This window comes from Rhinolophus sinicus, linkage group LG01 (assembly GCF_036562045.2).
Source record: "Rhinolophus sinicus isolate RSC01 linkage group LG01, ASM3656204v1, whole genome shotgun sequence".
NCBI classification, from domain to species: Eukaryota; Metazoa; Chordata; class Mammalia; order Chiroptera; family Rhinolophidae; genus Rhinolophus; species Rhinolophus sinicus.
The window spans coordinates 133,225,938-133,298,026 of record NC_133751.1 but is presented as its reverse complement, the minus strand read 5'-3'; positions in this window follow the sequence as shown (position 1 = coordinate 133,298,026).

Here is a 72,089-nt window from a genome sequence, read left to right as displayed (position 1 = left end):
GGACGTACCAAATTTTGCTAGAATAGGTCAACAGAAGCTCCTCAGAGGAGACAACATTTCAACTAAGTCCTTGAACACAGGAGTTGGTGTTCACCAGATGGACGATTGGAGAATGAGAAGTTCAGCCAAGAGCGGGGGGTTAGGAGTAATTGTTCTCTCATTGTGGTGGAAATAGCATGACTCCTGGCAATTGATAACAAATTTGGCTTCTCTAGACCATAAGGCAAATGAAGGAGAGAACAAGACTGTGCTAACGTAGATAGGAGCTAAATTGAACAGATTGTTGGAAGGCTTTGGATGTCATGCTCAGGAGTTTTACTTTATGCTGGTACAATAAAGAGGCAATCAATGATTTTGTTTATGAGAATAACATGGTTAGATGTCAGTTGCAGAAAGACCACACAACACATGTGTAGTGAGCAGATCATATAGGATAAGACTGAATGCAAATAACTTTGTTAGAAAGCTCTTACAACTGTCCAGATGAGGAATGGTGAAGGCTGAATCAAGGCAGGGTAGATAATAGTATTAATTTTAATTATTGTTATTGTTCTTAATAGAAAGAGAAGTTAAGGGAGAATTTCTGCACTGTTATCCTTCTAAATAGGGAAACTGTGGCCCTTGCACTGAAGAATAATTATGATCCAGTATTTTATTTTAATTGTAACCATGTGAAAGCTAAGTTCTTCTACCATATCTGTTGGCTAAATATGTGATAACGGGACACACATATATCTCTAGTTTACAAAAGAACAAGCAGCATCAGGAGTTCAACTTTTTTAAAGGTTATATGCTCAATGCTCTTATAATGGGGGAGAGGGGACCTAATTATATTAAACAAAATAAGTAGAGCTCCTTTCCTCAGAGATCAGTCAGTACACTGGGACAAGGTAATAACATCTCTTTGCTCCTTCTCACCTTTTTTCTCACTAGGTTGGGTTCCTTTGTTTTTGCCAATTCCAGGTGTTCATTCCATGCATTTTAGTGTTGTTCTTTTTTCTTAAAATGTATCCAATGTTTCTGAACTTCCTTCTTTAAAGTTTTTGTAACTCTTAATCTTTTCCATCCAACCACCAAATATTTTACATTTCATAATTACCTGTAATTCAGACTGTTTCTGATTTTATAGAGCACAATACGTGTTCTTACCTAAAAATATGTTTACTTGGCTCAGTCAACTCGTATTTGCACTGCTCCTATTCCTGGTATAATATCATTTTTAATGTTTAGCATTTACAGCCTGTGGATAAAACTTATCAGGGAAAGAAGAGTCTCTGAATTTTTCACCTGTTTCTACTTTAAAATTGCTATCAATGAAATTAAGTCCTATTAGATTCAGTGCTACCTAATTACCCATTTTTTCATTTTATAATTTTATTACATGTCATTATATTCATGGAGATTCAAGATATTCTAATTATAATAGAACATGTAGAAATGCCTATTTTTATATCCAGTGAGCTAAGAATTATAAAAGTATATCAATGCTTATTTCTTAACACTCTTTATTGTGAAACAGTACATTCTAATGAATGCTTCTAATGAATGCTAATGGTGGTTATTGGGCATTATAAATTATCTTTAAGATTCTATAGAGATGGTTCTTAGATTCCTCTAATATTTACACTTTCTAAGAATTATTTCTTGGCTAAACATTTACTTCTCTAATCAGCTGACTCTATATCAAGTGAGCTGAGAGTTATAAAGTATATCAATGTATATTAGTTAACACACTCTTTATTGTGAAATAATCAGTACCTTCTAATTAATGCCCATGGTGGTTGATTGCCATTACAGATCCTTTTTAAGATTCTATACATATGGTCCACAGATTCCTCTAAAATTTATATTTTCCAAGAATTTGTTCTTCATTAAATACTTCGCTTATCAACTGACTGGACAGCCCCTCAGCATGGAAATGTGATTTCAAGTATATATCATCTTTTCCTTACTTTCTAATGATTTAATACAAATATGGTAATGGATAAGCTACATGGAAATAAACTCAGAGACTACAAGAAAAGACAACATGTTATTTGCTCTTGAAAGACCTGAAATAAAAAAGAAATCAGGTGATATACCAGAATAAATTACACAATGGGAAATAATAGTACAAAATGAAAGAAGTGAAGTGTGCAAATAGAAGAGAGGACAAGGCTAGGAAAACGATCAAATAATGCTTTTTTCATTATTATAGTGAAAAAAAAATTTTGGAAAACTGTTTCTTCTTTAGAAAAGCATTCGAAAATATTTAAATACTAGTATTTCATTGGTTAAGTTCAGATATTTACCAAATAAATATCAAAGAAATATATTTTTAAATTTAATAGCTTTATCAATAAATATTTCATCAATATAGTAACCCAAATAACTACCCTCTGTGTACTAACAGATCAAATTAGGAATTTTCATTTTATTTATTTTCCTGGGTATTTAAGTATAGTCTATGTAACTTAAGTTAAAAGCATATAATTTCTTCATTGTTGATGTTCCTTTATTAAAAATTTTGATTTTCATGTAAACTACGTCTTTTCTGAAACATGTATGTTTTCCATTGTTTATTTTTTTAATCTTTGAACCATTTCCACATTGCTTAAATTATTGTATGAGTAGAATACCTGGAAAGACAAGCTGATTCTTAAGCATTTTTTCAAAATATTCTTGTTATTGCCAACATCTATTCTCCAAGGTGAACGTTAGTATCATTTTAGAAAGTTCCTTCCACTAACACCCCACTCCCTAATGCTGTTGGAATTGGAACTGGTCTAGAATTTTTATATTATATATAATTTTGCAATTTCAAAAACTATGAATAAATTGTGGTACAAATGAGTGTTAAACATGTTTTTACAAAATGATTGAAAGTTATTCTTTAACCCCTTTTTACCCCTCATAGTACCAATGTTGCAATGATCATACTTCAAGAGTATATGCAAGAATATTAGTGCATTTTCTTAACCCTGATTTCCCGTGATATTGAACTGATATGAAAACATATTTGTTTCAAATTTTCAATAAATTTGTTTAATTTTATATTTTGAGATAAACATTTTCTATTCTGAAACAGAGTATACTAGAATGTCTCTCAAGTGATAACTACCCAACATGGAATTTTTATTAGTTAGCACAACTTCTAAACTAAGTTGAGAGCCATATATATATATATATATATATATATATATATGTGTATATATATATATATATATATATATATATATATACATACATATATATATATATATATATATATATATATATATATATATATATATATTTTGCTTTAGTACTTCCCAATATGTTACATAGTACATATTTTTATAGAATTGTTGAGGTTTTCTGAATCAATCTTAGCCATGTTTCCTAGCAACAGACTCAATTCTTCTCTAAAAGAACACTTTTGAGGGTAGGTGGGAAGGGAGTTGCTTTTTTTGGTTTGTTGTTTTTAGTTTGTTTGTTTGTTTTTTGGTGTCAATCAAATCCAGGGTGGGCTCTTTGTAGCAATTTTTTAAAAATGTATGTATAGCTGCTTTTTTTTTTTAAAGCATCAGACTGAGGTCTATGTACCTGCTATTTGTTTGATTTTGAAGAAAGGTTTAAGAATAACAGAAGTTCTTCTAAATGAAAGCGTGATTCCCCACAAAACAGTATTATGATATTGATTGTCTGCATTTCCATTTGAAATATATAATCAATAAATTTGTCTTTGTATTTGCAAGTTTGTTAGAAACATCATACCACACATGAGATTTAAACATGAGAGAGACCCTTTTACCCTACACATCCCAATGCTAGCATACCTAATAACAAGTCAAGAAACTCAAACAATTAAGCTTAACATAGTTAAGACCACAAATTTTGGAGTCAAACAGATCTGCCTTTTGGTTATAATTCTGCCATCTGTAAGCCTGTAACTTTGAACTACTTACCTCAAACTTGTAATTCATAATTTTCTTGCCTTTAAGATGTAGTTAACTATAGCATCTACTAAATTCAGTTATTGAAGTATAAATGACAGTTTAAAGCACTTTAAACAATATCTGACAGAGGGAAATTTCACACAAAAAAAATTAAAAATGAGATGAGATAAAGCTGTGTATTTTTTTCTCATAAAGTTAACATTTCAACACGGAAAGCATACATTTCACTATTAAGTATTCTATATCAAAATTCAAGTAACTCCAAGATAATTTAAATAGAAAATGTCCACAGAATGCTGCCTAATTTACCAAAAGTAATGTTTTCTACAACAAAAAGAACAAAAAAACAACAAAACACTCATACCATTAGTTAAATACCTATTTTGCAACTGAAATTTCAATAAACATTTTAAAGGCATATAATACTTGTTCATTCGATTGAAGGAAAAGATAGTGATTTTCTCCATGTCTTAACTTAATTTCTGAGAATGATTATTCTTGTGCTTTGGTGAGTTAAAGGAGCTTTGAAAGTTAAGGCTAGAAGCACAAATATTTAAAACAAAGAAAAAAGTTTCAGGTAATTGCAGACTCTATTAAAGCCTTAATTAAATGGCACTGGGAAAGTGAATTAGCACATCTGAGATTTTAATCAAAATGCTATTTCGACCAATTTATTAATTGACTTGAGGATTAAGCTGTAACTTGCACTGTTAAGATTTATGTTCGTGATCTGAAAACCTACAACTATATCTTATTATTCTTTCTCTGAAACACCCAAATTGAAATGTACATTTAAAAAATGATCTAGTTTTATAGGGATAATTGTAGATCTTGTAATAAGCATTGATCATTTTATGCCTACAATAGCTAAGATGAAAAAAATTATATAGTTTGGAATTCAGCAGACACTTGTTGAGTGATTGAATGCTTATAAATATTTTGATTCAACTAAAGACAAAAGCCACATTCTTGATTTGAAGTATAGTCAGAAAAGAGTTATAGCAGATGGTATGTTGTACAACATAATGCCTATAATTAAAAATATGATATTGAGCACTTCAAAATTTAAGGGAAAGATTTTATATTAAGTTTTCTTACCAGAATAAAAGAAAAAACAGCAAAGGGACATGAAGAAACTTCTGGAAGTGATGGTTATATTTATTACCTTGACTGTGGTTATGGTATCACAGGTGTATTCATATGTTCAAACTAGTCAAATTGTGTACATTAAATGTATAGTTTTTGTTTGTTTGTTTTGGTATAGCAAGCATTCCTCAATAAAGATGTAACAACAAAAGAATGTACTCCTTCCTGCATTCTTGGCAGGAATACAACAAAAAAGAAAATTATTAGATAGTTAGATACAAATAAAATTCATTTTCAAACAACTTAAAGATAATTGTAGTAAACCAAAAGACATTTACAAAATATAATGAACAATTCTATAAATTCCAACCTAAACATTAGGTATAGGGCCTTGTCTTAGTCTTTTTGGGCTACATAGCAAAATACCATAGATTGATTGGCTTAGACACAATAAACATTTCTTTCTCACAGTTCTACAGGTTGGGAAGTCCGAGATCAAGGCATTGGCAGGTTCGGCATCTGTGAAGGCTCCTTCCTACACATTCTTCTTTTTGCTATAACTTCACGTGTCAGAAGGAGTGAAGGATCCTCCTAGGGCCTATTTTATAAGGGCACTAATCCCACTCATAAGAACTCTACTCTCATGATCTTGTCACCTTCCAAAAGTGCCACCTCTAAACACCATCACACTAACAATAAGGGTTCAACATATAAATTTGGGGGGGACACAACTTTCACTCTATAGTAGGCCTATCTTCTCTCGACATTTTCAATCAATAGATTGCCCTTTTGTGTTTTTGGATGGACAATATCAGTGGTGGAAAAAAACAACTGCACATAGTCTTCTATCTAGAAATGTATTATAATAAAGTTATTACCTGCTTCAAAGTGAGATGGATTTCCTTCTGCTGTAAATAGATTAGGTGTTACTTTGCTCGAATTCCCTTCTAAATCTCCTTTCTCCCAGATGATTTTAAACACCAGCTTATGTTCTTATCTCACTAGATAAACAGGAAAATAATTACTCCTTTACCTTAAATATAGTTTTTTGAATTTATGATGTGCTTGAAAGTCTTTGGAAAATACAAGCAAAAGACAATTATGAATTTTCTTGAGTCTCATTTCTCTCTGACTTAGCAACATGCATAGCACCAGCCCAGAAGTCTCTAGTTGTTAGTGAGATTAACCAGTTTGGGCTTGTAACTAAGAACAGATTTATTTTTCTTTTCTTTGTTTTTCTTTTCAGGGTGAATAAACATAATGGTGCTGACATAGATGAGTGTATTAATCATGCTTTTTAATATTTGTATTTCTGAATCTTTGACATCTGGAGGCTTGCTGATCCCGGAGAGACTACTTCTCCTAGGGCTAGCTAGCCAATTCCTAGAGAGAGTAGTAACATACTAACCTAAAAGATCACTTTTCATGTACTCGCACAACCAACCAATCCAGAGCCCATACTCCACCTACCTCCTTCAGCAGACTTTCAGTGTCCTTATACTCAGGGCCTCTATTCACCTGCCCCTAATTAATTACCCAGTGTCACGTACCAGACAACTAGAGAGAGCAGATACACCTCAGACCACGCTGAAATTAAACAAACTAGCCAATCTTAAGCCCGTTAACCCTGCCTTGTCCACTCCTTCCCATGGAAACCATAATAAAGGTTCCTGCCCATGCTTTCCTCCAGCTCTCTGCCGTCTCCTTACTGACCTTGGTATTTCTCCATGTGGCCCCTATATGGTGTCACATTCCACCTCATCTTGGAAACTGTGAGGGAAAAAACTGTCTCTTCCGTGGCAACCTTCTCCAGATCTATTGGCCACACCACACCTGACTAATAATAAAATCTGAATTTTAAAACAATGCGTACAAAACACTTGGACTACTAAGAAAACAGTTATATCTTCCCCTTTCTAGGCCTGGCGTGACTTTCTAGCCACATGTAATAGTAAAGTAAAAAATGTATTGAATAGTTTCATGCTTCTTACCAATCCATCAAACAGCTAGAACTCCTGCTACTAGTAGGGTTAGCTGATGTACGCATCAACAATACAGGTTGCACCCGGCTAGAAGTGGCATGATGAAAATATGACCTCAAAAGAACACAATAAACAACAATTTTCAGGGTCTTTCCTTAAGAATTAAAGATTCTTTCGCTTTCACCCATAAGGAAAAACGGTTGAGGTACACAGGACAAGTGAGTACTTGTTTATATATAAGGATGCTTTAATTCAACATTGTTACTATAAAAATAATAGGACAGGCATCCAATCTGCCACAATTATTTGACATTAAAGTAAACCTATTATGTTTCAATTTCACTTTTCTATTCTAAAAATTACCCTCTTTCCCTATCCAAGTCCACAACCTTTCTATTTTTAAAGCTGTATTTGAGCCAAGCATATTTAGGTGCAGATTTTTAACAGAATGCAGAAGCAAAAATGATTTTCTCACCCCTCAATATGCTCTCACACAGACCAGCATGACAAAATAGATAATAGAACTTAATATAATAGACATCATGGGTTAAACTATTCTATTTATTATCTTTTCAATAGGTTTAAGTTTAAGATTTGATTGACAATGGGCAGTTGCTGGCATTAATGGATATAAAAAAGCACCTATGAATTATTGTAGGTACTTTTATAGCCACTGTTTCTTTTTATCATTATTAACTACACTCTGCATGGCCATCTGTTTCTACAGTTAGTTAAATAAAGAAAACTGCATGTGGTTGAGTAGATCAATATTATTGACTTATTAAATATGATTGATGTGTCCATAATGAGTTCATAAATGTTTTAAGACTAATGTATTATGAAAATAATTTTCCAACAGTATTTTGACTAAAGAGCACAATAATCTCAACCAACCACTTATTGATAGTGATCTAAAAAATGCACCTCACTTTGACTGTCTTAGTCTTAATGATTAATCCATTTTTTTTAACTGTTCTAATTCACCATCCTCAATTTCTCTTGTTCTAATAATCCCTTTTCTATAAGGAGGTCACACTGTCTTCATGTTCCTTTGAACTGCTGCAAGAGCTTCCTTACTAGTCACTCTCCCTGTATTCTCATCCCCTAAAAATCATCCTACAGAGTGCTGCCAGAGAAACAGGGCTACCACATAGTGAGGAGCAAATTTTCCACTACTAGAAATTTTTCAGGGATTCCTATTAATTAAAGAACATTGTAGCCACTTCCTAACATGGCACAAAGGGCCCTTGAAAATCCAGTGTTTGCACACATTTTATATAATATGGTTCAATTCTAGACTGTTGCAAAAATGCCAAAATTGCATGCTCACTTACGTCTTTTGCACATATTATGTTTTCTTCTTCAAATGCTTTTTAATTAATTGATTATTGACTCATAACATTCCCATGACATATTTCATGACTTCTTCGGCACATGTAAGCATTCTGGATAGTTCCATTGCTCCCTGAGCATACTAAATTGTAGGTATTACGGTCATTTTTTCTTATAGTTGCATGCATGTTTGAGTCTCTAGTAGGTTACAATCTGTTTGAGTATAGGGAATATAAATTTTCATATATATTTGTGTCAGATACAGCTCTATGCATATAATGTGTTCTTAATTCACACAGCCATCCATTTCAAATAGTTGAATGAACGAATGGATATGGAGCCCCTGAGAATCATAGTAGATGGACAATGTTGGATAAAATTTTCTCTTTTTAAGTCAGATAAACTACTATCTAGATAAATGTTAAGATACCACATTCCCTTAATTTATGAGTTCCTTAAAGGCAGAAACAATGTGTTAGCAGTCAACTTCCTCAAAGCACCACCAGAAAATACTCCCAATTGTTTAAGTAAAACTGTGTTGATCAGATTTAATGCAGTAAGGAAGAACACCATGTTGACTGAATCTGTAGTCTCTCAGAAGGGAGGTCATGGAAGGATATTTATAGGGTTTTAGGTCCTGAGCTGGCTGGTTGATTTAGGTTTGTCTTACAAGGTGTGGAACTAATTAGAATTGGGCAAACTTTATGGCCCAATTGGTAGCACAAAGAAATGAGGATCTGGAAGCCCTTCTTGACAAGGAAGCCTTTGTAAGTCATGTTTTCAGTTGTTTTACAGTCTTACCCTCCAGAAACAAGTATTGTAGAGAAAACACTAAGCTATTTTTACTTAGTCACGGTGTTACTTCACATACATATAGGAATGTATGCTCAGCCCTAATATTGTTTAAACTGAGGATAAAAATGACATTGATTTGATTCTCATCTTCCTCATATGAGTTGTATCCCTAATATCTATCACAGTAACTGGTACATGGAAAGATTTAAATATTTTACAGTCTTTAACTTGTTCTAACTTGAAGAGTGTAAGGCATGGGAATTTTCCCCAAATCACAAATTTCTTTTTATGAAGGCAGAGTTGGCATAAAGCAAATGTTCTAAGTAAAAGGCCATTGTCTATAAAACCCATCAATTTACCTGTTTAGTTCCCCTTCATGCCTATTACATTTTCCGCTATCATCTTTCCCATTTATCTTTCTCCCAACTATGCACTGCACCTGCCATCTCACCTGTCATTTCCGTGAGTATTCTACTTTATAATGAGGTCAGTCTCCACTTTAGTTTTAAAATTTCAATAAGATTTAAAATGATATGCTTTCATTGTAAAAAAAATTCCAGAAATTTAGAAAAGTATAATATGAAGTTGTCAGAAATATGCTTTTGACTGTTTACCTAAAATGTACATCTTCCTAAATTTTGTTTTATACACATACACATACACATACCGTATGAAATATCCTCATGTCAGCCATCATAAGAAATCTTAAAGATTTTGCAATGTTCATCTTGATTACTTAACCATCATATTGTGCATTGCATTTTGAAATATGAAAACAGAATCCAATTAAATCCAACAAAGAAATACTGTGGATTATCCATGTGAAGGACAATTTCTTATATCTCAGGGAGTTAACATATATAAAATATTCCTTTCTTTCAAAAGTTAATGAAACATGCAAGACAGTACCATCTAGCAGAAAAGACATCTACTTATTTAATTAAAAGAAATGTGAAAGAGAATGAAACACATACTAAATTGATGTAAGATACATATTGTAAGAACTTAGAGGAGGCTCTTCTGAAGGAGGTCTACTTCAGATTACAATTTTGACACCCTTCATAATTTAAACCTCACTTTTCCTTTATCTTTTCTTATCCATTGTCTTGCATATACACACAAATACATAGAAAATATTTTTTTGGGGGGAATGTACTTTAAAACTCTTATATGCTACTTTTTGCCTTTGCATAACATTAACTTTTAAAAATATATTTGGAGATGTCTATAGATAGAATGTAAAGACAGGACTGAATTGTCTTCTCATGCTGTACATGTTATTTCTATTCTGAATGTCAAATTTTCTCTTGTTTAGTGACACTACATAAGGATGGCTAATTTTTATAACCAGTGAGAGTTTAACTTTTACCTCAAATATTTATTATTTTAATACCTTATAAAAATCATTTAATTTTTTCATGTGTTATTTTTATTTTCTATAAAAAGGGAGTGTTACTATTCTCATGGAGTTACTATAAGAACTAAAGAAATAGTATTCTGCATGAAGAAAATGCTGAATGAATGTGATCAATATCATGGTTATAACTGAAGATTGTCATTTGGTAACCAGAAAGCCACAAGTGACTTTTAGAGAGAAATTCAGTGGGGTAATATTGACAAGAGGTAGGTTGTTAGAGTCTATGGAAGACCTTGTGAGAACATGGAGATAATGATTGCGAACCAATGTTTCAGGAAAATTGGTATTTAATGGAAATATATAAGACTGAATAAGTGGAAAGCCAGAGAGAGAAAAAAAAATGGTTAAAAATGGTTATATGCATATTTTAATGTCAATTAAAAACGATTACTAAATTTTTGATGCATTGTTCCATGAAGAGATGCAATCTGTCCCTCCCCTTCAATCTAGGTTGTGAATGCTGCAACCAATAGAAGACAGTGGAAGCGACAGTCTGTGACACTTAAGGCTAGGTAATAAAAAGTCATGCAATCTCTTCCTGGGTCTCTTGGACTGTCATTCTCTAGACATCTGTTCTTCGATCCCAGCCACTATATTATGAGAAGCCCAAGTCCATGTGGTGATGACAAGTGTAGATATCCCAGTCAAAATTTCAGCTGAGACCAGGGTTTGGGTTATGCCAGGCACCAGTCATGGGAAGAAGAAAACCTCCCAAATGATTTTAGCCTCCAGAGTTTTAGGTTACCCTCGGGTATCAGGAATTCTTTGCTAAGGTCCCAGACTCAAGAAGAGACAAGTCATGGCTGTTCCCTGTTTGCATTCCTGACTCATTGGGGTGGCACTATTTAATAAAGGGCAATAGATAACTAGAAGAAAATCCTTATTAAATCTTGAAGAAAATTTGAACTTGTTTATAAGTCAAGAAGAAAAAAAAGTACAAGGAAAAATAGTAATAGACAAGGAAAGAAAGACAGCAAAGTTCTAGAGTCTATCCAAATGGTAGGGAAAACTAGAAAGGAAAAAAAATTTGGCAGTCAGACCTCTTGGGCTCTATACATGGCTGTCAAAGGAAATCAGGACAAATTGTGAACGGCAAGAGTAAAAAAAATATATATATACAACAGCAAGTACTCATTGACTGCATAGTATGTTCCACCTACAAATCACAACACACACACACACACACACACACACACACACACACACATGTATTTCAATTTTTGTCAACCATCTTAGTATTCTTTATTATTATGTTCTAACACTTCCTTGACAATCCTTTGTACATTTGGAAAATCTTTTCAAAAAAAAGCTTTTCTAATATCTTACAATTGCTATTCAACACATTGTTGCATTTGGTTTTATTTTTTTAATTACAGTTAATGATGCATGATTCATCATCCACTCATAGCTCCTTCCTCAAAGACAAACTTAAATCTGACTGCTGGTGGTTTAAAAAGAATATTTGAAAAATGTGGCAAAAACTTGCAGTCAACCATCTGTTTGAAGAACTGTTTCTTCTCATAGAAAACATAAAGCTTATCAACAATTGAGACTCTTGATTTCTTACCGTGGGAGATGTGTCCAGCAGTATGCATCCATGCACTCTTCTAAGGCAATCTCAAAGTCTGTGAATAAAGCATGGTTGACAGAATACATTAAATTATCTTCTAAACATCAAATTAAACTCATTTTCTACTTTCTGTTATATGTGTTTCAATAAAACCATGACTGTGGACATGTTTGTCTATCTAATAATACAAATGAACAATTAAATCCTCTAAGTATTTGTTTCCATGTTGTCTTCTTACAATGGATGGTAACTTCACCATTGCAATGAATACCTCTAGGTACTAGGACAAAACAACGCTTTCTCTAAAAAGTAAGTTTGCCCAATATGTCTATATTTTTCTCATTTCTGACATCCTCACTATACAGAGAGACCACTGTTTTCTTTTACTTGAATTTTTAAGTATAAACGTTATTTGAGGATCTTTCCTTAGACTTCTCTCTTTAAAATTGTTCTTCAGAAAATCTCTATTCTTTCTCACCATTTTGATCATTGTTATATTTCTACTAAGGCTGAAAAGGTTAATATAGTACTCCCAAACTTATATCCAGCAGTCTGTATACCAGTGTGGCTTAGAGTCATGTTTTGTTTATTCTCCACAGTTACTTAATTTTATTGAGTTAGTTTCCTTATCAATAATTTAAAAAGGAAAACAACCTAAATTTCTGGCTTGTCTTAGAAATGCAGGGTCTGCAGTGGCAAGGGCACCAATATGTTGAAGCTGAGTGGCAGCTACGTCCTTTAGAAAGGCATATTTTTTTCCAATCTGCTACATTCTTCATGACTTTGCTTTGAGCATAGTGTGTTACGGCAGTAGTGTCTGTAAACATTTGAATTTCTAAGCCCTCTTTTAATTCACATCTTGAGAGACGGAGATATAAGCCTGCATTTTCAGCTAGCGAACTTCATTCCAAATATCTTGCATTGATCCTGATACATAAAACTTTCCTAGGTTGGTCAGGCAAAAAAAAAAAAAAAAGAAAAAAAATCCTCTTAGATAACAAGGCTGGAAGTTATGTACATTTTTCTTTTCATTTCTTTTTCCTGTCTCATTGGCACTGATTTATAGTGAGGTCCAGTCTTCCAGATTCAGTTACTATAATATATTCCCTCTGCTAGCCCCTCCTTACCTCTTACATAGGAACATTAGATACTCTAAGTGATCTTCCTACACACATTAATCCTATGTATACCTATTTCATTAATCTTTGTAGTATATAACTTTAATCATACCTTGCTCAGAAAACTTGCACCAATTTTCATTTGCCCACAAATTAAAAAGAAATTTCTCAACTTAGCATTCTAGGCCATTCAAAATAGGAACCAATGTATTCTGCTTAGATCATAGCATTTTATAACAGGCATGACCTTAATGACTATCTAGTTTATTCCCTCTATATGCCCCTGACAATACTAGATTTCGAAGTGCTAAGTGACTCATGCATAATTCAGCAGATATTTGGCTGAGCAAAGATCAAAACTTAGCTCTCCAGAATAAGTTGCCAGGACTACTTCCACACTCATCAACCAAAGTACTTGTTCTGGCCAAAAGACTGGTTCCTGGCCTCTATGCTATTCATACTACCATTGTTTGAACTAGTGCTGATAACACTATCTCAAAGGTCACTTCCTCCTTAAAGGTTTTGCTCATCTCTTCCACTTGCTCATAGAGTGAAATATCTCCATATGTTTTAAGTACGTTATAAATTGTGATTATTTTAGGACAATCACCAAATTTTCTGTCACATTTCAGCAGCCTACTTACACCTGATCTGTTTCAAGCACGCTGAAGGAAGGGACCAAATTCTGTAGCGACTGGCATAGTGCCCTTTTTTTTATTAAAGTTTATTGGGGTGACAATTGTTATTGAAGTTACATAGGTTTCAGGTGTACAGTGTCTTGATTCTAACAATCTGAATTGCCATTGAATACGCAGCTGAGCCTCCCTTCTTCCTCTCTACTTTACCCTCCCCTAAGGTTGCCTGTTTTGATCCACTAATTATTAATAGGCATTTCTCCCTTGCCCCAGCATGTTTCTCTTCCAAATGATCCCCAAATATTTCTTTCTTTCACATTTGCAAATACTAGGGGCTATATTTTTGTTTTTGTTTTTCTTTAGCACATAACTGATTTCAGTACAACTTTCCTCCCTTTGGCCTTTTAAAAAAAAATGTAGATCAGACCGATTTGTGTTTTCAGTACCATTAGTGATTTGCAGATATTTATAAAATATTATCACACATCTGAGGGGCTACGACAGATATAAAGTGAGATCAAGAAATGTTCAGCCACATAGCCCTGAATCTCTGAAAGTCTACCAGGGTTGTGTTTATAGAATATCTCTGCTATTCCTCTGACACCTGCTATTACAACATAAGAAATAAGCAATTTAATAGTTACTTAGCTTAATATCTATTACTAACTCATTTTAATTTTATCAAACTCTTCATTCCAGTAATAGCTTCATGCTGTGTTGTGAAATTTAATCAAATATTAATTTGAATTCAGGTTGTAACGTCTACTTATCTCCTCATAATTAAACTCTCACTTCAAAAAGAATTGAAAAATATATGAATGTACTTATGTCTAGAATTGTCTGTCTGCTACTTCTTTGTTTTGCTGAAAAATAAAATAATTAATGCTAAATACAATAATGGTCTGTCATATTTTTAGATATTCAGTTGAAGGTATTTTATATTTTCATTTGAAATAACTGAGATTGATACAATTACTTTTCTTTCAACTTTAACCTATGCTATATTCTTAATATATGTACTTATAAAGCCTATTTGACCACTATACTTAAAATTAAAATTGTCACAGCTACCGATTTACCTAACATTTAAAAATACTTAACTGTGGACATATTTTATATTTTTAAGACATTTAATAATAATAAAATATTTAAATAATTGCCTATTTTCTTCATAGTTTCTGTATCATTTTTGCATTGGCTGCCAATGTGAGGCCTTCTAAAATATACTTTTCTTATATTTGAGGACCCTGATTTCACTCCCTGTCAGCTATCTTATGAGCACATTGAAGACAGAACTAAGTTCTACTAACAATGAGCACAATGTCTTAGAGATAACAGGGGCTCAAGGAATATGTTTGAATTGTTATTGAACCCCAAACCCTGCCGTTCTTTTATTTCAATTTGATCATCCTCTGCAGTTTTCTATTACCACCTTCTACTTTGCATAACAAGAATAAATGTACAATTTTTAATTCTTAGGAATACCTTAATTGCTATGTGTAAGCTAAAGTGATCAAAATCTATTACATCATGGACCTTCAGTATTCTACATGACCTTAAATCAACAGACACCTATAATGTGCTTGCATGTTAGCAGTAACTCTAGGCTTAAGGGATCCAAAAATGAGTAAAACATGGTCCTTATCTTGAAGAGCTCATGATATACTGGGCAAAACAAACAGATACTGGTTATAAGAGTGATAATGTATAGCATGCCATAGCAGCACCGTGGGGGGGTGGGAGGTTGACTACATAGGCTTAAGGAGATAAGAGATTATCACACTGAGAAGACGACATTGAAGGTAAGTTCAGGAAGTTTGAGTAGCCATTCACTTGTACGGCTAAAAAAAGGCAGAGGAAACATTTTAGGCAGAGAGAATATTAGGAAAAAAAGAGCTATAGGAGAGCAAAATAATGAGTCATTTGGCATGACCACAATAGAAGATGGAGTGGAATTGAGGGTTGGAGGAATGACACGCGATAAGAACAGTCCTTTGAAACAAAACTTTTAAATATCATATAGGCAATGAAGATCTAGTGAGCAATTTGAACATAGATAATCATAAGATACAATTTTTGTCCTCCATAGTCATCATAGTACTACTTACATTGGAGAGGAAGACATGATATGTTAGTTACTTAGTTACTAACATGTCATGTTAGTTAGTTAGTTAGTTAGTTAGTTAGTTAGTTTAACTAACATGTTATGCTAGTTAAAAGAATGCTATAATAGTCCATATGGAAGATAAGAATTTGATCCAAAGAAGATTTGTAATGTTTAATTTATTTGTTTTAGATTAAGAATAACAATAAGAAAAATGACATGCATAAAAACATTCAAAAATCAATCAAATTATTTTTACATCCAGAGATTTATCTGATTAGCTATGTATAAAAACTTATTTCCATATAATCATTAATATTCTCAATAGGTAGTATACATCCAATAACCATATGCCAGTGAGTGAAACATAGTCTGAGTGACAAGTAAATGAGTTAAGTGTTGCTATAGGGAATACATTTACCCCTCCCTCCATAGGGAGCTATTTGTTTCCATTCTTTCCAATTATATTAATAGGCACACTTAAGGGCAGTCCGTGTAATCTTGCTGTCTGCCAAATTGTCAGGATGTAATGTCCCACATCTCCCTTTCTCTTTGCAATTATATTAAAAATTAGTAGTGTGACATCTTAATTCTACAAGTTTTATTCTCTGAAATGATCCACTGTTCATGTGCTTCTGTCTAAAGTGACTAAGCTAGAGAAATTCGAGCCCACTTTTGGTCTGAGCCACCATGTTGTCCACAAAATGTAGGCACCCCAAATAGCTGATTTTCTCAGTGTCTATACAGTACTTCCTGTTTAACACCATCATCTATCCAGAGAGCAAATAAAACAAGTAATGATTTTACTTACAGACAATATGACATCAAATAACACATGTAAGAATGTTTCACATTTTAACTAGGTGCATGCGGAATTTTAATAGATTTGAAAATCAATGTTAGATTCTCAATGTTCATTGTGTCATTGAAAGAGAATATACCAAGTTTTTGATTTTCAATATTTAGGTAGCCAATCAACAATAATATTTCCTGCAAAGACAGTGCTGATAGGCATATTTTCTTCCTTAAAGTTGCTTAGAATGTAGTCAATAAACAGTTAAATATGTATCTAAACATTAATTACTAATTATAAATTTAAGATTTTTAAATAATAACTAATTTGATATTAAGAATAATATATATATACACAAAGGGTGCCAAAAAATGTATACACATTTTAAGAAAGGAAAAAACTGTCTTAAAATTTTCATACTAAATATATATCGATAACAAAAGATGAATATTAAGTTATGTGTATACATTTTTTGGCACCCCCAGTACACACACACACACACACACACACACACACACTTATTCCCAGCACTCAGGATACAACTCTGTCTTTATGCAACATAGTAAAATTCTGAACGATTATCCAAGACTTCAAGGCTGCTTGTGGGTCTGGCTAAGACCTATATTAAGATCTCATTACCACCAACTCCTCCCTCTATCCAGTACTGCTTCCTTTCTTTCCCTTATACAAATGTGAATCCTAATAACTTATATTTGATAGATTATCTTGATTAAGATGCAGATGATTCACTTTCAGTTCATGAAAATAATAACATTGCGGGTAAACTGAGTCTAGCATGATAGACAAACTACCATAGAGTGGTAGCTTCAGTTTTTTATCTATTATTTTAAACAACTGAAATCAATTGTAGTCTTAACCATACATATCAAATATGATGGCATGAAGATATAGAGTAGATACTTTATTCATTCATTAAAAAGTTATTCAATATCTATCAAGTTCCAGTGTGTCTACTTGGTGCTAAGATTAAAAGATTAAATAACAAATGGCCTCTTTGTTGAAAGAAACAAACAAAAAAAATGTACGATCCAGAAGAGACAGCTGCTTCACAAGAAACTTCAGTGAGCTGAGTATCATATAATTTAGAGCAGTATCATCTCCAGATCAGCAGTGTCTGCATCACCTGGTTACTTGTTGCCAGTGCAAATTCTCAGGCCCACCCCAGGACAATTGAATCAGGAACTCGAGAGTGGAGCTCAGCAATCTGTATTTGACCAAGAGGTCAAGTGATTCTGAAGCTCACTAATGTTTGGGAACAAATCTTTTTAAAGAGTAACAACAAAGGAAGTTTTGAAAGTAGTAACTTAGTTTCAATTTTTTCTTTATCTGGGCAAAAAACAAATTTGGACTACATCCACCCTATAGCACAGCTGTATATACAGTTTCTTTGCTTAAAGAAAACTGGACAGAAAAAAAAAAATCACTTAATACAAATACCATTCTTTAAAAAGATTTTACAAAAATTCTAATAAATAATAAATACCAAAAAAAAGTCAAAGTAAAACAACAACAAAATCCTCCTTCCTTTGCTGGTATCATCCTAACCCAGTTTTTTTATCATAAGGTTCTCTCCACATTTGTAATACAAGTAGGTATAAAAATACCTCACATGTTACTCTATGCTTCTTACCCTAGGAGCAATCTTTCTAAAACTCTTATCACTATTGAGCTACCTGGCATAATTACATTGACTTTTTACAATGTTAAAGTTCAATAAACATCAATAAACTATCCTGTGCATGCAAAACATGAGTTAGTTATCGTGAGGAGGTATGCCAGGGAAGTCTTTGATCATCAACAAAGGCAACATAGGGCCAAATATGTTAAGGTGTGAAAGGACTAAATAACATGATAGAGCATCACCTATCCCTTTTGCCTTCAGCTTTTGACTGCCCCCCTACACACTTTCATTTCCTTTGTGCTATCTCTCTTCCCTGCCTCAAGAACTTTGACTAGTTTATAAACCACAAGGCCTGCAAAAATAATCCAAGGAAAGTACTGCACTGATGGTTATTGTAACTCCAAGCAAAAGGCATGACCTCCAAACCATGAGTTCCATTTAAAGTCAAATATTGCTTCGACTTTAAAGTGCAGCTACTCAACTGCAGCTACACAAGTGCAGCTACTCAACTGCCCCTTATCCTGTGAACACTCTGACTCTATTTCAGTTAGGAAGTTACTTCATCTTCAGAGGCTCTGCTTCACATCAGCTGAATAAATCCTTTAACCTCTATTTAAGTTTCTTAAATTTCTTTTGAAAACTCAAGGTCAGAGTGTTCAGGACATAGGCACTAAAATTTTCATTGGGGCGTGAGGACAAAAGATAAAGCATAAGACTTCAGCACTAAATTATTTTATGCAATAACATAATTTAATGTGTATTCTTAGAAAAATTCCTTAACTTGGCTTAGGATCAAAATAAATTGTAAAGGCATAACTCTAATATACCTATAGAAGTACGAGGTCTGATAATTAAGTTCGCGAACTCATCCTAGAAAAAGTTCTACGTACCTCATTGCTGAATATCACTATGGTCACCTTGGAAGTACTCCCCTTGGGAAGCTATGCTTTGTCATCAGAGCCTAGTTCACCCTTCAAAACAATTTTGGAACTCTTTTTCTGGAAAGACCATCAGAGCTGTCATCATATTACCCTTGATGTCCTGAATGTCATCAAGATATCTTCCTTTCAAAATTTCCTTTATTTGCGGGTAAAGAAAGAAGTCATTGGTGGCCAAATCAGGTGAGCAGGGAGGGGTTCCAATACAGTTATTTGTTTACTGGCTAACCTCCCTCAGAAACAGTGCTGTATGAGCTGGTGCATTGTTGTGATGCAAGAGCCATGAATTGACGAAAAGTTCAGATTGTCTAACTTATTCATGCAGCCTTTTCAGCACTTCCAAATAGTAAACTTGGTTAACTGTTTGTCCACTTGGTACAAATTCATAATGAATAATCCCTCTGATATCAATAAAGGTTAGCAACATTGTTGCAACAAATTTGGGAACTTAATTATCAGACATTGTATTTGTGGAATTCTGATCCCTAGTTAGAGCAGGAATTCTCTAGTGTTTTATACATGACTTTACAGTAGATATGATGGTAATTGATTCCTCAAAGACATGATGTGGCCTGCTGATAAAACACAGCTCCAACACTTCAAGAAAATGCTTCAATGTTATGGAATAAAGGTTTATCTTTACTGTAGAAAAATGATGTAGCTACTGAGATGATAAATCAGGAAAAGGTTTTTAATGCTTTTAAGTCCAATACTATGGAATATCCTTTTCCAGTAGGCAATGTAATAATTAACTGTGGTTTCCATTTTTGGAACCAAAATACGACAGAGGGTAGATATTTCAGAAAGATTTAGTAAGTTAACTTTAGCATTAAAGTAGGTACATTAGAGATTGTAGAGATATTCATTTTGGTTACAATTATCTTAGAAACAATGTTGGAATATCCAATTTAATATTTCTGTGTGTGTATGTGTGTTCATACATTTGTGCTATGCACTAAACTTACTGTTTATCTTTGGCTCAGTTTAAAGACAGGTTTGAGTCTGTGAATAGGCCATCAAAACAGAATAAATAGTGACACCCCAATATAATTCTAAGGGAAGAGCCAGTAACATGCTGTTTGTAACTATAAATGTGCTGTTTGTACATTTTTTTTCCAGAAAAAGATACATGGAAAGGAGGAAGCAAGGGAAGGAGAAGGAAAGAAGAAAGAAATGAAAGGAAAAATAAATGAAACTTTCCTGGAGAGAGCATTTCAATAAAGGTCTCTTGACCCATCTATGTATTTTGGATGGGCTATATCTTTCATGACTTTTAAAATCCTAATGGTAATGGGACACTGCAAGAACTATAAACTGTAGGCTACCAGAGTTTTATAGATCTGTGATTTATTGTATTTGGCCATTTTTTGATGTCCACACTGAGTTTTAAAATCAGTGAGATTAAATACGTACTCTGCTTCCCACAACACAAAGAACTTAGCAAATGCGGACACATGTAGCACAATTAAGATTCAGCACTTAAGAAGGGTCCATAACCAGTGGCTGTCAGGCATACATTGATTTTAAATTGATTTGAAATTTCTAAAATCCTAAATATCAATGTATTTTTAGAGAATTACACAAGTGAGAAAAAGACCCTCCCAGGACTAACCTGGGCCAAATTGAAAATATTAACTCAGTACAAATGAAGTCTGTGTTCAAACTCAAGCCATGCTAATTTAGAAAATAGGGTTAAAGGAAAATTTGTAAAAGATCGGACATTTATAAATGTTTCCTTGAAAACTGTTGCAAACTTGTTTATCATATGAGTGAAATGATTGCAAGAGTATTTTCAAATTGCCTTAAAATTAATAATTAAAAAAAAACAACCAGGAACAACTCATGCAAAATGAATGAGATGAGACTGTTCTAGCTTGACTCAGAGTTATGCTCTCAGTGTGAAGTACTGCAAAGGACAGCTAAATATATTCAGGTTAGAGAAAAAAATCAGCAGCTAGTATTATTTCTTTGGGGAGTGGGGGAGGTGATAGAGATAGAATGGCCATCTGGGAGCCCAGTCTCTATAAAGGGACATTTATCATTGGAACAGAAGGACTTCAGCTCTGCAATCTGGTTACTATGTTTGTAGAAAAAGCACCACTTAAAAATGTAGACAGCTTTTCTATTTCATGGATATTTTTTTACATAAGAAAAATAACTGGTTAATATGTTATTCTAAAAATTTGTCCTTTGTGTCTTATTTTCACCTATAGGATGGAATTGTTTGGTTAGATGTCAATAGATTACTCTTGGAAGAGAGAAGATGTCAGGGGAGTAAAACATATTACCACAGTACTATTCCTTTTCTTGTCCATATTGCACACACTAAATTACACCTACCTCTTTTTCTCACAGTACCCCACATTGGTTACTTTCCTCTTCTTCCCTTCCCTCCACCATATGGTAATAATATTGCTTGTGAATGCTTTCAATATGTTCCTGCTCATCATCTGAAGTGAAGGATGGTTTGTCTTGCTTCCATTTTACTCAGGAAATATTGGGAATGAAGGTTAACCTAAACAACTAATTTTCACATAAGGAAATGAGGCATGGAAAAATTAAATAAGAAAACATCATGTAGAAAGGCTTCAGTAGATTAAACTGTTAGGGTTTTAATCTAATGGAAAATTAGGCTTAAAAGTCTGTTTTGTTCTACAAATCCATAGTAATCAAGGCAGTGTTGTATTGGTGTAAGTATAGACACGGAGATCAATGGAACAGAGACCAGAAACAGACACACATAAATATTCTCAACTAATTTTTTTAAAGGTCATAGAAAATTCAATAAAGAAAGGAATTGATTTTTAAACAATGGAGCTAAAACAATGGGATGTTCATGTGCAGAAAAATCAAACAAATCTCGGCTGCTTAGGTCACCTTCCTTATCCCCTTCACATAAAAGTTTTGGCGTATGAGGTTCCCAATAACATATCAACCAATTGATACAGATCTGGGACTCCTTGATTATGTATTTCTAGATCTATTCTACATTGATCTGTAAATTTCTTTCTGTCTTACGTAGCTTTAGAGGTCTTGAACAATGATTCTTGGGTCAGACAGAGACCAGGGCCTAAAGTCAATCTTAATATGCCTGCTCTGTTCTGCGTTGACATTAACTGTAAGAGATAATTTGTCCTGTGAGTTTATGATCAGCCACACTAAAGGGAAGGAGAGTGTGGGCAGAGTGTACAGAGGAACATATAATGGGGGACGAACAAGAGTTGTGCTAAGGTCATTAGCTTCAAGTAACACTGCACAAGAATATAAAGGAATCAAAGAGAAAAAGTAAGTTTGAAAGCGTCATAGACTTCACTTGTTTTATTCAAGGGAAATTATAAAGATGCAATATTGTGTCCGCCAATAAAGATTTGATGCTGTAAAACAATTTAAAAGTTTATTCAGGGTCTTAAAGGAATTGAATCTGAGAGATGCAGATTCAGGTAGCAACTCAAACTGTGTTCTGGGTTCTGAAGAGAACAAAGAAAGGTAGGGTTTATTAAGGCATAGCCCCCCCCAAAACTAATTATTTCATGCAAATGAAAGATTGCTGGCTAGGTTAACAAGGATTGGTTAATTCCACATGCAAAGGAGGAGGGTGAGAACTACAAGAAGTAGGTAAAGTCCATATGTGTCCGTATAGCAGTTGTTGTTCCAGAATGTTTATGGCTTGGCCTTGAGCTGAGTTCAGCAGCAGGTTAGCAACTTAATAGCAGCTCTGAGAACTGAGGCATAAGATGTGCATAGGCCACGTTTTCCTAATAGCATCCTGATTCTATTTTAAGCGACTCTCTTAACAACGTTTGTTCCATTTTATTACTTTCCATTATTAGTTGTTATCTAAAATTATTTTTGAAGCTTCCTCATTAAAAAAAAAAAAAAAGGAGATTCACTAGATGTTTGCAATTTTGCTCCTGTTTTAAGACATCTTTCAAATGAACAATTTTATTTATGTTGAAAGTTGCCCAAAGTGGAACTCTTTTTTATCTTCAGAACTTTTAAATTATCTTCGGAAAAATTAGCTGTATCTTGGAAAAATAGAAATTAGAGTTAAAATGTGAATACACTTTTTTTTTATACAAAAAAATAAGCTAGAATCTAACCTGGAGTAAATACTGATTTAAAGTGAGAAAAAGTCATGAAAGGATGACAGTGGTTGATCAAAAGTACACATTGATTGTGCACTTCACGGCTCAGGCTCACTAACAGTTGGCTGTCTGCAATTGCAGAGCCAACAAATCCAGCGTACATAAAAAGACCAAAAAAAAAAAAAAAAAGAAAAGTGGAAAATTATCAAAAATTTTAAATAGAAAATCTAAGCCAAAGTCTGTCTTACAAGGACTGCCTAATGATGCAAGGGAGAACTTTACGTTGAATGAGTATTAGTATTAGTTCCTCAAGATGCGGCAGTCAGTAGATATTTACAGTAGCATTTTGGGGTCTGTGCTAGAATGGTGTAAGCCGAATCTCTCTAGGCATGGAGTTAACTCAGATGGAGAAAATCCGTGACATAACTGTTCAGTATTATAATGCACAGCATCAAGAGTCTTGAAGTGAGCCTTTAAAAGTAGATTGGTGTTTGAAGTGAGTTGTTTGATCTGGTAAACAACATATTACCCTAATAGGAAAGATTTTCCCCGGAAGCAAACTATTTGTCCAGATAAATTGGTTTACAGTAATTTCCTAAAACAAACTGTTAAGCCATGGCAACACAAGTGGCCTGAATTCTCAGTACTAATAGTGAACAAGGGGATCTCAATGCTCTTGCTTAAGGGGGGGGGGGGGGGGAAGCCAAACAAAGGAAAACTATATACTTTGAAGCCCCAGTTCACACTCCAGTTTTTCTACTGTCTGGAGTATCCACCCATCAACAAATTCATTAATATTCTGAGGCCATACATATATACATATATTTTCATATATATAATGTATATTACAGCTTGCATTTTTCCCTCAATATTAATTTAACAATGCATGTAAAGACTCTAAACCAATACCTGGTATATAGAAGTTGTACATTAAAAGCAAGTTCCTTTCTCCTTAACATATCAATAAAGTTAATAGTAAAAAACAATGAAGTCAATAGTAAAAAAAATATTTCAAGTCCTTTCAATGTAGAGGATAACAAAATACATTATTTTTTATGTTCACAAGGCAAGCTTGTTTACATATACATTTGTGGTATGTGTTAAATTGTATTAACTGTTGTCATGTGAGAAAAAATATTAGTTGTAAAAACTTACAATGTTTGGAAAACACATTTATAACAATTTTATTGAGTTAAATCTTATTTTAGATATATATGATACCATTTACATTTTATAAATTTATAGTTTGATGAGTTTCAGAAAATGTATACATTTGTTGCACCAGTACCTTGATTAAATTCAGCTTTGCACATTTTTGATAAAGTATTACATAGGTGATGATACATACTTCCCATTTCATCACATCAAGAGGCAAAGGCAAATAATATGAGCATTATTAGTGAAGATAAAAATGATTATTTAGTTAATATGGTTAATGTGGTATGTATTAAGTTTCTCTTTCTAAAGTAGCTTTTCCCATTATAATAAATAATATCAGTTGATACCTTAAAATCTCATGGATAACCTTTTTCATAACTACCTTTAACTAATAATTCAGCATCCATTGATGTTATTTGCCTGAATCAGTTATTATTTTAAGGTCTTTAAATGAGTGATTTTCTAGTTATACCAGTCTATTTTACTTCCCTTCCTCCCTTCTTTCCTTTCTTTTTCCCATCCTTCCTCCCTTCTTCTCTCCCTCCTGACTTTCTTTGGAAATATAATTATGCATCCATAGATTTTCATTTTCTTTATGCATTTATCTAGTGGAAGGCCCCTCATTATAGAGCTAAATGTGTTACTTTTTGGTATGTTTTTCTTCTAATACTTTTTACTGTATGTGTTAGCAGATACATGATATTACATAAACTATAATATTTATTGCTAATAGTAAAATAGATTTTATATATATATATATATTTGAATATGAAAACATAGCTTTGTTGAGTATAGTCTAATAATTTCTTCTATAAAACATGCTCCATTTTGAATTCCAAAAGTAAAGAATTAAGTGTAAGTTTGCTTCACAGACTTTCCAACTTGATTTTCAGTCATAACAAGTCATAACAAGAGAAGATTTTCCCTGTTTTCTTGTGTTTCTTGTATAGTTTTCTTTTTTCACATTTAGATCTTTGATCCCATTGGCGATTTTGTGGCTGAGTGCCTTGAAGTATGCGTCCCTGTTTATGATTTTTCCAAGTTGTTGTGCAGTTGCCCTAACACTTTTTCTTAGTGTTTTTTCCTTTTATTGATTTGAAATGTGACTTTCTTTATATTACTAAAATTTTATTACATGCTGGAATCTATTTTAGAATTTTTTTGTATTTTCCATTGGTCTGACTATCCATGTATCGTTTCATACTACTTTGATTTTGGAGGATAGATATATATGTACATATGTGTACATATACATCGTCTTAAATATCATCTTAAATTTTACGTGCATTTTTCTAATGGTTAATGATGTTGAACATTTCTCATGTCTGTATTTGTATCAACATATTTTCTATCTTCTTTGGTATAGTGTCTTCCTTACTATTAAATTACAAAGTTATTTGTATATTCTAAATACAAGTCTTTCGATTTGAAAATATTTTTTCAAAAATAACAAAATTAAGAGATTTTTTAGTTGCATTTGAAAAAGAGAGAGACACATGTAAAAATCAAAGTTTTCATTAGATAGGAAAAGTAATTTCAAAGACTGGGACCTCTACATGTATGCCTGTAGTACTTGGAGCTTCCTAGATTATTAAGTTGGAGAGCAATAGTATTTGGAAAAAAAAAAAAGCACCAATTTTCAATAGATGCCGATATAGGATGAAAAAATGCTCAAGAAACACATGTTATTATAATACATTAGTGAAAAAGAGAGTGGTATTTTTTGTTTGTTTTTGATTTTTTAAAGATTTTTATTAAAATACATCTAACATACAATATTATATTAGTTTCATGTGTACACCATAGATATTCAACACTTATACACCTAAAGTAGTGATCACCATGATAAGTCCAGGACATATCTGACACCACAGCACACTATCACAATATGATTGACTATATTCCCTATGTTGTATATTACATCCCCATGACTTATTTGCTTTATACCTAGAAATTTGGAACTCTTATTCCCCTTCACCTTTTTCTCCCCTTTATAATTTTTCAATTAGTGTTGATTTCAATATTATTTTATATTAATTTCAAGTGTACTGCATAGTGGTTAGAAATATATAATTTAAGAAGTGATCCTCCGACTAGTCTAATATCCACCTAGCACTATAAATAGATATTACCATATAATCTACTGTATTCCCTATGCTTTACTTTACATCCCCATGGCTATTTTGTAACTAGCAATTTTTATGTCTTAGGCCCTTCACCTTTTCACCCTGCCCCCAAACCCCACCCGTCTAACACCCCAGTAAATCTAGTACCCATCTGACACCAAACATAGTTATTACAATATTATTGATTATATTCTTTATGATATACTCTACATCCCCATGACTACTTTGTAACAACCAATTTGTACTCCTTAATCCCTTCCTCTTTCTCACCCACACCCCCAACACTCCTATCTAGCAACCATCAAAATGGTCTTTGTATTTGAGTTTGTTTCTGTCTTGTTTGTTTACCTTGTTCTTTAGATTCCACATATAAGTGAAATCACATTGCATCTGTCTTTCTCTGTCTACCATACTCCACTCAGCACAATACCCTCCAGGTCCATCCATGCTGCTGTAGATGACAAGAACCAGTTCTCTTCCATGGCTGAACACTATTCCATTGTATGTATGTACCACGTCCTCTGTATCCATTCATCCATCAACACACCCAGGTTGCCTCCACATCTTGGCCATTGTAAACAAAGCTGCAATGAAATATGGATGCACACATATCCCTGAAGTAGTGTTGTGGGTTTCTTCATGTAAATACCCAGAAGTTGTATGAATGAGTCCCTTCTTTTTCTCTACTTATAGTGTTTGTTTTACAGTCTATTTTGTCTGATACAAGTATTGCTACTCCAAATTTTTGTTTGTTTGTTTGTTTTTGTTCCATTTTCATGAAATATCTTTTTCCATCTCTTTACTTTCAGTCTGTGCATCTGAAGTGTGTCTCTTATATGAAAGGATCCTTTTTTCTCGTCCATTCAGCCATCTACTTTTTGATTGGAACATTTAATCCACTTACATTTAGAGTAATTGTTGATAGATATGTAGTTATTGCCATTTTATTATTCATATTTTTTAATTTTTTTTATTTTTCCTCTTAAAGAAGTCTCTGTAACATTTCTTGTAACACTGGTTTGGTGGTAATGAACTCCTTTAGCTCTTTCTAGTCTGGGAAGCAATTTATCTGTTCTTTGATTCTAAATGATAGCTTTGCTGGGTATATTAATCTTGGTTGTAGTTCCTTACTTTATATAACTTTGAATATTTCCCACCAATTCCTTCTGGCCTGAAACATTTTTTGTTGAAAAATGAGCTGACAGTCTTATAGGAGCTCCCTTGTAGGTAACTGATTTTCTCTTGCTTCTTTTAAGCCTCTTGAATTCTGTGACTACAGTATTAACCTTTGGCATATCAATTATGATGTATTTTGATATGGACCTCTTTGGGTTCATCTTGCTTAGAACTCTCCGAGCTTCCTGGGCTTGTATTTCTATTTCCTTCACCAGGTTAGGGTAGTTTTCTATCATATTTCTTCAAATAGGTTTTCAATTCCTTGCTCTCTCTATTCTCCTTCTGGTACCACTAAGATGCAAATGTTGGTAGACCTTAAATTGTCACAAAGGCCCCATAAGCTATCCTCATTTCTTTGGAATTGTTTTTCTTTTTGCTGTTCCAATGAGGTAATTTCTGCTACCTTATCTTCTAAATTGCTGATTCAATCCTCTGCTTCATCTAATCTACAGTTCATTCCCTCTATTGTGTTTCAGTTATGGTATTCTTCATTTCTGACTGGTTCTTTTTTATGTTTTTTTATTCTGCTTTTATGTATCCTGTCACTTTGTGGAAGTTCTCCCTAAGATCATTGAGTAGCCTTAAAACCACTGGTTTGAACTCTGCATCTGGTAGATTGTTTGTTTCTATTTTGTTTAGTTCTTTTTCGGAGCTTTGTTCTATTTTTTATTTTTTATTTATTTTTATTTTTGAAATGTTTCTTTGTCTCCCTATTGTGGCTGCTTCCTGCTTATCTAAATATTTAGGTAGGGCGGGCTGCTATACCTCCTGGTCTTAGTAGAGTGACCATATGTAGAAAGTATGCTGTGGGTCCCAGTGGTGCAGACTCTCTGGTCACCTGAGCCAGGTTCTCCAGTTGTGCCCCTTGTGTGGATTGTGTGTGCCCTCCTGTTGTAGTCAAGCCTTGGTTGCTGTTTCACAACAATGGGTAGGATTGACCTCAGGCTGACTGGTTGTGAGGACTGGCCGTGATTATAATGGAGAAGCTATTGTGCAGGGGCTGACCCTATGAAGCAGGATTCACTTCAGCAGGGCTTTTGTGCCTTCCCAGTCTGCTCTTTGGGTGTGTTGTGCTAGGAGGAGGCTGGGCGGTACTCTGATTTGGTCTGCAGCCGGCTACTGGGAAGCTCCTCGAAGCAGCCCTGTCACAGACCAATTCAGCCACAGCTTGTGCCCTGCCCACGGCCACCTGGCATGAGCCACAAAGCAATCACAGATAGCCACCACCCACATGGGTCTTGGAAGTGCCTCAAGAGGCCAAGCCATGAACTGAGGCTGGCAGTCACTAGTTCCAGGCTTAGGGCTGCTCGGCAACAGGTATGGGTTACTATGAGGCCAGATGTTGCTTATTTGGGGTTTGTGAACCTTTGAGAGATTTTTAGGAAAGTTCGCAGCCTGAGCCAAGACAGGCCATTCACTGGAAGCTGCTTAAGTGGGACTATAGTTTGGTTGGGGCATGGTTTCAGGGTTTCAGGAAATCACCACAGCAGAGTGAATGGTGTTAGTGTTGTGCGGGAGACCCTGCTCGCTGCGCCATTTGTCGTGTGGGGTGTCAGGAGGGGTCTCTGCTTCCGCTCCCCACAAGAGAACGCAGGATATGGTGAGGCCAAAAAGGAACACCCACGGAGCCATAGATAGGGGAGTCATACTTGTATATTCTCACTGGCAGCACTATACTCTCATTGGAGACTGGATCCACACTGTCCGCAACCCACCATCCTAACTGCAATCCGCTCTTGCTAGCTCAGCCACCATCTTCTTTGCTAGCCCCCATTTTTTTCTTGCTAGCGTAGCCACAGCAGTTATATTAGTAGCCAATGGCTCACTGGTTACAGCTGACAACCAACTAGCCACAGCTGATGCATATCCAATCACAGTTGATGGCCATTTACTACCTGAGCCAGCACCTTTCTATGTGAGGCCGAGAGCCTGGAAACTGCTTTCTGGGGCTCTGCCCCCACAGTTAGGTTGACAGAGACTCAGATTGGCATCTGCCTGAATCTGCACACAGGGAGAGGGAAGGGCTCAACAAACAAACAATGGTTTCTTCCACCTCCTCTGTCCAGGAAAAGCTGGCTCTCCAGGCTTGCCCTGAAGCCAGACAATTCAGTTCCTCCCCGTGACTGGTGACTTTTATCACTGGTGACTTTTGAGCTTTTGTACCAGCACTGGAGCTCAAAGCGAGTGAGTCCATCAAAAACTAAGTCTGTTTTGGGGCCTTTTAGGAGGAGCACCTGGGACTTTAGTTGCCTTCTGTTTCACCCACCCACAATCTCTACTGGTTTTCACAGTCAGAAATTTTGGAGATTTCTCTCCCTGGTACTAAAACCCTGGGCTGGGGAGCTCAGTATGGGGCTACGACCTGTTGCTTCTCAGGAGTGATCTCCACAGCCAAGCTATCCCTACCAATTTTTAACCGTCATGCATGGGTATGGGACCAGCCCGTACCACGTCTCTGCTCTTCCTACGAGTCTCAAGGTGAATTATTCTGCATGTTCTTATTGGTAGGGTTTCAGTTCAGCTAGACTTTAGGTGTTTCTCAATGATGGTTGTTCTGCATTTCAGTTGTAATTTTGATGTAGTTCTGAGAGGAGGTGAGCACAGCATTTACTTACTCCACCATGTTAACTGGAAATTCAATAGTAGGTTTTAAGTCAATTTTAAGAATTTTTATTTCCACTTAAAGAATAATAGTAGTAAAGTTGTAAGTTAACATTTCACCTCTTAAATGGAATTTAATCTCAGCCAAAGCAAAGAATACAGAAGACGAGCAATGTGAGGATGATCTGGCTCATTCTCTGGGATGTATAATAGCCTGTAATTATTCAGTATTCTAGCTTAAACTTTCATCCAACATGGACATTGGACTCCAAGGGATAGAAGAGAAACTGTCAATCTCTTTAACGCTTGGGATCCATAGTCCTGGAATACCATTTCTGCTGATTTCTCTTGATCACAACCATCAAGCCTCAAGGAAGAGAGAAAATCCATCTCTTGAGGTGAGGAAAGGCATTGGCTTGCAGGAGTGAAGCAGCAGCCATTTTTAGAGATTGTTATACACACATTTATGTTTTCCTTGGTAACTTGATTATATACATAATTTTCTAGAGGGATGAAACCTTGCTTATAGAGAAAAACTGATGGTTGCTAGATGGATGAGGGGTGAGGTTGGGGAGAATGTGAAGGTATTTGAAAGCACAAGTTGGTAGTAACAATATAGTCATGGGGATATGAAATACAGTATGGGGAATATAATCAATAATGTAAAGTTTCTGTAGGGTGCCAGATGGGTACTGGACTTTTCAAGGTGATCACTCATAGATTGTGTAGAGGCCTGACCACTGCACTGTACACCTGAAGCTGAAGCTGAGGCAAAATAATATTGAATATCAACTATAATCATACATATACATAGTATATGATTTTATATATATATATATACATATACACATTATATATTATATATATATGTATAATATATATATGATCACGGGATGTAAAGTGCAGCTATACACAATGTCAGAGGGGTAGTAGATTAGAGGGTGTTTTCACTTTGTGATAGGTGTAACTGTCAAACTAGTAAATTGCTTTGTATACCTGAAATGAATAATAATAATACTAAAAAAGAGGTCAAGAAAGAGAATTGAGAAAGCCAGACAATATATTTTTGCTATAATATCCATTTAAATTCAATCATCAAAAAGCTACAATCAGAGAAAGTTATGCCCACAGTCAAACATAGGTCTCCCACTTCCATTTAAAAATTATGTCTAATAAATAATATTGTATGATAATAATTTTTTCATACCAAAGTGTCCTCCAAAGAAATTTTACTTCTACTGATGAATTTCTACCATGTCATAATAGTATAACTAATAATAGTTAAGATTTGTTGAATTGTGTAAACAATATTCAATTTTGCACAATTTAATACTTTTTTAAGTTAAAGTTCTTATTATTTTTCTTTATCGCTTTGTGTTCTACCACAGCAAATACCATAGTTCTTAGACATAATGGGTAGTCAATAAAATTCAAAATATTTATTAAATATTAATAATATTTAATACGTTTGATTCCTTAAGTGCAATTTTGAAAAAAACCAAGCCAAAATAAGTAACTACTTTTAAATTTTAGTTAAAGGAACAAATTCTTCTTAATCTTTTGGAAAGTGTGTAGTTAATCTTAGTTCCTCCCTTTTATGAGGAGGGGTGCTAAAAATGGCATTTTATTTATTGCATTTTTTAAAAGGAAGTTTACATATATATCAAACCAACATATTCTTTAAATATCAGTGACATCAACAGTGCAGAAAACTGAATTACATACCATGTTTCCCCGAAAATAAGACCTAGCCGGACCATCAGCTCTAATACGTCTTTTGGAGCAAAAATTAATATAAGACCTGGTATATATTATATTATATTATATTATATTATATTATATTATATTTATTATATTATATTATATTATATTATATCCAGTCTTACATTATAGTAAAATAAAACCAGGTCTTATACTAATTTTTGCTCCAAAGGATGCATTAGAGCTGATGGTCTGGCTAGGTCTTATTTTCAGGGAAACACGGTAGTAGAAAGTGCATTTAATTATTATAATTTACATATAAATTAATTATTCATTTACAGTTAATAATAAGTTATTATTAAATATAGTAACTTATTGTTAATTATACATAAATACATTCTTAAAATCAATTATTATAAATAAGTTATTAATTATTATATTAACTGCAATTCATTTTATTTACAAAAAAGTACATTGACTTATAATTATAAAAACTGAATTACACAGTAGAAAGTGAATTTAATTCTTGATTTTTCATTTAATATTTGTAAAACAGATAATTTATTTACCTTTTCTCATTTTTTTTCAATGAGCACAATGTGTTGACGGAGAAACTGAAATTACATATGTAGAAATAATATAAATTTAGATTTTCATTTTAGCTTCTTAGCAGATTGGCAATATTTTTTTCATCTCTATAACCACAGGACTTATAACCTTAAAATAGGAGGTGATTCTTAAGTTTAGCAATTGAATAAAATAATGCATACTGAAGAAAATATCATTTTTTAGTTGTGGAGTGATAGAGCTCAACTGCATACAGATTCCAACATGACAACATCTGTAGAATTTTAGAAAACTTTTTAATGCAATTTTATAATATACTCTTATTCCTGTTTTTTTCCAAAATGAAAGAACTCAGCGCTATTGTTAACAAGTTGTGTTTTGGAATGTCCCATATACTCTTTCAGTTTCAATTTTTTCACTTGTTTAATTCGTTTTTTTAATACTTCATCTATATAACTGTTGTAAGGGTCCAAATAAATGTAGCAAATAAAGCCCCTTTGCAAAACATGAATTAAAATTAACCAATGAAGTGATTTCAAGAGAATGGAAGCTTTAGTCTGACTTCTTTCAGTAGAGAAAATTATTTTCATGCAATAATTGATGTAATAGTGCTTAGCTAACATTTGATTTCCCTCATTTTTTATAGCAATTAACCTTTCTAAAAAAACTATCATCTATTCCGATAAAGTAGATTTCAACTGCCATGCCCTCCTCATGAGATATAAAGATTCATAACCCCAGAAATATGACAGAATATGCTTGGAATATGGTTAGGAAGGCCAACTTCTTGCTTTGCTATTATAGCATACATCTTTTAAGAGACTACTGAGATTTTGTTTGCCTTTGTCATATTCAGTTTGTCAACTTCATTTCATCTTTTGTTAGCCAAATGTAATATTATACAATTCCTGTAAAAGCCAGGAGACAAAGCATCTAGGTCATCCTTTGTTATGGTAAGTTTTTAAAAATATCTTACTTTTTAAAAAGTTCCTCTGATAATATAATAATGGCCATGCAATGAAATGTGATTTCACAAAGTTCCCTCAGTGGCTAGGAAAAATGTGCAGCCTTGCATCTCCCCCAATAAAAGCGAGAGATGACCTCATGTCATAGTATAATTAATTGATTGTTTGTTTGATAAATTTTGTATTTTTATTACCTTTGGAAAGAGTCATTGACAATTGCAGACACTTATGACTGGAGAATATAAGCAGGTCTGAGTTGCATGTGTACCAATGTGGTCAAAAATATAGTGCAACCTCACACAGTGTGTAATGCAAAAAACTTCACAGAGGTTATTATTTTTTTTAAACAGTGGAACTTTGCTGTTTTAGTCAAGCTATACTTTTTGCAAAATTGCATTTCCAAAAGCTATATAATAAAGCAGATGACCATAAAATCAATTGTATTTTCTCAGAAAAAAAATGCTAGATGTAGATACTGTGCTCTTTATTCAAAAATGTGTTCTGATAGTAATGAACTACAATATGTCATAAAATTAAAACACTACAACCTTGGAAGTATAAAATTACCTGAATATGAGGCACATGCTCTCATAATCATGGTATTTGAAAGCTTCAGATATTGAGTCCAATCTCCTAATTTCAATGTGAGGAAATTTGAACACAATTTAATTATTTGACCAACATTAACTATCTAGTTTGTGATAAATGTAAAACCAGATTCTAAATCTCTATACTCCCAGACTAATTCTATTCCAATTACTTTAGACCAACCTCCATTAAAAAAAAAAAAAAAAAATGAAGTTGTTTATAAGTGAGTTAGTTTGTCTGAAGTGAAATCATGTCTTGCAGCTGTTCTGATAGGTCTTGCACCTGCATAGCCCAGATAAATTCTGGAGGAATTTATCTACAACTGGATTATGAGACTCTTTTTGTAGGAAATATATACCAATTGCCAGATATAAACAAGGTGCCTCAAAGAATGGAAATGTACCACTTTTATTTCAGATTCTTCTAGAAAAGGATGGGAGGAATAAAGGTTACATGTCCATTTCTCATGATAGTAAATATGATTAGAAATTTGCAAAATGACATTTCTATTGTTTTTAATTAACTCTCTTATTCAACAGATATTTACAAAACACTCAGAAGGACTGGACTCGTTTTAATCCTAGGGACAAACAATTTTTAAAAATTATTATAATATAATATAATACCGGGTCTTATATTAATTTTTGCTCCAACAGACACATTACAGCTGATGGTCTGGCTAGATCTTATTTTCGGGGAAACACAGTATTATTATTTAACCAATTTTAGGTTGGTTTTCTATTACTTGCAGTTAAAGACATTCCCACTGATGTAAATACCACTGAATGCTGGAAAGCACTGAAAAAGGAGGTAAATTGGCTCTTATTGAGTTGCAAATATTTCCTAGAATAATTATAATTGTTCACACAAGAAACTAAAATGAAGATTGCATCTATAATAACATATGTTAGGCATATATTTGACAACGTATGTTATTAGCTATTACTCTCTACATAAATATCATTAGATTATACTATATATAATATATATTAGCTAATATGTCTAATGTACAGTATCTAATATATCATATATATAATCTAACAACATTTTATCCAATGCCCAAATTAAATATGTATGCAGATTACATATGTAAGTGATTTATTGAGTGTGCTAGCATTGTTAGAATTTAAAAAAAAAAATAGTAACTTAATTATACTTTACCTTACCTCTCTAAATCCACTTATTATCTTATTGTTCCCTCCTCTGAATGTAATATTTGGCAGACCTCTTAGTTCTTTGAGTAATTCCAAAAAGTCATGTATAATCTGTATCTCCTTTATTAAAATATCTAGTCTAACCTCATAGCAAAGCTCCTATATTCATTAAATTGAAATTATTTTCTCAATCAAATTGAGCTTGCCTTAAGTTTACAAGCCTACAAAAGGAAAGGGAAACTTTTAAGTTTTTTTCACTTTTTCACCACTTTGATATTCTACTGCACCTACTCAAGTTCCCCTCTCTCCTTTAGAAATTGGAGGAGTGGAGATAAGAGGGAGAAAAAGTCGGAATTTCCTGAGAGAGTATAGGCTGCCTGGGCCTTTTTTGTATTATGTCAATGAATGCTGGCTCATTTTCCCAAGAGGATTATTTGTATGTTTGGGGAGATTTGCTCTAGTAAGAGATTCAGGCTGAAGATCTCTGTAAAGGAGATACCTTCTCTTCCTAACCATTTACCTATTTCCTCAGCCACTGAATTCCTCAGTTCCATCCCTCTGCAGAGGTTATCTTGTCCTGTATGAAATACACTTAGAAGGAATCTGTTGATCATTATCCATTTCCTCCTTCCTTTGTCAGGATATACTTCTGGCAAATACACAGCTTTGTCTCCCCCTCACTGGGGGTAGTAAACCTATATCTCCCCGCTGTCCTGCTCTCTCAAGCATTTCTAACCAAGATTCAGATTTTGAAATGTTGAATTGCTAATCAATCTATATTCTCAAACTCCAGAAGATAAAGGAGAAATTCTGCAATGCTTAGCTCAAATCCTGCCAGTGTTAGCCTATCATTTACCTGCAAACATGTTAAAGCATGCTAACAATCAATTAGGTTGCTAAAGAGATTGGAAAATAGGAGTTTTGGGTTTTTTTTTAGGGAGATTTTGTGTGCTGTCACATCTTTCCTGTTCTCTTATCTTGAATAAAGGAGAAGGGACATAACCTGCCACCTAACTGAAGACAAGAAAATTATTTAGCTTGATATAGCCATCCCATGTTGTCACGCAGCAGCCTACCCGTCTGTCCCCTCATACCTATCCCTAAAGCAAGAAGTGTCTGTGAGACTGATCTTTTCAGAGACTTTGCTTCACCTTTGTGCTTACACCTTATGCTTCCCTGTTTGGCCCCAAAGGAAGCCTGGTTAGTCAATGACGGGTAAGATTCCTCAAGGGAGGAACAACCTAAGACAGGCACAGTCACATAGGGGCCATCAGGAGAACTCACGGGGTTAATAGATGTGGGCATAGACCCACACCTTCCCCCAGGCTAAGGAGAGCTTCTGCCTCTCTGGCTATATTCCTTCCTACAACCTGCTTGGGAAGAGATTCAATGATGTGATAACATCAGTTCTCCATCTATTCATATCGGTAAGTTTCAGCATAAAGGTTTTGTCCCTTGGGGAGGTACAAACAACAATTACTAAGACATCCTGAGACTTTTGGTTCCGGCCACTTGCAGGCAAGGGTGATGGGTTAGAATCAGTTTCCTGGTACAATGTATAAATTCTCAGACCGTGGAGAAAACAATGTTACTTCCTTGTGTGTACATCAATAAAAGCCACAAGGTGGCCCGATTCGGGGCTCTCAGTCCTTTGAGGCTGTGAGAGCCTTGGCCCCTAGGGCATAAATCTCTTTACTTCTGTTTCTTTCTTAACCCTTTGCTGCCCTGTCTTGTTCTCTCACTGCCTGTGTTGTGCTGGACGCAACAATCCCACTTTCCAAATGACCTGAAGTTTAAATTGTAATGCGTTGTTAATTGGCACCCAGTTGTCTCAGATTTGGAACAACTGAGATTGAGCCCTCAGTTAAAATTTTAAGAGGTAGACAATTCCATTTTTACTTTTTACCCCTAGTATTAGATATTAAAATGCATTAATAAGAAGACTGGTTGTATATACGAAAAAATTAATGGAGTTCAATTTTTGAAGAAGGGAAAGATGTGGGATTGAAGTCGTTGAAAGTAGAAGGAAATATTCAGTATTTACAACATCCACTTCTCTTTTATTCAGTTTTTAAAAATCAGTATTTATGTATCATTTATGTACCTGCAAACAACAAACCTTTAAAAAATAAAAAGAGGTGAGAGCAACTAAGTCCTAGAAACCAAAACTATTAGAAAGTTGATTAGATCCTAAAATGCTCAACAATGGGAATTAAGTGTTTTTGTTTGTTTGTTTGTTTGTTTGTTTTAAATCAATGCCTTTTTGGACTTAAGGCATTGATCTTGCTGCATGGGAAGTTTAACAAATTTGTGTTGAATGTAGAAAGAGAAGTAAAAATGACATACTTGGAGCTCCTAATCAGGGAGTTAGGATGTGTCTTGTTTTTGACACTTTGGAAGTAACTGTAACGCCAGCTGGATAGAGAACCTGGACATACTGCAACCCGTTCCCCTGAGGTACAAGTACAGGGGAGGAGGACATATCCCTGTCCTCCCCAACCTTCTGAGATTCATGAGAAATTAAGGTTGACACTCTTGAGAAATGCAGATGAACACAAGGCCTTGTGACCTTTGGTCACACCTAATATTTTGTGGAATCCTACATCGGTCATCTAACAGTTTATCTGATGAGGCCCCACTGTAGTAAAAGGAAAATTGTAAATTCCAGGGGCTGTGTAGGTCGATTAGACTATGGCAGTATTAACAGAGGATTTTCTAGCTCTGTTTCAAATAAACACAAAATATGCTAAAAGCATTAATTTTACAAGGAACCCCATTTATTAAACTGTTACCCTGCAGTAAAATTAAACCATATAAAACAAACGTACTAATGACCAAAAATGTTCAACACAATATTGACAATATTGTTTGTCCTTTTAGAATTTAGAAGGACTTTCAGGAATACTTTCGTAATCTATCATTTTACAAAAGACAAGAAAAGATTGCATTATTTCACAACAAGCTGATAGTGAAAATCACTCTTCTGAAAACTAATTTGAATAATAGCCATTGTAACAATCCAAATGTTGAAAGGCAATACTAAAGATTATAATTGTGGTGGATTCAAGAAAGCAGTTATCTCTTACCATCTGTGTCTCTTGATTGTAGCCTTTCCCTTTATATATACTATTCTCCCCTCCCCACGTTTAAAGGCAGAAAAGAAAGGGAATAGTGGTTTGTACCAGAACTGTCAAAGAAAGGCAGAGGGAACAGTGTTCATCCTATGGTGTACTCAGGGCATGATGGATCTTGAGCTAATTGGCCTCGGGATTTTCATACCAGCTGTTGGAGCCCTTTATTTGATCACTGCTACAGGGTCAGACTATGTGGGCTTGTGCTATAGAAACCAACACAGAGTAAGAAAAGGAGTGCAAAGCGAAGAACAGCTGTTAATTAGACAGTGGTGAATGAGCTGTGCAGTGAAAACATGGCAATACCAAACCTTAAGAAGAAATTGGGCCGGTGTAATAGCCGTCACATTAGTGACAGCAAAGGATGTCTGCAAAGCACGGCTTTCTAAAGGTTGAGACTTTATTCTTACCACAAAGTTCCTTACATAGCAAGGAGGTGTATGATTCACCTATAGCTATCACAAAAATAACAAGGGCTTCCAGATTTCCTCCTGAACTTTACAGATGTTTGTACAGCATTTATGTGGCTCTCAAAGGTAAATGTGTTCCACTTGACGAACATAAACACTATTAGGATGAATACACCTTCTCAGACATTTTTATTTTTTCTGTGTCTTTGTGTTGGCAGATATTACCTCTGAAATGTAAATGGAACTTCCTTATTCTCTTACTATGGCATAGATTTTCAATTCTAATATTGAAGCAAAAATAGAATTATTGCATAATGCAGTTGAGATCCCTTATTTGACATCGTATAATAAAGAATCCTTTGTGTGCTAAGAATTTGACACAGAACTCTGAAAGACACAAGGAACAATGCAAACTCATTTAATGTTTACAGCCCCCAGGCATTTTTAATAGGATTTTTAGGTGTAACATCTTACATAACTGCACTGAAAAGCAGTGTTTCAATTCTAGTCTTTTTATCATCAGAAGGAAACTAGAAAAGAGTGCTTCCTATGCTGGGGAAAAATTTGCTGGTTATTACACTTTTTATAGTTGAGCTCCTTATGGATGATTTTCTTCACTTGTAAAGAAAATGGTAGGAACCATCCCATATTTTAACAGAAGTAGAAGGAAATAGATCCATTTGCATCACATTGCATTTTATTGGGTCCGGAAAGAGACTCCTCAATCTTCAGAGATTTTTGTTTACAAAGATAGTTTCTATATATTTGGAAATAACTTCAGTGGCTTTGTAGTTTACAAGCCTTCAAAAAATAGGAGATTGATAATGTTCCAGTCTTACAACGATGCAACTGCTCTAAAGGAAACCTTTCCCTTCTCTCTGCTTCTAATGTAATGGATGGCAAATGACTATTTTTAAATGGATGGAGCTCTAATTATAATATCAAGTTTAATGCTAAGAAAAATGAGATTTTTGCTAATTAATTTTGGGTGGCTACAAAGAGCAATGCATTGCTTTCTTGGGAAATTTAGATACCCAAGAATTTCCAAACACCCTGAGAATTTATAAAAAAGTAATTTAGTTCTGTGACTTCCAAATGTACAAAAATTATATTATTTGCAATTGGAATGAGAGCTGGCCTAAATTTGGGATTCAAAATTAATATTAGAAATATAACATCCCTTTGATTAATGAATGGCAATGTTTTAACAGAAATGCGCAGGTAAATTATTTGAATGAGGATGCACTCAAAATTGTATAGTCACGATAGTAACAGCAATACTGACCACTATTATAAAATACTGAGCATTTAATATCCTCTAGGTATTGTAAGTGGTATTTTACATACATCTCCTTTCTATCCAGGTGAATTTGATGAAGTAAGTACTTTTATCCTCAATTTACAGGTAACTTAAAGTGACAATTCTAAGTTCACATATATAGTTAGTAAGAAATAAAGGCAAAACTCAAATACCCCTCCCTCTGATTCCACAGCTTTTGCTTTTGGCAAGTGTTTTGATTGTATAATGCCGCATATTACACTGCCACAAAAATGGTGGTTTAAAACAACAATCACTTACTCACATTATTATTCATGTTTCTGGGGGTTAACTGGGCAAAAGCAAGTGTTTCTCTATGGGCCTCTTATATGATTGCTCTCAGTGACTAAGGCTGGTATTATCACAAAAGGTTTCATGCTCAGGCCGGGCTATTGTCCAGGGCATTTAAGCATGATGTCTTCATGTGGCTTGGGCTCTATCAGAACACGGCAGCAGGATTCCAAAACGAAATGTCTCAAAACAAAGAGTGTGGAGGAAGCTTCATTATTTTTTCTAGACTAGCTATCAAATGCAAGAAGCATCCTTTTTGCATGATTCTATATATTAAAAGTCATATTTTCAAATACAGGGGGAACATGCTCTATTTCTTGATAGGATCAGTGTCAAAGAATTTGTGAACATCTTTTTTATTAACATTTATTTTTTAAGTTGTAAAACACACATAACATAAAATTTGCCATCTTAGCCATTTTTAAGTGTACAATTCAGTGGCATTAACTGTGTTCATATTTTTGTGCAACCACTGCTACCATCTATCTCAAGGACACTTTTCATCTGGGAAAATGGGAATTCTGTACATTAAAAAGAACTTTCCGTATCCTGTTCACCCCAGCTTCTGGCAACCAACATACTACTTCCTGTCTCTATGAATTAGACTACTCTAAGTATCTCATATAAGTGTAATCATAGAGAATTTGTCCTTTGTGATTGTCCTTTTTTACTTAGCAAAATACCCTCAAGGATCATGCATGTTGTAACATGTGTCAGAATTTACTTCCTTTTTTATGATTGCATAATATTTCGTTGTATGTGTATACCACATTTTGTTTATCCATTCATCCATTGATAGACACTGGGTTGCTTCCACTTTTGGGCTATTACAAGTAATGCTGTTATGAACATAGATGTACGTACAAATATTTCTTCAAGGTAAGAAGTGGTAAGGAGTAGAATTGCTAGATTATATTGTAATTCCATTTTTACTTTTTTGAGAAACTGCTATATGGTTTTTCAAAGCAGTTGTGCCATTTTATATTTGCATCAACAGTTCACAATGGTTGTAATTTCTCATCATCCTAACCAACACTTGTTATTTTCTGTGGTTTTTTTTTTTTTCAGCTATCCTCATGTGTGTGAGGTAGTATTTCATTTCAGTTTTGATTTGCATTTCTTAATAATTAATGATGCAAACCATATTTTCATGTGCTTATCGGCTATTCGCATATCTTCTTTAGAGAATATCTATTTTAGGCTTTGCCCATTTTTAAAGCAGGTTGTTTGTTTTGTTGTTGTATTGTTGGAATTTGTTATATATTCTGGGTATTAATCCTTTACTGGATATATGATTTGCAAATATTTTCTCTTATCCCTTGCATTGCCTTTTTTATTCTTTTGATTATGTCCTTTGATGCACACTTCTGAATTTTGATGTAGTACAATTTATCTTGTTTGTTGTTGCCTTCACTTTTAGTGCACATTCAAGAAATTATTGCCAAATTCAATGTCATGACGTTTCCTCTCTATGCTTTCTTCTAGGAGTTTTATAGTTTTAAGTCTAATTAAGGCCTTGATACAATTTGAATTATTATAATTATTATCATTTTACATATGGTATAAGTTAAGGATCCAATTTCATTGGTTTGCAAGTGAATATGCAGTTCTTCCAACATCATTTGTTGAAGAGACTATCCTTTCTGCATTGAGTGGTCTCCTGTCAAAAGTCACTTGCCCAAATATGCGAAGATTTATTTCTATGCTTTTTATTCTGTTCTATTGGTCTATATGTATTTCTTTATGCCAGTTCCACAGTTTTGATTACTGTTTCTTGGTATTGCTTGTAGTAAGTTTTGAAATCAGGAAATGTGGGTTCCCCAGCTTTGTTCTTCTTTTTAAAAATTGTTTTGGCTATTTGGGGGCCCTTCAAATTCTATGTGAATTATAGATTTTTTTTTAAATTTCTGCAAGAAATAGCATTGAAATTTTGGCAGTGATTACATTGAATATACAGATCTATTAGGATATTTTTCCAGCTTTTTTACTATAATGCTAGCCAGTTTATCCAGAATAGAAATATGAAACTAAAGTTAACATCATTATATTCAAGACACGTTGGCTTATTCGCAATTCTTTTTAATCTTCAAATATTAAAGCCACTGTCTTTACAAAATAAAGGCAATTAGCAGTTTGAGGTTATTCTTTAAAATATACTTTAAATATGTCAATGATAATGTTTCATATAAGTGAGAAAAGGATAAGTTATTTAACAAATAGTGTTGAGAAAATTAGATAATGATTTGAAATAGAAAAAGTTAATTCCAATCCTTAACTGCCACTGTCCCAAATCTATTACAAAAGAACTAAGGAATTAGTAAGCTGGATCACGAAGCTATCAAGGTACAAAAATAATATAAGAATATTTTTATAATATTGGGGTACAGAAAACCTTTTATAATATTGGGGTATGGAAGAATCACAAATATTGATATACATGACAAAATAAAAACTACAATACTAAACAAAATTCTAGCAAATTGAATGCAACAATGCATTGAAAAGATTATACATCACAACAAAATGGGGTTCATCCCAGAGGCACAAGGATTGTTCAACATACACAAATCCATCAATGTGATACATCACATAAACAAAATAAAGGACAAAAATCATATGATTATGTCAATTGCTGCAGAAAAAGCATTTGACAAGATACAACATCCATTTATGATCAAAGCATTTAACAAAATAGGTATAGAAGGAAAATACCTTAACATAATCAAGACCATATATGACAAACCCTCAGCTAATATCACAATTAACAGTGAAAAACTGAAGCCCTTTGCTCTACGTTCAGGAACATGACAGGGCTGTCCCGTATCACCTCTGCTTTTCTTTTTCTTTTTTTTTTTTTTTTTTTACCTCTGCTTTTCAACATAGGATTGGAAGTCCTAGCCAGAGCAATAGGCAAGAGAAAGAAAAAAACAAAAAAAAAAACGCATTCAAATGGGGAATGAAGAAGTTAAATTGTCTCTCTTTACAGGTGACATGATGCTATATATAAAAAAAAACCTAAAGACCACCAAAAAGCTATTCTAAACAATAAACGAATACAGTAAAGTTGCCATCTACAAAATCAACATATGAAAGTCCATTACATTCTTATATACTAATAATAAAATCTCAGAAAAAGATTAAAAAAAAAAAACAAACACAAAACAATTCCTTTTGTAATTGTAACAAAAAGAATAAAATACCTAGGAATAAACTTAACCAAGGATGTGAAAGACCTATACACTAAAAACTATAAGATATTTTTAAATGAAAATGAAGAAGACACAAATAAATTGAAAGACATTCCATGTTCATGGGTTGGAAGAATCAACAAGTTAAAATGGCCATATTACCCAAAGCGATATACAGATTTAATGTAATCCCCATCAAAATCCCAACGGCATGTTTTAAGGACGTAGAATAAAAAATCATCAGATTTGTATGAAACCACAAAAGACCCCGAATAGCCAAAGCAATACTAAGAAAAAAGAACAATGCTGGAGGTATCACACTCCCTGACTTCAGCTTGTAGGGCAACAATAATCAAAACAGTATAGTATTGGCAGACACACAGACCAATGGAATAGAATTGAGAACCCAGAAATAAACCCACATAAATATGGACAGATACTTTTTGACAAAGAAGCAAAAAACATACAATGGAGAAAAGACAGCCTTTTCAATAAACGGTGCTGGGAGACTTGATATGAAACTAGACTGCTATCTGTTACCATGCACCAAAATGAATTCAAAATGGATCAAAGACCAAAATGGATCAAAGACCAAAACATAAGACCTGAAACAATAAACTGCATAGAAAACAAAAAAAAACAAAAAAAACAAAACATAGGTACTAAACTTATGGACCTTGGGTTCAAAGAGGATTTTATGAATTTGACTCCAAAGGCAAGGGGAGTAAAAGCTAAAATAAATGAATGGGACTATATCAAAAAGCTTCTGCACAGCAAAAGAAACCATCGACAAAATAAAGACGCAACCAACCGAATGGGAGATTATTAGAAACAACGCCTTCTGTAAGGGGCTAATATCCAAAATATATAAGGATAATCATACAACTCAACAATGAAAAAACAAACAATCCAATTAAAAAATGGGCAGAGGACCTAAAGAGACATTTCTTAAAGAGGACATACAAATGGCCAAAAGACATGAAAAAATGTTCAACATCACTAATTATCAGAGAAATGCAAATAAAAACCACAAGGAGATATCATCTCACCCCATTTAGAATGGCTAGCATCGACAAGACAAATATTCACAAGTGTTGGAGAGGCTGTGGAGAAAAAGGAATCTTCATCACTATTGGTGGTAATGCAGATTGGTGCAGCTGCTATGGAAGGCAGTGTAGAGGTTCCTCAAAAAATTAAAAACAGAATTACCATATGACTCAGCAATTCCTCTCCTGGGTCTCTACACAAAAATCTGAAAACATTTATCCATAAAGACATGTGTTCTCCAATATTTATTGCAACTTTATTTACGGTGGCCAAGACATGGAAACAACCAAAGTGTTGTTCGATAGATGAATGGAAAAAGAAGATGTGGTATATATACACAATGGAATACTATTCTGCCATAAGAAAAGATGAAATATTACCATTTGCGACAACATGGATGCATCTTGAGATTATAATGCTAAGCGAAATAAGTCAGACTGAAAAAGCAGAGAACCATATGATTTCACTGACATGTGGGATACAAAACTGAAGACGACAAAAGAACAAGACAAACAAATGAAGAAACAAAAACTCATAGACATAGACAATAGTTTAATGGTTACCAGAAGGTAAGGGGGGAGGGAGGTTCTACAAGAGGGTAAATGGTGTCAAATATATCGTGATGGAAAGAGAACTGACTCTGGTTGGTGAACACATAACGTGAGCTATAGATAATGTATTACAGAATTGTATACCTGAAATCTATGTGACTTTACTAAACATTGTCACCCCAATAAACTTTACTTAAAAAAAAAAAAAAAGCAAAACAACTAAAATATTTTGAATAAAAATAATACAAGTTGAAAGGCAAAATGGGGAAATCTATCACATATGTGACAAAGAGTTATTAAAAAGTGGATAAAGTGGTGAAAGAAACACTACCAAAAAAACAAAATCTGCAAAGAACACCCCTAGAAACTCACAAATAATATAAGCAGACAATTCAGAAAACAAAACAAAACAAATGACCATTGTTTGACCCAACTACAAATCAAAGAATAATGACATTTATTTTCCTGCTGGTGTGGCTAATATTAAGAGCCTTGGTGCTATCTAGTACCTGAAATTTGCTGGTTATTTGCCTATCTTCTCGTAAGTCCATTCATTGTTCTTTCTCTGCTTTGTTTTCCCTTGTAGGAAGACTGACTCCTACAGGCTGCATTACCCAGCTACACATGTCAGCTGCTTTCCAGCTGAATTTGCCAAAGGAATGAACTGGTAGCAGACTCCAAGTTGGATAGAAGGAATGTCAGGTTATTTCTCTCTCCCCCTCTCTCCTTACAGCAGTGCCTTTGGCTAGTAACACTGCCTCTACGTCCAGCTAACTCCAGCTTCCTGTCTCTGGTAACACCTCCTCCTCCCATTATTGTCCACCAGTGTCATACCCGAAACAGTCCAACCAGTGCAAGCAATAATGGGGTATATTGTGTGAAGGGAATTTTTAAACTATTCTGAAACCAAGACTCTGTGTGTGTGTGTGTGTGTGTGTGTGTGTGTGTGTGTGTGTGTGTCCACACACGTGTTTATAGCCATGTGCTAGAAATTTTAAACAATGTCAATGACATTAAAATGATTAAAATGAACTCCTCACACCAAGGTCACCACTGCCAAAATACTCGTTCCCCTGGCCCACACTTAGCCACCAATCCAGATTGAGGAGTGATAGCTGAGCTTCTTACTGTTACTAATCTCAGGGTTGACCTGTTTGGTTTCTAAACTGTCCCATTATCTGTGTTTCAAATTTCCTGTTTAAATTTGTTCCACTTTCATCCCTGACTGATAGTCAGTGTACATGGAATTTGGCACACTCATTTGTGGTGATTATTAGTAAAATAGGTATATAGTCTTTAGATGAAAATTTGATCATATTTATCCAATTTTAAATGTGCATTTACTTATTGTCAAGTTGAAGGTAAGAGGGGAGGGGCTCATGTTTTCTAGCTTTCTTTCTTTTGGTAATAGTTACTTGAATTACTTTTATAAGTAAAATATTGCATTTCCAATTTGAAAAGAAAAAAAAAGCCCTACACTTTAAGCGTATACTGCATGCTGTCTGCATGATGGAGTAAATGTGCATCTCTGATTGTCAGGGTGTGTCTAGACAGCAGAAATTTTAAAAACATAAAAAATAAAAAAAATTAAAATGAAAACTCTTAGTTAAAGATAAGCATGACTGGAATAACTCACAGAGAAATAGAGGGAGGGAAATAATCGATGGTGAGGGATGGACCTGCTGCTAGGATGCAATTAATTTCCAAGCGATAGACTTAATGAACTGGGGTATTACAATGTATATTATGAAACCTGCTGTGAAGAAATAGAAAATAAGTAAGTGTGCTAGCTCTGAAGGGACATATTCTGGTTTTCTCAAAAGTTTAAGTGGTAAACAGGCTTTCAGGGATCACTTTTACCAAACTGCAGGAAGCCAATGAAGTGAAAGTCATGTGCAGAGCTGTGATGGATAATTTATAACTTATAAAGCATGCAGTGCTGAGTGGTGTAAAACATAGTTCTCAGGCTATGTGGCACAGGTACCTGGGGAATGCAATTATTGCAAGGGTCCTGCACAGGCAAAGCATTTTAGTCGTAGACTCACTAAGTAATATGGCTGACACATAACTTTGATACACAACATTTTAATGTATTTGGAATTAGGCCGACCTGAGTTTCGATTTATCCCTCTTTAGCAATGAGGCCCTGGACACTTTAATCAAGGTCTCTTAGTTTCTATTTGTTTATCTACAAAATGCAGATAGCAATCCTTACATCATATACTTATTGTATTAGGTGAGTGAGCACTTTTTATAATTGCTCAATACTCTTCTGGTATCCAAAAACCCATATTTTGATGAATAAAATGAAAATTCATTTATATGTTTCTGTATTCAACATTAATTTGCTGTCATTATGAAATCTTCTCAACCAATTGCTGTCAAAAGTATGACGACTATGATATTAGGCTTCACAAAATGTTTGTTAAAGCTCAGACAGATTGTAAACAACTAAATGTAAATGTTATGAATATAAGAAGTGGTGACACTAAAGTTTTATTTGGGAGAACCCATATTACAATAAATAAAAGTAGTCATTTTAAATGAAATCAATATGAGCAGAGAAAAATCCCCACAAATTAACAAAAGTTTGGAGACATTAAAATGTCAGCAATCTGAAAGATAATATGTGGGACTCATATCCAACGTCTGTGATACAAGAATAATTAGTTGTTTCATGTGATAATTATTATATTTTAATAAAAAAAAACCACAAAACACTTAACTATATGCCAGGTACTCTTCTAAGCATCTCATAAAAATTATTTCATCCTACAAAAACTCCATAAGTATTTTTATCATCATTATTATTATTATTATTATAATTTTACAGATGAAAAGGAAGTAGAGTGTAGGTATTTGAAGTCAAGGATACATAGAGGTATATATACTTTTTAGTTATATTATTAGCCTAAGCATAGACTAACATAACATTGTACACAAATAAAAGTTATGAGACAGGGTGAGTGCATTTCAAGTGTTATATCTCTATAATTAGTATCTGAGTTTTAAATGATAGCAACTGTAGCAACTCTGATGGTGTTCTGTGCCTGCAGACTATTTTTTTTCAGATTCAATTTATCAGAATGAGGAAGTTCTTATCAATTACTACTTTTCCAAGAAATGTTTTAATGAATTTTTCAAAAAGTTTTGCTACATTTACTAACTTGATTATATGTCTTTTATGTTTTTATTCCAGTATTATAGATTGATAAATTTTCAAATTGACTTTATAATTGCATTCCTGGGGTAAATCTTACTTGGTCATTATGTATTATTCTGTTTTTAAAATACATGTACATTGCTATGTTTGACTTGCTATTACATTATTATGGAAATTTGAGTCTATGTTTATGAGGCATGTTGGTGGGCTATAGATTTATTTACTTGCAAGGTCTTTGGGTTTGGTAATGTGGTTCTAATGAAATTCATTAGAAAATATTTCTCTTCCTTTCTACTTTCTGGAAGAGTTCGTATATAATTAGTATTTTTTTTCCTTAAATATTTGATAGAATTTGCCAAGGCAATCATCTGAGCTTTGTGTTTGTTTCTGTGGGAAGGTTTTTAGCTTAGAATTCAATTTCTTTAGTAGACTTAAGAGTAGAGCTATTCCGGGTATCTATTACTTCTTTCATCAATTTTGGGAACTTGAGCCTGTTCTTTGAAGGAATTTGTTCATTTCATATGAATCGCTAATTTGTTGGCGTGAAGTTTCAGGAGATTCTCTTATGATCTTGTAGGATCTTTAGTGATCTGTAGGATTTTTTAGTGACAACCCCTCCTGCATTCCTGATACCGGTGATTTGCGTTCTTTGATTTTTATTATTTGGTCCAGCTAGCTATTTATCAATGTGTTGTTTTCAAAGAACCAGCTTTTAGCCACATTGATTTTCTTTATTGTTTGTCTTCTATTTGGTTTGTTTCTACTCTTATTTTTATTATTTCCTTCCTTCTACTTGCCTTTGACTTACTTTGCTCTTCTTTTTTTTTTTTTTTAATTAAAATTTATTAGGGTGACAATGGTTAGTAAAGTTACATAGGTTTCACGTGTACAATTCTGCAATATGTCATCTATATATCACATTGTGTGTTTATCACCCAGAGTCAGTTCTCCTTCGATCACCTCTTCTTTTTCAGGCTTCTTGAGGTAGAATATTAGGATATTGGTTTTAGACTCTTCTTTCTTAAAGAAAAACTAATTCAAAGTTAAAACATTCCTTCTAAGCACTGTTGTATCCGTGTCCCACAAATTTTGATATACTATGTTTTTATCATTCATATAGAAATATTTACTACTTTCCTTTGTGGTATCTCTTTGACCAATAAATTATGTAGAATTGTGTCGTTTATTTTCAAATATTTGCTGGTTTCCAAAACATCTTATTGCTATTTATTCCTAACACCATTGTGATCTGAGGAGATATTAATAGTTTGTGTAATTTCAATCATTTTTAAATCAATTAAGACTTATTTTATGACACAACATATGGTCTATCTTGGTGAACATACATGTTCACCAGCAAAAAGTGCATATTTATTCTATGTTTTTTGTATGTGTTATTTTAGAAATATCAATTAGCTCCAGTGTTTAAGAGTGGTGTTCAGATGTTGTATGTCTTTATTACTACTTGTTCTATAAATTGCTAAAAGAAAGGAGTTAAATATCCTGTGATTTAGGAGTTGTTTATTTCTGTCTACTTTTGTCAGAAATGATTCATGTATTTTGAGGCTATGTTATTAGGCATATAAACATTTATTATTATTATTATGTCTTCCTGATGAATTGACCCACCCCCCTTTTGTGATTCTAAAATGTTCCTCTTTATCTTTGGTAATACTCTTTATCTTGAAGTCTATTTTATTTTATATTAATATAGTCATTACAGCCAACTCCACAGATAGTGTTAAAACTTATTTTATTCAATCCTATGAATATAAAGAAAGGAGGAGTAAATATAGTTTTATGTATTCACATGTTCACTATTTCTAATGTTTTTTCATTTATTGCTAATTATCCACGTGTCCTCCATCATTTTCCTTCAACCAAAAAATATATATATTTTAGCATTTATTTCTTTATGGGTCTGGTGATGGTAAATTCTCTTAATTTTTGTTTATATGAAAAATATATTTATGTTGCTTTCATTCTTCTAGGCTATTGAATATAGAATTCTTTGTTGACTTCTATTATTTTATTTTCCTTTCAGTCCTCTATAAAGGTTTTCCATTGTCTTTTAATCTTCATGTTTTCTGTTTAGAAGTCTGTGATGTTTTGGATTTTATTTGCCCTGTATTAATATGTAGTTTTTCTGTGGACATTTACATATATATGTTTTTTTGGCAATATTTTTCTCTTTATCTTAGTTTTCAGCAATTGACTTTTATGTGCTTAGATATAAATTCCTTTAAATATATCCTTTTTGGATTTCAAAACCTTTCTTAAGTCTGAATATTTATGAGTTTCATCAAATTTAGGTACTTTTCTGCCACTGTTTCTTCAAATAGCTTGTCTTTCCTATGCTGTCTCTCCTCCTCTGTTGAGAAAGGAGACCTTTGGATATTAACCTTCATGTCCTTGAAGCTTTGCATATCTTGCAATCTTTTCTCTCTTCTTCTGATTGGATGACTTCTATGTCGGCTTTCAATTTATTTATTTTTTCTTCTTTCATATCCCTTCCACTATTTGTATAGCTAATAAATTCTTATTTTAGGTGTTATAATTTTCAGTTCCAAAATTTACTTTAGATATTGCATTTGGTTCTTTTTTATATTTTCTACTATTTTTTTCAGTATGAGCATATTTTACTTTATCTGACCACTAGTTATAGTTATATCAGCCTCTCTGATAATCCCATATCCAGGTCATCTCAAGATTGGCATGTTTTTATTGCTTATTCTTGTGAATGAGTCTTGCTTCCCATAGGCTAAGGATGTCAATTTTATCCTGGACACTTTAATATTATGTTATATAGACTATGAATTGCCAATATTGCCCCCAAAAGTATGAATGTTTTTGTTTTATTGGGTAATTAACTTGCTCAGTCTCAAACTTCAAAATATCACACAGTGGCGTTTGGCAGTTCAGATCTCATTCAGTGCTTTCAGCCTTAGTTAAAAGCTGCTTTCAGGTTTTCCAACGTAGGTTCAGGGTCCAGCTATAAACTCGGGCTGAGTCTACACACAAACTCTTTCCTCTTCTTTGGCTCTCTCCTTCCTAGGGTTTTCCTTTCAGTTTCTAGTGGCTTTTATTGCTCTGGCTTCTTTCCCTTGATTTCTCAAGTAAAATAGATAATTGGCTTTTCTTTTTTTTTCCCCCCAGAATTTTGCAGCTTCTGTACTGGAATCACAGCCATAACTATGGCCACGATCAGGGAAACAAAAAATAAAGCTGGAGAATCACTTCATGCCATTTTTCTTGATTCAAGTTTTGACTTTTAATATTTGACAGACATTTTTTGTTTTTGTTTTTTGGTTTGTTTTTCTGTTTTTCAGAGCCCGTGGTTGTTTTATGTGTTTTGCTCAGAGTTTATAACTCTTATTTACATGAGGATTGGTCCAGATAGCTGATCTATGTAGGAAGATCCCATATTCACTGTTATATTGGAAGCAACACTCTTGTACCTATTTTAACTAAGATCCAACTAAGGATCGTGAAAGACCATGTAATATTTACCTACTCAAGCTACATATTGAGTCTACATTGATGAGATATGATAATCAAAAATGCATATATAGGCAATTCATTTAATCATTCTACCAAGAACAGGATAAATTGATTCAAATGTTAAAGTATAATTTTCTTGCTTGAGGTTTCTTAATTTTTATCATTTTATTTTTTCTAAGCATTGCTCATCTCTATGGCCAAAGAACGTATTAACAAACCAAACCATTTAACTAGTTTCTGAGTTTAAAATTATTGCTAATTTCACTTATTTATTTTAGCAGTTTCAGATTTGTATTGCAATGTAAAAATAAGGTTTAGATAATTTTCTGTTCTTAAAATCAATGGCATATACTAAGTTTCATTTTAAACATTTCAAACATGGCCCCCAGAACATTGTAAAGTTGGCAATATTTCTTGTATTAACATGGTTTGGGCGGGGGGAAGCTCTCTGTGGTACTTCAGCACATCTAAGACACAATCAATCGTGAGAAGAAACTTTGTTTTAAATAACAACAAAGAAAAGAAATACAGCAAATTCATTTATAACACAATGCTTTTTAAAAATCACTTGAAACTTGTTTTTTACACCTCATGCAAATGAACTTTTCTTCTTTCTTGCCATGGATTTCTTTTTTAATCATATATTACTCTGTTGTGTTTCCATATTTTTATGCTCAGATACATTTTTGTTTCCTTGAATCACATTGTTATCTCTTTAAAGATATTTATGCAAGTAATTAGGCATAACATATTTAGTACAAATAATACACATTAAGTCAGTTGATGTAAGGACAATATGAACAACTATGAACAACTAATTTCAGGCTTGCTGAGGCAATGACAACTACATCATGACTGTTGCTTGGCCAGCCATTATCAGTTTTCTGATATTTCCTGAACTCACAGATATCAAAATGTAAAAAAAGCAAAAAAATGTTTATTATTTATTAGTGTAAATAAAATATTGTCAAATATTTTATTTTGTTTTTTTCTAGCCAGGAAAGTAAGCACACCAATTGCTTGAAGGAGGAGCCACTCCTCTGGATAAATATTTTTGTACATGCTACTTTTATTTATTCACTACTAACAGGGCTTTTGTCTGTTTTCATAGGTTCAAATAATTAAGTCATTGAAAATTATTGTCATAAACTATTTTTAAAAAATAAAATTCGAGATCAGAATTTGGGTAACTTTATACTCTAAGACAAAATTAATTTGAGCATTATTTTATACTGCCGTATACTCCCTACACTCTTATATATCGTGGTTTTATCTGTAGAGTTTTTGATGTCTGCTGAAACAACTACACAGAAAAAGTCTACAGCTTACTTTCTTGTGTGTAAAGGCTCGTCTGTCTCATAAAACTAGAAAAATTAGGACAAAGGTCAATATAGAGTATCCCTTTAATAACAGAAACAATATCATAGTATTTCCTAATGAGTTCCTTTAGTTCCAACTAAGCAATCTTATCAGGGCACACACAGGGAACAAACACCCACAGTCCCTAATATTTCAAGGGAAGATTTTTATTAGATATGTATATGGAAATTTTTCAAACAATTTTAGCTTTCTGATCTGCTCCCAATGACCTCATCTCTCATCCCCCTTTGTTTCAAACTCTTTCCTTTACCAAGTCCTTGTATTTCTGCATTATGCCGATTTTTACCTGTGACCCTAGTTCATGAAAAGACTTTCCTTTTTATCTTTTCTTAACTAAATTCTTTTACATCCTTTGAAACTCAGTCAGGGCATTACCTACTCTAAGATAAAGGCCCCCTGGTCTGAACATGTTTGATTTTAATCCAAATTCCAGTTAACATTTTGATTTTCTTTTTTCCTTCAGCTTTCTTTTTAAGTAAGCTAATCAAGAACATAGAGATGGAGGGCTTTTTAGTTCTATGTTAGTCAACCGAGGCTTCCATAACAAAATATCATAGACCACATAACTTAAACTGCAGAAATTTATTTTCTCACAGTTCTGGGGCCTGGGAAGTCCAAGATGATGGGACTGGTCAGTTAGGTTCCTAGTCATTATCTTACTGTATGCTCACGTGGTACAGAGAGAGAGAGAGAGAGAGGGAGAGAGAGTTCTCTGGTATCTCTTCTTAAAAGGACACTACTGTCAAGAAGGGACCAACCCTTAGGACTTCATCGAATTGTCATTACTTTTATAAAGACCCGATCTCCAGGTATAGTCCCACTGGAAGTTAGGACTTCAACATATGGATTTGAGAGGGACACAAACTTTCAGTCCATAACAAGCTATTTAAATAATCCCTTTAGAACCACAGAACCAAAGAATTGAACTATTAATTATTTAAGTAAAATCACTCCCCAGACTCTCACTTATTGCTCAACGAAGTATTCCCCTCTAGGTGGCAAAAGAAGACTCTTGCACAAAAGAAGCAAACAACAGGGGCTCTGTAAGATGGAAGCTATGTGAGAGGCTATTCTAGCTACTCTTTGGGGTATGTTTATTACAAAGGAAAAAGTAAATAACTACCATGTATATTCTAAAAAGTATAAATATGACATTGTTCTATTGTCATCACATATAGCAATTCACATTCTTGACCAGTATTACCACCTCGCTCCTGAACTAGACGTGGAGTCATGATAAAGTGTGATGGCTGGTAGGAGGCACTCTCACACAAGGGAGGAATGAGATTGTTCCCATCTGCTTTCATCCTTCCCCCCTTAGTCCCTACCCGCTAGTCCTCTGTGACTCCAAGATTTCTTTGATATTCTCTTATTTTACTTACTATGTAACTTTCTGATGCCCTGGGTATTTTCCACTTGCCCCTTCACATCGACTCTGCTCTACCCGTGTATATATGCATATGAGGTCTGACAATTAAGTTCGAGAACTCATCCTAGAAAAAGTGCTACAGACTTCATTGCTGAATATCATTATGGTCACCTTCGAAGTACTTCCCTTGGGAAGCTATGCACTGATGCCCACGCCTAGTCCACCTTTCAAAGCAATTTTGGGACTCTTTCTCTGGAATGGCCATCAGAGCCGTTGTTGTATTACCCTTGATGTCATGAATGTCATCAAAATGACTTTCATTATTTCCTTTACATTCGGGTAAAGAAAGAAGTCATTGAGAGCCAGATGAGGTGAGTTGGGAGGGTGTTCCCATACAGTTATCTGTTTACTGGCTAAAAACTCCCTCACAGTCAGTGCCATGTGAGCTGGTGCATTGTCGTGATGCAAGAGCCATGAATTGTTGGTGAAAAGCTCAGGTCATCTAACTTTTTCATACAGCGTTTTCAGCACTTCAAAATAGTAAACTTGGTTAACTGTTTGTTCAGTTGGTATAAATTCATAATCATAATTCCTCTGATATCAAAAAACGTTAGCAACATCATTGCAAAAAGTTTGCGAACTTAATTGTCAGATTTCATATACGGCATTAGCTATTTCCTGCTATTGGTAGCTCCTATCTCTTCTCTCTCCTGATTATTCCCTTTTAAATAGTCCTTTTATTAAACTTTCAGTATTTACCCTTTAGTTGTGTCATTTACTTTCAACAGGACCCTAACCAATACATCTGTTTATGTGTCTTTCATCTAAAAAATCAAGTTCTTAATTAAATTTATATTTCACAACCTAGTACAGTGCCTGATACAGTAAATAGTTTGATCAATAATAATAATTCATATATTAATTTTAAGTCCTTATTTTTATTATTGATTTTGCTATATTTATAGATTTAGTCCATAATAACTAGAAACATTTAAGTGTCTGTCATTTAGAGTGTCCAGAATTTCCTTTTGAAATGTAAAGGAATGGAGAACTGGTTTTTTGTTTTGCTTTGGTTTTTGGTGTGTGTGTGTGTGTGTGTGTGTGTGTGTGTGCACGTGCGCACACGTGCACGTGTGCATTAGGGATATAAAACCTCCAGACAATCAGAACGCCCTTTGTTTGTAGTGGCTATCTCACATAAAGTTTTCTGAAAACTACTTGGAGTTAAGTAAAAAATTGATAGAGTTTGTTGAGGAGTAAGGAGCTGTTTTATCTCATACAACTACAATATGAGATTTGCTATCATATTAAGGTGTAACATATGAAACCAAGAGGGAGCAACTGAATGTTACAGAGAGAGGAGAGAGGAAAAACCAAATAACCACAGCATGAACAGAGAGAGTAATGGGAGGATTAAAAATCTGACACAAGATATGTCCCATTGTTCTTTTAAATTTGAGACATTATTGTGTTCATTTTCTCTGTTTCTTATTCACATGTGTCCTGGATTGCTGAACTTAAATAATGCAGTATGCTCATATAAATACTTTAGCTTGATGACTCTTGCCGAATATGTCTTCTTTCAAAAAGGTACCAATGGGAGGAAAAAATATATATAACGAAAAATACCTCTCTAAAAGATTATAGTGGCCCTTTGAAATGAAGACACAGATGGGAAAATGTACTTCTCAGTATTCCTGAACAGATATCTCTTTTTCTTTTGTCAATGATAACCGTGGATAACTTGCTAGATGGATAGTGCCATTAGATTTAAATGTCAGTTCCAACAGCAGCTCACCTGGAAATGTCCTCTAGAAAACAATAAAGGTGAATGGCATAATGTAGCTTAATTTGAAGGTAGAGACACACTTAGCATTATGAAAAAATCACGCCTTGTGTTTTGCCTGAGGGACACCAAAAAGGATGATAAAGTAATGCAATAAAGTCTTTTCACCTAGTCTAAGTACAGTGGGGGTGAAGGTGGATAGATGGGTGGTAGACCAGGGCTCAGAGCCACTACTTTGAAAACATTGTCTCTGGCATCGGAAATCCTTTTCCTCTCAATAATCATTAGATCTTTCAGAACATACCGTCTGGAAAATTTTGCATGCAAATTGAAGAAAGGGTTAGTTACTCATAGTACTATAGACTTGTTGTCGTGGAAACTTTTGAATAACATTTAGAAAACAGCTTGCAGTCTAACTATGTAGATTTTCTTTCTTTTTTTTGCCCCCTCTAGTTTTTTATTATAGTTTAAGAAATGTTGTGATATTCCATATGGTGCTCAGCTTTCATGAAAGGAAAAGATTTCCTCTAGCTTATTTAACAACTGTATATTCTCCCAAATTATAGCCAGGTCTGGTAGCCTCACGGATTGTGTTTGCCTTTCCTGAAAGAGGCAGAACACATTGTTCTTACTGAGGGGTCTGTTCATCAAAACATCTCACTACAACACCGTGACTTGTGTATAAGTAGAAACGAAAAATATTTATCTCAAATATTCAGTATTCCTTTTGTTCCTTATGAAGTAAAATAATTTCTGATTCCAATATTCTGAAAAGCTAAATTAGCAATGTAACTGCTCAGCTGCATAAAGTGTAATATGTAACAAAATTACTGTGTTAAAATAGAGATCTAATGATACCTTCATTAACTTGATCACTGAAATGGCAAACCCTTTCCAACATAACAGTTTCTATAGATACCACGTGCCTATGATCAAAATTGCTTTTCTGAATGTGTTTTTCTCCCCTACTTGATTATATTTTATATCTTACTGCCTGTAAGTTACAATTAAACATAAGGAAAAAAAATTTACAAGGCAAAATATACTCTATATCTATTATGCTGCTCAAATAAATACACAAGCTGCACAAAACAGATTTTCCTAGTAGGCAAATTACAAATGACTACCAAGATAGGTTCTAGATTTCTTTGTTTGTTTGTTTGTTTGTTTGTTTGTTTGTTTTTAATGCCACTAGGGATCTATCAACTATTGCTGGAGGAATTTTCCATGAACTCTAGCTACCTACCAAAAAGAGTAAATGTTCTGTCAAAAACATTTAATTTAAGCTGTGATAATATTTGGTATCACAAAAGATAGATTCTGATTAACAAGTAGATTTTTATCCAAATATAAATATATTTCCCGATTACATATTGCTTTAAAAATATGCCAATAACTTTGGGAAAAGAGTCTTTGAAAGAGAAGGAAACTTCTTAAAAATCAGTGGAAATGGTTTTGTCATTTTTCCTCAATAACATTTAGAAAGTTGTATTCTTGTTTTGCATTTCCCTATATATTATAATAATAAAAATAAATAAATCTAATGAAGAATTCCACAAAATTTTATGCTATTTATCAGGAGACCAATTTTATGTTTAAAACTTTATAGTAATTTATATTCCAACTTAGGTCATTTCTACTAAACTATTAGAGAAAACTATTGAAAAGATTGTTCCATGATCAGTCATATTGAAGTGTAAGGCACAGGAAAATCAGTAATTCTAAGTCTGTCTTTATTTACAATTTTAATAACTTGTTCACCACAGAGTTTTGAATTAACTTTTATTTTATTACTACTGCATTAAAATATCATTCTTCTCGATTACTTTGTTTTTGACATCTTAAATTTTGCACCTCAGGAAAGTGTCTCACTCACTTCATTTTCACTATAGTCATAGCTTGCAAACAATGATACAGTGTAATTATTAAAATTATTAAATTATATTGCATATATCATGTTAAATTATAATTATTAACAACTTTGACAGACATGAAATTTCATGACTCTGGTTTGGCTTGTCTAGGGCATTATGATACTGTTGGCCCTCTTAGCCCAGAATCTCCAAATAATTAGACTTGTGCTCTCATCAAAATTATGTTAGGATAGTGACATTTTATGAATGCAATTTAATAAACTGCTTTATGATATATGAAATGCAGTACTAATACTTTGATTAATATACTTAAATTCAGAATGTTTCTACATTGATCTATACTTCAGTTAAATTTATTTTTTTTTGAAAACTGTAACCCAAGATACCTGTACACTTAAATAACTCATGATATCAAAAGTTCTTATAAAAGCATTTTCCATGTTCATATGATATTTGGAAAAGCTGCATAGGAAGTACTCCCATGGAGGTTTACAATCCACATTTGTGTGTTAACAACTCTACAGTTTTGTAATACTAACTTTATTTATACATAAATGCACTAGTTTAACTTTGTTTAATTCAGTGTTCCCCAAAGTACTGACTTAGATATCTTTTAGTACATTTTTGGTAAATAAACCCTGGTAAATAAAACCACTATCAGCAGATATACTGTTTTCTGAGAACACAATTTAGAGAATACAGTTTTGAAAGATATAAACATACATTTCTTATGTTGCTGGACAATAGCATACAAAGTATTTTCTCCACCTCAGTGTTATTAGAATGCAAATGTTTATACAAGTGGTAATATTTGACATGCATATGAACTTATTTTATAGCTTTAAAAACTAAATTAAATAAGGCAAAAATAGATCAAACATAAAATTAAATATTTTCTATCACTAAATTATATGCTAATGAAACAGAAAATGATCTTTGAAAAGCACAGGACCTATATTCTACTTTAAAATATGAATCTTTACTTGAAATATTTATGATGACCAATATATTTTTAAATTCTTCTTTCTTTATGTAGTTTCCAATATTTTCAATACCTGATTTTCCAATATTTACCCTGCATTTTATCAGGTACTTTAATAAATCTTACATGTTTTCCAAACTAGTTTCAAACTTTTCTTGCCGTAGTCCATATGAATATTCCTCAAAGAAGTGCTTAAAGGATTATCTGAGCTGTTCTTTAGATTTTTCATATTATGAAATTCCTCTGTTATTAAATGGAGAGTCCTCTGAAAAGAAAGGTTCTGTTTTTTTTGTTGTTGTTGTTTTTTGTTTTTTGGGTTTTTTTTTAATAGATGGCACACTGCTGAGTAAACTGAGGTGCATTATAAAAATATTTGAATTAATTAACATAGTCAAATTACTGGTCATTGTTAAAGTTTTATTTGATAACTATCCTTAATTTGGAAGGAATTTTATAATACTTTTCTTTTTTAAAACTGCTTGTTAAGAAATTACCATTGGTAGAGGGGACTAAAGTCAGTCATAGTTGATTATGTCTGGCCTTTAAAGGCAGACATACTGTGGTTCAAATCCCAAGTTCTTTTATTTACAAGTTGTAGAAAAATCAGAAGGTATCCTGATTGTATATAGCTGTAAAATGGAGATTTTGCAGAGCTTTTAAGAGGATTAAATAGTATAACATATTTGAAAAGACCTAATAGCTCTTGTCAGTTCAATTCTAAAGAATTTCCAAGTACTTGCTAAGAGCAATGCATCATGTTTGGAATTAACTTTCATCAATGTAGAAATTTAGTATAATCCAAACTTTGCCTTCACAGGACTCCAAAGTGGGTACATCAACAGAAACTATTTCATTTTTACTATTCATTTGTTTGCCCCTGGATAAGATCACAAACTGGTGCTATCACCTTTCAAGTTACATCTACATAATAGTAGTTTTTTGGTCATTTTAAATATCACATGTAGTTCAGTTGGTAAAATATCTTATTTAAATCGATAACTTCTCTTTGAACTTTAAAGTTAAGGCTCTTTCCCCTCTTCCCCCTCAGTACTACCTTAGGTCAAATCGCAGATTGGTGGGAGAAGTGAGCCCTTTCTCCCCTCTTCTCCACTAACCTACGAATCGTGTTTTGAGTATGTGTTGGAAAAAGAGGGCAAAATAAGAAAATAAGTGTTCTACTTTGTGTCCTACTGTAATCTTGCATTGGCTTCCTCTAAATTGGGTTGATTTTCTAAGCCAAATCTTTCTTTCATGGGGAAAGTGTCTGCTCCTCTAGGATTCCCCTGCTGAGAAAATCCCAACTCCATTGGCCCAACACATGTGGGATTAATTTCATCCTTCAGCCCTGGGGCACTTCTCAGTATACCTCATTCTTTGGATTACAGTGCCCCTTCAATTATGGATCATTGACCAAGCCTACTGTCTTCCATTGGGCCTATATTGGTCCTTGAGAAACAACCACATATTGTTCTATCATATATGAAGTAGATATTTAGGAAATACTCGTTTGCTAGGGCTGCCATAACAAGGTATCACAAACTGAGTGGCTTAGAAAATAGAAATGTACCACCTCACAGTTCTAGAGGCTGGTTAAGGTGTTAGCAGTTTTGTTTTCTTCTGAGACCTCTCTCCTTAGCTTATAGACGGCCCTCTTCTTTTGGTGTCTTCATGTGGTTTTACCTCTCTGGGTCAGTATTCTAATTTCCTCTTTTCTCCCCCCGATCTCTTCTGCTTATAAAGATACCGGTCATATTGAATTAGCACCTATGTTGGTATCCTCATTTAGCTTTAATTACCTCTTTATAGACTGCCTCTTCAAATATAGCTACATTCCACCTTCTGAGGAACTTGGGGTTAGAATTCAACATATGAATTTTGAAGGGAAAACAATTTAGCCTGTAACATCATTATAGGTCAATCTCTCTTCCCACATTTCCCCTCTCATTCTTAAATGTTATCTCCATGGTTAGCCACAGTCTATGCATTGTGCATTTAAGCTTCTCAAGACAATGTAGAAACCAAGATTCTGTGCCCTGCAAAAACCAGGAGATATTTACCAAGCAGTCTGAATCATACCATTGTAATTTCTCCAACTTCACTTGTGAGGGTGTGGGGGTAGGGGGGGGGAATTCCACAGCACTCCAACAAATTTATCCCCCAAAAGTTATTTTTTGGTCTTCTTTTTAATTGTCACTTTTTTAACACCCTTGAGGTGATTACTAGATCAAGATTTGAAAGACTTGGTTTTTCAGGTTTTCTGTGGATTGTCTTAATACCTCATATTGAAGTATCCCACTAACTATTTTGTTCTCAGAGTTTAGGGACTCAGCTACATTGAGAAAAAGAAATGTTATATTTTAGTAAATAAACTTTCTCACTTTTCAAGTATTGAAGAAATACTTTACAGACTTTCTAAATATTTCTCTTTCTCCAAATGATTTGAACAAAAAGAAAGATAGAGGGACTGACAAAGACCATTATGTATATAGAGGACCCAACGTGCCTTCATAAAATTTTGCCCTTCACTGCATGAGTTTTGTTATTGGTTATTAACATTCTGAGGGTCCCAAAGTTTACTAAAATCTCAGGATTTTCTTCATCTATTTCTCTATCTATTATGGAAGGTAAAAATCAGTTATTTAAGGTGATTTTTTATTGCGGCTACAAATCACCTTCATAAACTAGAGAGAGTGCAGCAGACCTGAAAGAGAGCAAAGCCTACCCTCTACAACCTCTACAACACACACACACACACACACACACACACACACACATACACATCTTTGGCTGCATACAGATGATGCTTGATATTTTTTGAAGACTTGGAAGAGAAAATGAAGATCAATGAAAGCAAAAACGGATCAGTAATAGTTTGGCAGTCTCTCTATATATACTACCTATGTATAAAAACTGCCTCAATGGTAAGAACATAATCCTTTGATTTAGGACACAAGTGGCTGGAGGATCCGTATATAAAAATAATAAAAATATTTTTAAAATTTTTATCTTAAGAATACTTTCCACATCATAAATATAAGCTTATTTTCCTAACAACATATTAGCTAATTTGCTGTCATTTGCATTATTTAAATATAGGAAATCAATATTTCCTAGTTCCCAAATATGAAATACATTACATTTCAAAACACCCCCTTCAAGAAATAGTAAATTAATTATGCTCCTAAACACGCTCCTATACAGAAAATTACAAAATGGAACCTAGACTCCATTTCCTTTATATAATTTAATTTTTCTTTATTCATATGAAAGATACAATGATGTGGCTATATGTATGTTTGGCATTTAAAATTTGAACTTTTTGTAATTTCAGATCCATGTTTACTTATAAATGTATCACTAATAAAGTTACTTTATCTTTGTCATTGTTTTTCCATTCATGTTTTTTAATTATTAAGTTTGTGCAAATATCACTTCATATATCAATGCTTTCTAAATGGTATTTAAAAATAAATGTGCTTTTCTAGTAAACAACCTAGTCACAAAGGCCAGTTGAGTCACTTCTACTCTTGTTATTCTGTCATATCCATTTTGAAATAAGCTGCTGTTTTACAGCATATACTGTGTTTGAGTGAACAAAAGAACTTGGTGAGCTCAGCTGAGCTTATAGAGTAGGCATAAAAGAAGACACTGCTTTGCTATGGTGAGGACACAGGGATTAATATATTTACTTCAAAATTATATTTAACAACTGTATAATACTAACAACTCAATTTTGGTTCCTTTGCAAAGGCAGGGATCAAGACACCTTAGAGCTGGTGGATTTATACAGCAGTAGTGCCTGGCATGCTCCCATTAATTATAAAATTTTGCAGAAAACACTACCACCAAGCATCTGCGCTGTTCAGTGGGTGCTTCCTAGCAATGTGTTGAATAGATCTGCTTCATACAGTTTAAACACTCAAACATAGATCCTAATATGCTTTCCTGAGATAAAAGAAACATATTCACTAATAAATGAAGTGAATTTCAGAAAGTCACCATCCCTTGCCTTATCGTTCACTTTCTTCTTTTCCTACCTGGCTTCTCAACACAATGGGAAACATGACCAAGAAGTCTTGAATGAAGAGAAGCATCAAAGATACGACAAAGTTAAAGTGGTTCATTTCTTTTCAAGTGACAGCACCCTGCATTCTATTTTTTTTTTTATCATATTCCTCTATAGTGCAAAGAAAATGTAAAAATGTAGAGTCCTATTCCCTTTAACACCCCCCCCCAAAAAAAAGTTTTAAGTGTAGTTGTTTGCTTTGTGCATTACCACATCCAAAATAAGATAATTACACATAGTTTACAAAATCATTCATAGAAATTGGCTGTTAGGGACAGCTTTTCCTGCTAGGCCCCTTTTTGTATGGCCTTTCATGTTGTCTAAACTTTAATTCTTAGGCTGGATGATAACAGAAATTATATCCATATGTTTCTAGACTCACCTTTTTTCTTAACTTTACTGAGGAATAATTGACACTGATAATAGTATCTATTTAAAGTGTAAAATGTGATGATTGTATATATATATATATATATATATATATATATATATATATATATATGTGTGTGTGTGTGTGTGTATATACACACACACAATAATATATATACACAATAATATATATGTATAGATAGATATGTATATTACCAAGATAAAAATAATTAATACATCCGTAACATCATATAGTTAACACATGTTAACATTTTTTTTGTGTGTGTGAAGAGAATGCTTAAGAGCTACTCTCAACAACTTTCAAGTATAAAATACTGTATTATTGACTACAGAGTCACCATGATATACATTGGATCCTTGGAACTATTCTCCTTATAACTAAAAATTTGTACCCCTTAGTCTATATTGTGCTATTTTCCCTACCCCTCAGCCCCTGTAAACCACTATTCTATTCTGTTTCTATAAAATTTGGCTTTATTATTAAAATTCCATATGTAAGTAATACTGTACAGTATTTGTCTTTCTCTTCCTGTCATATTTCATTTAGCATAATGTTCTCCAGATTCATCTATATGAAACTCACCAATGTTAACAATAAAATTAGCTGCATTTGATTGTCTGTCAGCGAATTATGGGAACATGAGTTTATACCAAACTGATTTTAAGAAATTAGAACCCATCAAAATACTTCTATGCTGTTACCAGCAGTCTCCAAAGATTGCTGCATATCAGCCCACAGAGGTTTAGCAGCTAGTCAAACAGACAGGAAATACAAGCAAAACTATGCTAAAAGGAAAATTTAGAGGTGGCAAATATTTTAAACAATGATTTTTAACAGAATATTCAAAGTTGTAAGCCCCCCGCCCCATCTTCTATTGGGGGTTATATTGCAAATATCATCTTTCTTCCATAACTCCTCTCTGGCTGCCATGGGTACCCCAACCCTGGTGCAGCCCTTTGTAGCACTCTGCTTATGTCTAGAATTTCACAAAGTTTCTATGAAAAACGTCCCACAGTTTCGGGCTCTTCCATTTCTAATCATAAAGATCTAACCCGCTTACAGAATTGTTGAAATACACGAAATATGGGTACCAACTACTTTTCCCCTCTGTCCTAAAGCTCTCATTACTCTTTCTTTCCGAGTTAAAAGTACTTGATTTTTGTAACCTATATTGAGGAAAGAGAAGGTGGATTAAATGAAAAGGATGTCATGCCTAAAAAGATCTGTGTGCTGAATAATTTCCATTTTTCAGATCTACTCTCCATTCCTTCTCCATCTTGTTCTGTGACATTCAGACTAACCTTTGTGAATTATATCAACAGATTCTCTTTTGGACTTAGACTTGATCAATGAGAGGCAAGGAGGAGAGTGAGATTATATTATCCATCCATCTGGCTGCCTCCTGGACAGATCAGAGCAGTTGACTGTTCTTCTACCAAAAAGCCACAGCTTCTATCTGCTGTCAGATGTCCCCCCCTTATAGCTGTTGGCTCTGATTTTTAAGTAATTACTCTTTCTTCATGGCTTTAAATTCAGAGGTTGTAATAGTTCTCCCCGTTACTAACCCTACAATTCTTTACCAACTCTTATTGATTTTCCTTGTAAATCCTCCTCAATTTCTTCCTGCATATGTCTTTTCAAATTAGTGTTTGGGATTTCTTTCGATAAATACCCAGCAGTAGAATTGCTGGGCCAATTAAGTAGTTTTATTTTTAATTTTTTCAATTTGCAATTCCACCAACAGAGCACAAGGGTTCCATATATATATATATATATATATATATATATATATATATATATATATATATATATATATGAGGCAAAATATATGTATTGCCTGGTGAGTACTGGCCTAGTCAGGGGGATCATTTCTTAAATTATACAAATGTCTTACCACTATGTTGTACACCTGAAATTAATGTAAAATAATACTGTCAACCATAATTGAAAAATAAAAAGGGGGGGAAAGTAAAGGGAGATAAGAGATCCAAATTTCCAGGTATAAAACAAAGAAGTCATAGAGATGTAATATACAGCATGGGAAATAAGTCAGTAATATTGTGATAGTGTGGTACGGTGTCAGATGGTTGCTGGACTTATCATGGTGATCACTTCTTTAGGTATACAAATGTTGAATAACTATGGTGTATACCTGAAACTGATATAATATTGTATGCTGGCGATATCTTTTTAATAAAATCTTAAAATAATAAAAATAAAGGTGAAAAAATTATTATAGACAAATCAAAGGTATTCATAGTTGGGCTAAATCAATTCGGGGGACAAAGAAGTCTTTTCTTCTTGCATTCTCAGGGCAGTGCTGAGACTACAGTTAAAATACAACTGGACTCTGTCATACACTTTAAGATAATTTCTGGAAAAAAACAAGTTTCGTGGCCTTATTATGCCTTTGGAAGCCATACAGGAGACATAAAATGAATGGCAGGTTCTGAAACAGCAACTATATGGGACCAAACAAAGTGTAAAGTCATAGGTCACAAATAGATTGACTTTCTGTGTCTTAGACAGAAGGTTATGTTTTAGAAGTATAGGTGGAGAGACAGCTTTATGAGAGTATCTACTGTATGTGTGCTATTCCTTAATGTGTTGCCACAACCTAAAGAAGGGGCTGACAGAAAAAAAAAAAAATTTTTTTGAGCTAGTCAGTGTAAATTTAGCACGGTTTTGTCCAAAAGTCCTCTAATTACCAGATCTTAACAGTTTACCCTTAGATAATCTCCCCTCCACTATTATCTTAAAGCAGAATCAGAGAATGCAGAAACATGCTGACAGTCTAGATAACAAGAATATACCCCTGCCACTGACCTCAAAATAATGTTTCTATTAATCTGAAGATATTTCTACTCTCTGTCACTCCTGAGCTCATATAGCCAAGCTCTAGTCCATCTGTCTTGTCACCAGACCTAAAAGGATCAATACTTTTCAGGTTTGTACTATACTTCCACTGATAAGGTGAGTTTCTTGGTAGCTATTCATATCATATATTGCCTTCCTATACATATTCTTTTAACTTTCATCTCTCAGACTGTCCTTGGTTTTTGTTCTAGTAAGTACTAAAGCAGCTAGGTGAAGCTGGTTTGTTATGTCGTCATTGCAGACAGGACATTTTGGGCCTAGACTTCTATTGGAACATAGATGCACTGGTGATTGAGAACAGCAAAGCAAAGCTCAAAATATGGAAAATATGTCTCCGCCTCTGGGGATTCCTCTTTGAGGCCAGTGGGTGGAAGGCCAGAGTTCCCAAACATATGACATCTGTGCAGTCACTGACCAATGAAGACTCAGATCCAACCTGATTTCTGGGTGAAAGGATGACACAGTTCTCTTGACTCTTTCACCCATTGCTCTTGGCCATGATCTTCATTACCAGTATCTGGCTTACTGAATATCTACTTTCCTAGAGCTCCTGTAATAAATTACCATATACCTGGTGGCTTCAAACAACAGACACTTATTATCTCATAGTTTTGGAGGCCAGTAATTCAAAATCTAAGTGTTATCAGGGCCATTCTCCCTCTGAAGTTTCTAGGGAAAAATTCTCCCCTGCCTCATCTTGCTTCTGGCGGGTCCATGCATTCCTTGGCTTGTGGTTCCATTAATTCAATCTCTGCCTGCATCTTCACATGACCTTCTCTGCATCTCTTCTTCTTCTTATAAAGTCACTTGCCATTAGATACAGATATCACTCTAAACAGGATGGTTCCATCTCAAGATCCTTAACTTTATTATATCTTCAGAGACTCTTTTTCTAAAAGGACATATTCACAGGTTTGAGGCATGAACATATCTTTTGGAGGGTTACAATTCAACCCACTACCCTGACAGATTCAGGAGGACAAATATTCAGGATCTTCACTACCCTCTCTTTGGCAGATGCTCTGTCTTCCAACTTTTTCCCACATTATCAAAAGCTCTATTTGTGCTCTTCCTTCATAATAACCCCTGTGGAAAAGTCTCAATAGAACATTTATTTGGAGTGCAAATGATAGGCAATTGAAAAGTAGACTCTGGAGAAATAGAGACCTAGAGCCTCAAAAAACACATTTTCCTAATTCTCCTTCTATGACAAGAGCACAGAGAAGTTTCCATTCAGATAGGGCTGAATAACTCCTTTCGCATAAAGAAAAATATCAAAATAAAGCAAAGTTGGTGATATTCAACAAATTCATATATTTTTTAAATGTTGAATGATTACAGCCTGCTATGTGTACAGATATAAAACTAAGTATAAACTCTCTATATTTAGGCATTTTATTCAAATCACGTAACCAAAATGTATTTACAAATTAAATAATAACAACACAAATAAATAGATATAATTCAGATTTTGGCATTAAATGAAAGTGACAGATTATTATTTTCTGAAATAAAATCATCAATGTGAATGTAGAATCTTCAGGGTATACGCTACTGGAAGCTGGGTGTTGAAGGCTATCTCATTATTTTCTCCATCCAAACGATTATCTAACCTTATTCACATGCCAGGCATCATTGGCATTTGGTCGTCCCTTCATGCTAACTCTGTTTCCTTCTCCCTATTAGAACAATTAAAGGGATATTATTGAGTGCTGATATAACAAAAATTACGTAGTAGTATACACAGAAACGAATAAAAGATGGTAAACTATTAGGTAAGTCAGACAATTTCCAAGAACAAACCATGAACACTTAACTAGAATCAGGTTTGGTGTGGGGACGGGTGTGCTGGTTCTTTTGGGTTCAGATGAGGATATTTGAGTCTGAGACGTTGGACAACAGATAGTATGATTATATCTTATATAATTCAACTCAATACCAGTGTTTCTAGGGAGATATTTTTTACATTAAATAATATCTTGTTTTACCCTGAAGGTTATGGACTCAAATAATTCTCTTTCTGGTTGAATTTCAAGCAAACCAGTTACTATGTGTTGCTTATTGGTCTGAGAAAAGTGACACACATAAGGTCAAATTACTCAGATTTTCCAACTAGCCCTATGACTGATCCTGAGAGGGATAAGGGACATTTTACTGCCTCTTAACAACTGCTTATAGATTGTAGATAGTCTGATTTTTATATTAGGTTGGTGCAAAAGTAATTGCAGTTTAAAAGGTTAAAAACAATTGTAAAAACCATAGTTACTTTTGTACCAACCTAATATATTGCTCTTAACAACATTACTGCTATTCAAATAGACAAATACACACACACACACACACACACACACACACACATAATTGTATATAGAAATTAATACAAGAGAATGAATTCAGTTTTATGCTTAGTCTACACATTTATAAAGTATACAGGACTATTATAATTCTTTCCACAAGGATCTAGAACAGTCAAGTAAAAGCATTTGGGTCTCAATTATCTAAGGTGTCATAGTGTTATGGACTGAATTGTGTGTCCCCCAAAAATACATGTTTTGAATCCAAACCCCTAATGTGACTATATTTGGAGACAGGAACTTTATGGAGGTATTAAAATTTAAATGAGATCACCAGAGTTGGACCCTAGTCAGATAGAATAGCTGTCCTGCTAAGAAAAGAAAAAGACACCAGACCTCTGTCTCTCTTTCTACATGAGCCCAGAGGAAATGTCATGTGAAGACACAGCAGGAAGGCAACCGTCTGCAAGTCAGGAAGAGAGCTCTCATCAGAAATGGAATTTGCTGACACTTGATCACAGGCTTCTAGCCTCCAGACCTATGAGAAAATAAATGGCTGTTGTTTAAACCATCCAGTCTATGGTATTTTGTTATGGTAGCCTGAGCAGACTAATACACACAGCAAAGTTGGATTGGTCCCCATTATCCTAGATAATTACCTTTCTTTGCACTTCACTGTCCACCTCTAGTTAGAGCTATAAGGTCAAAGTCTGATGGAAATGATTTCATCTGTGACTTTGCTGAGACACAGTCAAAGCATTTCATTTTGCAGAGTGTGGGAAATGATTTTGAGTTTAATCCAGTTCTTAAAAGACAAAAGTTGGCATCACAAAAACTCCCATCATCACTGGCACCAATTAGTCTCCTTCTTGACAGCTGAAGGAGGTATGACTAGGACTGAATATTAAACCAAAATGAAAAAAAAATGCTCTCTCCCTTAGAGTTTATCTTTCTTTCCCAAGGTTGAGATATATTTCCTTGGAAGCCAAGGGAAACTTGTTCTTTGCCATCCTGGTTTTCTGACCAATTAAAGTACAGTGACCCTCGAACAACATGGGTTTGAACAGCACAGGTCCACTTACACATAGATTTTTTTGAATAAATACATTGGAAAAAGTTTTAAATATTTGTAACAAATTGAAAAAACTCACACAACTGCATAGTTTACAAATAGCAAAAGAAAAAATTTAAGAAAAAGGTACATTTGTCATGAATGAATAAAATACAGAGGGTGTCAAAAAATGTATATACATTTTAGGAAAGGAAAATTGTATACAAATTGTAATAATATATACTGATCACAAAAGATGAACACAAGTCACATTTGACTTCTGCAATTACCAGAGGTGCTCAAAGTGGTTACCATCAGCATCTAGACACTTCTGATTACAGCGAACTATTGCTTAAGCAACATTGACCAAAGTATCCACTTGTATACATTTTTTTGGCAACCCCGGTATATGTATATACTACTCTATTTTACCATTTACTACCATAAAATATACACAAATCTAATATGAAAGTTAACATTTGTTAAAAAAAATACACACAAACATTTGCACGACATACATGTACATGGTGTCCTTTGCAGTTGAGAGAAATGTAAACAAACATAAAATGTAGTTTTAAATCATAACTGCATTAAATTAACTATAGTACATATTGTACTCTGTAATAATTTTATGGCCACTTCCTGTTACTAATGTAGTGAGGTTGTGTAGCAAGTATCCGCTTAACACACTGTGTGACTCTAATTATCTACCCATGAGCAGTTCCTTTTTCAAGTAAATTGCATATCACAGTAAAAAGTGATCTCCTGCAGTTCTTTCATATTTTTATCATATTTAGTGCAATGCCATTAACCTTGAATAACACCATGGGATCCATATGAAGTGCCACTAGTGATGCTGGAAGTGCTTCCAAAAAGCAGTCATAACATTACAAGAAAAAAAGTTGAATTGCTTGATATATACCAGAAATTGAGGTCTGCGGCTGTGGTTGCCACCATTCAAAATAAATGAATCCAGCATAAGGACCATTTGTAAAAAAGAAAAGGAAATCCATGAAGCTTTCACTGCAGCGATGCCAGCAGGCATGAAAACCCTGCCCTTTTGGGGAAATACCTTTTTATCTCATATTGTAAATAAAGCTTTTATGTGGGTACATGATTGCTATAAGTAAGGCTTACCTATAGACGCTAACATGATTCAAGGAAAAGCAAAGCCATTATATGACAACTTAAAGCAAAAAGAAGGTGAGACCTCTAAAGCTGAAGAATTTAATGCCAGAAAATGATGGTTTGATCATTTTAGAAAGAGGTTTGGCTTAAAAAATGTCGAGTTAACAGGAGGAGCAGCTTCTGCCGACCAAGAGGCAGCAGGCAAGTTCCCAGATGTCATTAAGAAAATCACTGAGGAGAAAGGATAACTGCCTGAACAGATTTCTCATGCAGAAGAAAGTGCCTATTCTGGAAAACAAAAAATGCCACAGTAAAGAACTACCTTTTAAAGTTCTTTGTATATTGTACAATGTCCCAGGCCACCCAGAACACAAGGAGTTCAACGCCAAAGGCATCCAAGTGGTCTTCTTTCTCCCAAACGCAACAGCTGTAATTCAGCCTCTGGATTAGAGGGTCACTCATAAGGATATTTAAGACTCATTACACAAGGTACTCTGTGGAAATGATTGTCAATACTATGGAAGAGAACCCTGATAGAGAGAACATTATGAAAGTCTGGGAGAATTACACCATGAAAGACGCCATCATTGTTATAGAAAAAGCTGTGAAAGTCATCAAGCCCAAAACAATAAATTCCTGCTGGAGAAAACTGTGTCCAGATATTGTGCATGACTTCACAGGATTTACAACTGAGGCAATCAAGGAAATCATGAGAGAGATTGTGGCTATGGCTACAAAGGTAGCAGTGAAGAGTTTCAACATATAAATGTTGGGGAAATTCAAGAGCTAATAGATGCCACACCGTAGAAATTAACAGAAGACTTGATGGAGATGAGGACTT